Below are 60,948 nucleotides of genomic sequence, written 5' to 3'. Positions count from 1 at the left end.
GCCAAACGTATTGTTTTATATTTTATGCAAGACCAGAAACATCTTACACCTTGTTTTTCCAGATCATTGAATTGAAACTACAATTTTTACTGTTAAAATTTCAACTCAGTCAGTGATATTATTATTTAAAAAATCACCAAGGTACAGTCCCCTTAAAGTTAATTAATATAATTATATTATATTATAACTATTGATTTTATATTTTCGCAATTTTCGTGAATTCGCTACGTACATAAAACTTTTTTCTTTAGTTTAAGCCAATTAAATTAAGCCTGCAGCTGTTTGAAAGAAGGAAATAGACTCATTATCCTTTAAAGTCACTTACGTATATGTTTTAAATTAGTTATAATTTGTGAGAATTAGTAGATGTGTTAACACTTGTTAAACGGGACTTCTGCGGAGGTATGTTCTCTTTTCAATTTTATAAGCATTATGTAAAACCTCAATGGAATTCCTGACAGTTGAATGATAACACTTGTTACTCATCTTTTAACAAAAACACGCGGTTCGCTTTTGTTATTAGTTTAACCTTTATTTTATTTTACAACGATTGTAAAACTAGCTTTTAATCACTCTCGATGTGTGCTCTTGTGTTGTGTTGTGTGTGTGTGTGGGAGGGGGGGGGTGCGTAGTACCCGGAGGAAACCCACTTGTTCGTCTTGGTGATCACAAACCAAATTCACATGCGCCAAAACCGGTAAATCGAACCCTAAAGTGTACTCATGAATACTTATCTGGTAGTTAGATCACATGATTTTAATGAAAATTAAATATCTTATAATGTTTTCCAAGATAAGACCGACAATCTAAAGTTTTATTCTTTAGCGTATTAACAGGCTTAAGTTTAGACGAAAAAAAACTACTTAAAATATATTTTACAAAATCAAAAACTATTTACTAGCGTGATTATCATTACTTAATTTTCTTTAAAAGTCTTAAAAACCTTTTAAAAATAAGAGTATTACACTATTTATACCAAATCATAAATAGTTGTTCGAGAAATTGTGCCTACTAATGCATGTTAAATATTGTTGACCGAATATTGAAGCTTTTATCTCTCGTATATCAAGATAAATCTTCAATACTATGTAACTCTTGTTTATAGACTTGATATCTGTTGAAACATTTTTTGCACTAAAATCATATCTATCAGGTACGGGAGTCCTTACCCGTATCCTTTAATCCATTAATGATACGTCTATATAGGTTACATTCAGAAATATTTAGAGGGAATGGTCAAAAGTTACTTCAATATCGTTTCAACGATACCTTTCACATATTACTTGTATTGTCTCATTGGTATGATTTGTTGAACAGACTATAATTGGTATAACTGACACCCAAAGTCCAGGACCCCCCCCCCACCATCTCGACAGGCAATGTTGCGGGCCGCGGTTACCCTGTGCCTGCTGTGTCTGGCCTGCGGACCCATACTTGGACAAGGTCAGTAACAATAAATAAAGGATGAACTTTTTATTTAAATTTAATAGTAAAGTTATTTTTGTAAATCAGAAATGTCTATAAGAATCGTTATCTGCATCTGCATGGTTTGATTGTTACTACCCCTACATTTGTTTCTTTGGAAAATGTTTGTGGGAATAAGCGCCAGTGTCCTGCATACAGCAAGATAAGATAGGATTATAAGTATATATCATGTGTTTCCAATACGGATAGAAAAATGCGACCCGAGGGCACGCGCGTTAGCCGGTAACGAGGCTTGCCGAGTTACCGGTCACGCAGCGTGCCCGAGGGCCGGATTTTTCGATCCGGACCGGAAAAACATGATTGATATTTTTTCTTGCATACCTAAAATTATGAATTTATGGAAAAAATGACGTATAAAGTGAACTTTCGTCATTTACACCAAAAAGCGCGTGCGACGTTGTTTACTGACGTCATAGAGCGCAGTAATTTTAAATAACTAAAAATAGCGTTTTTTTACGATGAATTATTTTCAATTTTAATTAAAAGTCTTGCAAACATATATATTTGATTGCGCTTTATTGAAATGGCATTCTATATCTTTCATAAACCATACAATAAATGAAATAAGAAGTGGCGCGTTGTTGCGCGTGACTCATCTTACATGGGGTATGTAAGATGGGTTTTTCCAGCACGGGTCACATGACCGGAAACACACGTCCGGTATGCAAGAAACATCTTTCCAATTACGGGTCATGTAATATATGACATGTAAATGCCACTATATAAGTAGTGAAGAAATATAAGAGTAGCCATTAAAATACAAAAGCTGCTTATGATCGGATCAAAATTATTTTACTTTCAAAGAGTCCGCGCGTTCTTTTCTTGCATACCTTATATCATTAATTCGTGGAAAAAAATCATGAAGAAGACGCATTTTTGTACGTTTCACCAAAAAACGCATGCGACGTTGTTAAGTGACGTCATAACACGTAGTTAATTTAGATCAAGGATGCCGTCAAATAGTCCCTCTAAAAAACGTGTATTTGACGATCATTATTTTTATTTTGCGATTAAATCTCAATTTTCAATATATAATTGATTGTGCTCAATTGAAATGTCAAACTTTACTTTTTCATAAACTGCACAGTAAAGAAATTAGAAGTGGCGCGTTGTTGCGCGTGATCAATTGGCATGAGGGTTCTACATCAAAATTTCCAGTGGGCCCGATTTCAGCAAAAATGCCTATTAGGTGTGGAAGAAAAATCGACATCCCAACCCTATGATAGTTGAGTAACGCGCAACAACCCGTAACATCATTTAAAATGTGTTAATGTATTATCATATGCAATTAATTATAACATTTCATAAGAGCAAGATGCAATAAATAATCATGTGAGAAAATATAGATTAGTATTAAAATATTCAAACTCTGAAAAACAAACAAAATGGCGTTGTTCTTAGTAACACCTTGACGTCAGTTACGATTATAAAATTGTTACGTATTATGAAGTCAGAAATCACGACGCACACGCGTTTTGGTGAAATGTATAAAAAAACGTGTGTTTTAACGCTACATTTGAAAACGTTTGAAAGTTAAAGATATAAAGGAAAAATGTCAAACATATATTTTCGATACGTATTTATCCGACCCACAAGCACGCAGTGTTCTGGGCAAGACTCCTGACCGGCCTTCACATGTGGCCTAGAGATGGATTTTTTTCATCCGCAAACGGACACATGCAAAATTATTATAACAGCCATGCAAACTATATGAAACTATATATTAAACTAACAGTTATGTTAAAAAAAGTTTGGAAAATTGTAGTTAATATTTCAGCTGTAAAGACACGATTTCCCTTTGGTTTCGGACGGCTATCGGGTCCTTTATCGAAGAACGAAAGGTTTAGAAATATGGTGCATAAGTTCACGTCTGACTCAAAATTCCTTAGAGGGCAGCTATGGAAAACGACCAATGTCTTAACGCAGGGATCGACTATGTCTGATACTGGTAATGATAAAGAAGAGAATAAAATTGAAACAGAAATTAAAACAAAGGTAAATGACGCGTTTCAACGTTTAATGAAACATAATCCTGATCACTCTTCCATGCTGGACACAAGTCAGATGAATGCAGCCATGGACAAAATAATGGCAAAATCCAAACAGAGGCTCCAATCTGGAAATGGCCAACTCAAGAAAAATGAAGTCGACGGTGACCAGCCATTTACGTCTGTCGAAGGTTAGTAAAGTCACTGGATAAATGATTTAATATTCACCAGGAAAATCTAAATCAAATTATGTATTTCTGTCTCAACATGCATTAGACCATATCAATAAAAATACTCTTTTTCTCCAGAATGTGTTTATCAGTCGAAGAATGATGTTGCATGTGATCCGAAAACCTCAGAGAGAAAGCTGTTGCTTTTGAAGGGAAATCCTGGGTACTGTAGACCTTACCACATAATGCGATGTATTCCAAAAGATTATACAAATGATGAAACGAAAGAGGAAAAGGTTGAGTCCAACATCGACGTAACTATAACACCCATTAAAAGCGTTGCGACGACAGATACAGAGACGACTATAGATAATGCAATACCAGAGGAAACGACGACGGAATTTGCCAGTGGAACTGTTACGCATTCCTCAAATATCGAAGGTAAATGCAACTAAATCGCAACTTATATTAATAACAACAGAAAACAAAAACACAAAACCCCACATTAGTTGCCTTATATAGATATGAACAGTTCAGGATAGATATACAAGAAGCTGGGCATGGACTACAACAACTCGTTTTTTTTGGTTTAAGCTTACTAAACTAATACTTTGTCTGAGAATTTACTGAAAAAAACTGCTATTTTTTTAGATAGTACGAATGGAAGCGACGCAGTGGTGCACCTACAACTAGACGAAGAGGTCGATGTTGCTCCTTCAAACACTGACCAGCCCGGTATGGACCATATGGGTTTACTTATCTTAAATGAAAGTTGCTTTAAATACGATATATTTTGATTAAGGGTACTAAGAAATTTTTCATATCGGATAGTTTTGTCAAGATATAATAAAACAGCTTTTCTTAATTATTGTTTCAATGCCATCCAATGTCATAATAATGAGCTCTTGTCAACCGGAATTCACAATCTTATATTTACATACAATATAATAAATCGGATTAAAACGAATGCGTAGGTTATAAAGTTTCTTTCTATAAGAATTAAATTACAGGTTGTGTAGGTTAATATGAATATAAGACGAGTTCATATACATGAGAATATGTTGTTTATAAAAACTTTTTTTAAACATATTGTATTAAGAGAACTAAATTTATAATGTATATATGTATGAATATGGTGATTTAAGCAAATAGTGCTTCTTGAATATATTTACAAATTTTCGTTATTGTGTTTTCGTCCATGAAGTCAGTAGTTCTTGAAACTTAAATACAGATGGATTAACATAGGCGTAACGTTTGGTATACTCTTTTGTAGTTGAACATAACATCAACACATACAAGCGATATTTAACCTCTATGTTCCTGTTATTGCAACATGAACAGTAACGTCCATTACGAGTTATTTTATTACCAGGGTAATGTTATGTGTGTTTTCCCAAAGCTCTCACTCTCTGTTTAACAAAGTACAATCGTTCACTCTTAATATCGTTTTATATCATAAGTGTTTTTTCAAACTCGATCCATATCCAAAACAGAGACATTACTTATGTTCCCAAACCCTTCTTGTTGAAATGTATGTATACTTATTAACTTTAATTCACTTATAAGTGGAATGTCATTTATAGTATTGGAATTATAAAATGCAATCGCAAAATAATAAGACTTTACTGCTTTTTAATATTAGAAACACAGTTTCTAAAACATTCAGTCACTACAGTCATCAATAGCCTGTTTACGTATCCTTTTCATTATTATGTTATTACTGGTGTGATTTTTAAACAAGTATATTGCAGTTCTTAGATATCCATAGATAAACGAAACTTCCTAGTTTTCCATAAGCTGCAGTTTTACATTTGTTTATGTTCGCTCGTTTCCATCTTTTCATTTTTTTTAATGTATACGTTCTACTTCTTTGGATTTCGCGAAACCCCATATTTCAAATGCTTGATCCATATGCATAAGCCATATATATATTGAACAGCAAGAGCTTCAAACAATTGGCATATAAAATGAATAACAAAATTTACATTGGTGAAAATCGCTGTTGACCGATTGTTAATAAGGTAATATTTAGGAATATCAATGATGCAAATCTGGGTTTGAGAGACCAAAAAACAAACTCTTTAAAAGTCTTTTGTCGTTTACACGTTCAGTATTAAGCAACCACAGAAGATGTGTCCAATCATTCATGTGTAGGTAGTTTGAGAGCTAAGGGAAATTTATCAAGAATTTATTAAAAAAGCATTTGCACTTTTTCGCAACAGTGTTACAAAATAAGGAATGATTTTAGATGCCAAAATGTTTTATATACCCAGTAGACAATGTATTGTCCAGGTATGCACGGGTGTCCTAACTGTTCATGGTAAATGCAGATTATTCACAAAATGCCTTGTCATATGAACTATACTTGTATAGTAAAATGAAGATATAATAACTAGTATTATTTGTAAGTGACCTTTTTGCTAAGTCGCGTACACAATTTTTGAATCCTAATTTCGACATCCTTATTCCTTTTTACATGATTTGCCTTCTCTAAAAAGTAATGTATGAACTATAACAATTCGTATACATAATTTCTATAGATACAACCAATGGAAACGACGCAGTGGTGAACCTACAACTACAGGAAGAAGTCGATGTTACTCCTTTAAACACTGACCAGCCCGGTATGACACGTACGCGTTAATTCTTCTTAAATGAATGTTGCTGAGGATACTAAGAAAATAGTTCTGTCAAAGATAGAATAAAACAGCTTTCTTGATCATTGTTTCAATGCTACCTGGTGTTATAATTAAGAAAACTTGTCAATTGGAATTCACAATCTTATAACTTAAATGTTTTGTATTGTTTAGGCTGTACCATCCGCTTGGTTTAATACGTATAACATTATTTGTTAAAGACGAAATTGAAGGCCACAGCGAAGATGACGACGATAATGGGAACGGTGGCAGTGCTGATGAAGATAATGGCAACGGTGGCAATGATGATGAAGATAATGGCAACGGTGGCAATGATGATGAAGATAATGGCAACGGTGGCAATGATGATAAAGATAATGTGAACGGTGGCAATGATGATGATGATAATGTGAACGGTGGCAATGATGATGAAGATAATGGAAACGGTGGCAATCACAATGAAGATAATGGGAGCGGTGGCAATGATGATGAAGATAAGAATGACCGTGGATTAGGTATGATGACTAAACATTTTTACATAAGGTTACTACACGTCATTTTCATGCATGCATTCAGTTTTTCATCAGAAATGCCCTACGATAGATTTAATTATTGAAAATACTAGAAGTAACTAGCGGCCAGGAAAGGCGGTGTCTATAACTCTTCCGTGTAACACGCGTGCATGATAAGTCGGATGATGTGAATGAAGTCATACAAAGAGGTTGATAAATAGGAAGGTGAGGATATAGCAGTTGACATTGTTTATTATCTAACCTTGTGTCCCACATGTCGTGTTATATGTATTCATTCCGTATTTATTAAGAAATGAGATCGACGATACAGTTCATGAAACAATGAGAAAAGAAAACTATTGAAACAAACTCAAAGCGTATACAATCAAGCCTATATTTATAAAGGACAAAAACCTAGGTCAAGCATATTATGTATATATAAAAATAAGACTCTTATGCATTATAAAACCAAAACGTCTACTCAACCTATTAGTCATCAAAGTTCACTTTAAATATATCACCATCAATTGCATATAACATATTTAATCGAAATAAAAGCATAGATTATAAGGTTTCTCTCCCTGGGAATTGAATTATATGTTTTTGAAGAATAATAAGAAAGTTAGACGAATTCCTATACATGAACACATGTTGTTCACGAAAACTTGTTTAAACATGCAGACGATTGTATTAAGAGATTTTAAGAATGCGTTTGGATATATGTATAAATATGATAATTAGCAACAATTATAGAGAAAGAATGAACAAAGAAAACACAGATGAAAACAAAGATGGAGAGAGTGAGAATACATGTAAGATTGATTACAGTAAGTTAGATAATAGTTGGGTACATACACAATTTGGTGGAAAAAGTCAAGTCAGGGAAAATAGCATGATCAGAAGCGTTTTTAGTCTTTTAAGAAGTTGTATTTCAGATACTTAGGATTCAGGAGTTGCTCTCGTTGTTAAGGGGGTGGGGGCATTACCATTGATAACTAAACCAATGTTGATTTATCTGTGATGCCAGACATACCAAGAATAAGTGTTTGTCGAATAAAGGTGTACAAAGGACAATTCAGGAAATAGTTAGTGCTGCTTTCAGCTTTACTACATTTGCATCGAGCAGAATTTGTAATGTTTTTGCAAAACAGGTGATAGTTAAGGACACTACAAACTATCTGCACACGACGGCTGCCATTGTGATAATATGGAGGGCAGAGTGAAGATTGACTAGAAATATATCGCTTGAAAGAAGCAACAGAATGGTTATCCTGCACATTCTAAGGAAGATCATTCCATGTACGTATAGAAATTAGGTTAGAACTAGTACGTAACATAGCCGTTCTTGTATATGATAAATTGCGTAGTGGGTAATTCCTAGAACCAACAGTTAAAAAGTGCAAGGCATGATAGAGACTCAGGTACAAGGCCGTTTTTCATTTAATAGAGGATGCATAATTCTTGATTGAGTCGTCTTTCAGAAAGAGTAGGCCAGCACAGGTCCTTATGAAGAACATAAATTGGTATAAACATTTGAGCCACACAGTCTATTCTACCGGCCTCATTTTGGATCTTTTCCAGTTTATATTTTTCGTAGGCTGTACAATTATACTAGACAATATCAGCATAATCAAGAATTGGGCGAATGTACGAAAAGGATAAAATATCTATCTTCTGTCCAGACGGAATTTGAGCTTTCGTATGATGTATACTCGTTTGTGGGCTTTACTTCTATTTCACCCAACGTGCGCGATGCGATGTGCAGTCACCAGGAAGGACCATACAAAGATGTTAGTCCAAATAAGTTTCTGAAAATTGTTGACCATACATAGAGAACTTTGAATAGAAACGAGATTGACGTTCTCGGGAGAACAACATTGACACAGTTTTTGCTGGGTTCCAGTTATCCAGGACCAGCCGCTTATGGTATCAATGCCCCTCTGAAGTATTTTAATGGCCCGTTAAGGCTCGTCAACGTAAAAACTTGTATCGTCTGCAAATAACCTGACGTCACTAAAATATTTGACAACAATGTTATTTCTGAATATCAAAAATAAAAGGGAACCTACAATTTACCCTTGCGGTACACGGGCCTCAAGTAGGACCCAACTAGACATGGGGCCAGATAGAACTGCACGTTGCTTTCGATTACTGAGATGATCACGGAACCACGAGAGTAAAAGGCAATGGGCACCTGTTTCTTGATGCTTCACAAGCAAACACTTGTGCCAAACTTTATCAAACGCTGATATAATAAAATACTGATCGAACTTCAAGGCCATCGTCTAACGCCTTACATAAAGAGTTGTAAAGGAAATTGATTAACATTGGACCCAAGGCCGAAAGCCTGACTGAAAACGGGTAAAATATCTAAAAGCTGGTTAAACTTTTCCAATGTATTTAAAAGGGAAATAGGACGATAGTTTAAAGGAAAAGTCGTATCTCTATTTTTGAAAACTGCAAATGCATAAGCATTTTCCCACTATTTTGGGAACTCACCGATTGAAAGAGATGTATTAAATAGGGAACATAGAAGAGGAGCCAAAAATGTGCGACCATTTTTTTAGGATACGGTTACTTATGCTATCAGGACTTGAAGCGTTTTTAATGGGTAGTGAAGCTAGAATGTCTTCATTTGGAAGCAATGTATTAATGTTAAGATGTTGTGATTACTGTAAAAGTTTTTGTTTGCCGACGGAACGACATGACCACTTTCGTCTAATCAAGATTGATTTATAAAATGGGCAGTGAGAATTTTTTTTTTATTATGAGATGTGTTTAAGAGTAACCTTTACGCTTGCGAAGAAGATGATTTAATGCAAGGTCAACCAGGGAACGACTTTATCTGGTCGAATAACGACTGTTTTAGTAGGGATAAATCTTTTTTGATTAATTCAAAAAATACTTTAGTAACATCGTCAGTGTATATATTAATATTTACATCAGAAAGCGAGTCCCAGTCAGTTCTGTCAATGAAACGTCGAGAAGTGGAGTTTGTTGCTGTTGATCCCTTTTCCATCCTTGGTAAGAAAATTAAGGACGCCCGGACAGCTTCTCGAGAGTCGTCCAGAATTGACCAGGACAAGCAAGAGGCTGTACTTGTGAACACAGAAGGAGACGATGAGAAGGAAAAAGAGAAGGAGTTGGAAAAGGATGGAGTTCCGTTCAAGTCCGCACTACCAAAGAGTAAGATATAATTACCTGTGTCGATTCCGTTCTCTTGAGCAGCGTTGATAAAATGTTCACTCGTACATATTGTTTTATTCCTATCATATTGCTGTTTTACCAACACAAATCAAATATAATTTTGAACTTGTGTACAGTACTAAAAATTGCATCATGCGCGTCAATAACTTTAAGTTATAATTATATAGCTTGTACGCACGTAACAGGTAATATGGCTTAATAGTATAAGACAATTATTACCTGTTTTATTTGCAGAGTGTCGATATGAAAAGGTTAAAGAGTGTGACGCAGACGAGACGATCCTTCTCCAGCTTAGTCTGAGGACGTTCTTCAACCGGTGGAGATGTGATAGGCGCATTCGGGTCCCGTGCTCTGTTTATGAGTCTTCAGGTTCTGTTGGAGACGTAGAGAAGGGTGGGTATTAGGGTAATGTATATGTCGATCATTACAGTATACAGCAGTCAGCTTAATTAAAAACTACACCGACACGCAAAATTGCAAAATAACACAAAATATACAAACTTTAACAGCAAAAAAACACTTATTAGGGAAGCCCAAAACCATTATTTCATTAAGGCTTTAATCTAAGATAACAACTGTTTACATAAGAATTGTATAAATAACAGAACCAAAACGCCAAGTGAACACCGCACGAACATTAACTGCATTTGAACGCCTTATCGCCCTTGGTAAGAACACTATGGACGACCGGACAGCTTCTCGAGAGTCTCCCAGAAGGGAACTTGTGAACACGGGTGGAAATGACGAGGAGAAAGAAGAAAAAGATGAAGTTCCGCTTTTCGACGCGATCCCAAAAGGTTAGTTATATCGGCAGGTGTCGATATCTATGTCATAATTGCATAAAATGTTCACACTTATGTATTTTATTTCTTCGTCTCTTTATGCTCTGCAATCTACAAAGAAAAATATACTTGTTAATACTACGAAAGATTGCCGGATGTATGTCAACAATTTTCGAATACTTCAAAGTAGCACAATGTAAGCAATGCGGCATATTAGTACACACTCATCATGTTTTACTTGTAGGTTGTCGATACAAGAAGGATGGAGAATGTGAGGGTAACGAGATCCTTCTCAAGCTTAGTCTAAGGACGTTCTTCAACCTGAGGAGATGTGAGAGGCGCATTCGGGTCCCGTGCTCTGTTTTTGAGGACGTAGAGAAAGGTGGGCATTTGACTTGGGTCATTTACTTGTCGATCATATCAGTAAACATTGCCAACATCGGTTGATATCACAACGACATTACTTAGGTGAAAAACTGCAGACACAAGCTCAGTAGCAAACAGTTTAAACATTAACCCGGTTTAATGGTACTGGGTAGCCACCTCGTTTATAGAAACGTTGTAGAACATTGCCAAAAAGCTATAATAGGGACCACCTAAAATCAACGTAACAAACTTGAGAGTAGGATCCTGGCATATTAAATGCGGTCTAAAAACTCATAAGTGATTAATAATTCATGTATATAAATTGTGTGAATGAAATCAACACTGAGTGACTAGAAAGATGTACTACAACCTTTGTATAAAAAAGGTCTTCAACATGGCTAAGATTATGTAAACTAAAGACTACCGTTCTCAGTCTCTGTAAAACTGGAAATTATGACAACATTAAATGTAAGTGTGGGCGACTTTTTTCACATTGCAAACACCAACCAAATAATGCAAATATCCGCAACCAAAATCATATTGATTTGTTGTGTTGGAAATACACATCCATGACATTGTCTTATAATGCCTAATGGTATTATAACAACTTTAACAATATATACATAAACATTCTAGAGCCACAACGACTAGTGAAGAACGCAGGAGCCTTTACTAATCTTGGTCCATTTTCCGCCTTTGGTACGAAAATTAAGAACGCCCGGATTGCTTCACAGGAGTCCAACAGAAAGGAACAGCAAGAAAACGGAAGTGCCGATGGTGTGGTAGACCAGGAGGATGGAGTCCCGTCGTATTCTGAAATCCCGAGAGGTAGGTTAATGCGTAGTAAATGTTATTGTCGTATAAAGAATTTTTTTCTAAAAAATGGACATTATGCGCATTACCACCCAGCAGGCACGGGGCGACAGGTGGACGTTAGACATCCAAAGAACGTCGGGATACAGTCGGCTCTGACAGTTCTTTAGACATATAATTGCAAGTTCGATCCGTGTATGCGTTAATTCCAACAAAATTCGACGTTATTATACGACTATTCAAAATAAATCTGGCTCCATTTTTTAAATAAATCCGACCGATTTGCATCCCAGTCTGATCCAAATTTGCTAATATCCGACCATCATTGTAACCAAAATTAAATATTTATCTAGTGAATGTCAAATTTTGTTCCTACGCCATTACACTAAAATAAAAGTTATTACTTCAAATGGAGGACTTAATTATGTTTCAGTTATTGCGTGTTAATTTGTATTTAAATTGAACTTAACAACGTAATCATATCAAATATGTTGCATTCATAACATTTTCCTTAAAATAGCTATTTAAATGCATTAATTAGCCTATTAAGAACGACCGATATTTTAATATGAATACAGAACTAAATAGCAAATACATCATCCCAAAATACATGTCTAGACAGAGCAAGATGCGTATATATTTCTTATTAATATTACATCATAAAATGAATTTGAAAACAGTTTATCATTTCGTAGTATGACGCAGTCAGGTCACTTCCTAATCATGTCACATATTTATGGCATCAAGTACACTTCGTATTATGATGGCACACGGCATGGTCAAGCTATAATACATCCAAATGACGCCATTTAAAATGGTGAATAAACTTTCTTCTTTAAAGTCTTCAATCGAAGCAAAATATTGCCTTCCGACGGGGCATTTATGACGCAATTTATCGCGTGGTATACATACACTGGTGTAGTAGGATCATGGCCAAAAAGTGTATTAATATTTGACAACCTACATCGGGAGTCGGTACTGGAAGGCTGGAGACGCAGAACACTATGATGACATTTAATTCACGTGGTATGTATACCGTGGTACGAGTTACTATTAAATTAACCAGATATTGCAGTACAGTTTTTTACCTATTCCTCTTTTGAAGGATGCCGCTACCGGGAGGACGGCGAATGCGACCCACTTAGTGGTACTATGCTCATGAGGCGGGTGAGAACCTGGGGTTGGCGGTGCCCGAGACGCATTCGTGTCAACTGTACGCTAGATAAGTCGGAAGTTAAGGACCAAGACACGGAGGTAGAGGTTGATAAAGGAGATGGCGAGGACATTACAGGTACCATTGTATATTTCCCAGTTCGCCATTCTCCAAGTAATTTATATTAATTTCGAAATTATTATAAAGAAATAAGATTGCCCATTCAATTTATAAAATATTTAAAATTTATTCGGTTGCCCGGTTAGCGCAGTGGTAAACTCGGTTTTGTTAGTGGTCACCAATGCGGACAAGTGGGTTTCCTCCGGGTAGTCCGGCTTCACCAACAACACAAGACCACACTCTCGCGTAACATCTTGCCAATGAGAGCGGTTAATATAATGTCGTAATAACTTGTTTCACGAACGTTGTAAAAGTTTAAATTAAATTAATTTATAAGATAAGAGTTTCGTTGATGTCTGAAATGCCTAGACGTATGTAAATGCATACTTATAAATTGGAATGTCTTAAAAGGAAAAGTGGGTAAAATAGGCCATGAGTCAATTTGCTTCATTTATTCAGGTCGTATCTTCTACATGTGATCTAAATCTTCTTTAATGAGTGTATTTTATCTAAACTGTTTTAATGAATAATATTGATCTTATCTGTTGACTGTATTTTCCTTTGGGCTAGGATAATTAGTTTCTAGTTTTCCGCGTTATATGAATATGATTTAAACATTGAATATACGCCTATAGGCAATAAAATGATTAATTGCACAATACCATTTGATTTCCATTGCTTTCACCGATACCAAACTCACGTTACATTTTAGGAAATAATTTGAGTAGAAACATATTGACCCATTACTAATTAATTATTGCTCATTTAATGTCTTTGATACCAAGTGTTTAATTCCATATTGAAAAACCAACTCACTCTTTTTTAAAGAGAAGTAATCACTGCCACAACAAATATACGGTTACGGTTATTGTACATGTTATAGAATTTCATACTGCCATGCTATTTTTGTTTATTGTTTTATTTAAGTATATGCGACTAGACCAAAAAAAAGAAGAAAGTAATGAAGAACATAAATTATCTCTTACATTTCAGCTCTCGGCAAAGCATTGAACAATGACCCTGCCGTGGAACTTGACCATGATGATGGTGAAACGATGAGCGCTGACGATGAAACTGCAGGAACGTCCGAAGAAAGACAGCTTCTTGTCCAGCCTCAAGGTTTCTTGCAATAAAAAAAACCAGCAACCCTTTTTTGGACGAATATGTTTTATTTAAGACAAAGCACTGCATTAGTATTTTTATCATTGGTTGCTTGAAGTTTTTGATATCTCTGTTGTAAAGTCACACATATCTGTGTTACTGTACACCTTACATATCAGATTGTTTGCTTTACAGACATATCGTAAGTTTAATTATATCATATTGAACGCAATATATTCCATGTCCAATATAAAGAACGTTGGTACATTTCTTTAACTGAACATTACTAAACATTAAGTTAAAGTATTTTAATATTTTGCAAATTTATTAACGCACGACATGAATTATGTCTAGAAATTGAACCTACGGCTGAGGAGCTGAAGAAGATCGGTGAGCGCCTAATGAACGGCTTACCAAAACTACTTTCGTTGCTGGAGGAGCAGGGTGTTACAGGCCAGGACATGACGACCATGATGGGCGGGCGTACCCCGGGCTCCGGCATCGGCTTCCGAGAAATGGTGGAGCAGCTGCTGACCACGGAACAGTTTGTAGATGCGGTCACAAGGATCCTAGGTGCAACGTCAGCTGAGATCCTCGCCATGCAGCCTACACATTTACTGGAGGCGCTCTTTGAAGTCATTGAAGTGTAACTGAAGTCTTAATGTGCACAGAATGCCGGAAATACTGTTTTGCATATCTTAAAAAGAGTATTTTATGATGAAAAATAAAGCAATCTACTCGTTCGTTGTTATTTGACATGCGTGCCTCTTTTTCTTCAGAAACACAACTATAAACTGAATTTCTTTTGTTTTGTTCCTCTATTCCGCTGAACATTGTCAGCTTGTTACAATGTCTACTCATTATTACATGTAATTGTCAGTTTGCTTCGATAAAACCTAACATTTCAACTGTTTTCCTAGTAGATCATGTGTCATATGGTGTGTCATTGCAAACCCGTTTTCGCTGACATCTTGGGATTAGGGGCGATTTTAAAATTAAAGATGTTACACAGTGTCATTAATAAAACACATTTTGACGATACAGTGTTATTTTTTATAAAATATGTTATTTTGAACACATGCATCATTTGTTACTATATTTGCCTTCAAATAACATTGTAACAAAGAAATTAAGATTTGCAGTCCTTACTCAACACGAAAGTGAATACAAACAGACCCTCAAACTAACAGGCCATTTATAATTATCAACACAAACCTTTTATTTTAATAAACTGAGTGTGCTTTAGTTTCCAAATAATCGGTAAAGTATTCGTATAATTTTAAGCGTCAGGATTCTAAGGATAAAACTCCCAATAGTTTAAGAAGTATTGTTTCAAGTTCTATCGACCGGGGAAGCAAACATCTTGGCTTGGATTCCTCGTTGGCTCGAACTGCATGTAAAGGACCGATTTCTATGTACTGAAACATTCCCGCTTGGCTCGAAACTTCCAAAGCTCGAGGTTATTTCGCCTATCCCTAGGACGTTGAGCCAACGGGGGTTCGATTGTATAAATAGTCATCGTTACATATTCTTTTTTTGGTAATATCCTTATCTCACGTGGTCATAATTGTTAAGGTCAAGGATTCTTCTGTCAAAACCAATAAGCTTTTTCATTTTTTAAGGCAATAGCGTGATTGCTTTCGTGATTGCAAATCGGTTGGAAATTCGATCAAATCACAACCATTTTATATGATTCGTGTGTAAGATATCGAAAAATAAAAAGCATCCCCACTGAAAAAAAACACACAAAAAACTAAACAACAAATTAAACTGACATATTGAGAAATCAATGTGCTCTTAGTAAGATTAATTATCAGCATATAATTACGTACTTGGTAATGTATTGAAAAAAGAAAACACAACCGATATATTTCAAACCTTGCATGCATTGAAAGTGTGAACCAAATACAACAGAAATGTACAATATTATTCAAACAAAGATGTTTTGATAAACTGGACAAAACAACACACGATTTATATATTAGAAGTATTTTTAATCAAATAAATTAAATCTTATTGTACCCTTTATACACTTCTTCGATAAATATTTGTAGGTTTTAATTTGATTCGAGGTAGCTTTAAAATATGTATTGACTTGATACAAAACCAAAATTGTATCCAGTTAGGAAGACTATAAAATTTTATCTTCCATGGCCGCTCGTGTAAGATACAGTCATCTCAACCCGAGCTTAGGGTGTTTTGCGTGGTTTACCGAGCGAGGGTTGGGATGAACTTATATTACACAAGCGGCCATGGTAGATGCCCTTTCTACCATCTCAGTTAAACAAAATAAAGTTAAAATGTATTTTTTTCGCTGGATTTTTTTAGAGCGAAGTGAAAATAACTCGCGTACAGACATGGAGTAATTTGTGGTTGTCATATATATGCGCGCAGTGATGCACAATATGGAAATAGTCAAATCGTTCTTCAAATAGTTCTGAGGACAATGCAGCAAAATTTCTTGAATGCAGCGTGAAATTTGTTTTGTACCATTTGGAGCGAGAAATGATATATTTGGATTTTAAATATTGCCACAAGATAAGTTTTCAATGGTGCTACAGACGACGGACTTCAACAAGAGAGATAATTGCGTGATGAGTGATGACAATAGAAGAAATTCCATACGGGGTTCCATACGCGTACTTTTTATCCTTGCCCGTGGGAGAAAATGGAATCGCAACATTACTTATTATGAAAGATTAGAAATAGTGGTCTCGACTTCAATGAGACTATTGACAGTACAGGTAAGCACACCATCACGAACGCTCATATTAACGGGTAAGGCACTTCTCCTAAATCGGGCCCTGACCATAGTATCGCATTACGATTTTTTAGAATATATTGCCTACGACATTATACGTGACGGATCTCCGAATCTGAAAAAAAAAGGTTTTGAGATTGAGAGGCTCGTCATTTGTTAGCGTGTTGGAAACTTATGCTTTGCAGTCAATAGTTTTTAAAAAATAGTGCCAGCATCTGGTCATATAACCCATGTTTGGAAGATATTTTTGCAATATTCCGACGAATGATGAGACGCTACTGCGACATTAGTGGTGGTGTTAATAGTTTATTACTCCGGGTTCCGGCGTCAGCACATTGAAGGGTCCCAGAGTGACAGTTCAACCAACGCACACCTATCCTGGGCAGACTATCAGGCGGTTAACCAGTACTAGGTGCCTTGACCTCTGCAAGGAACTGACAACTTCTGTACATGCCAGGGGCAGTGGTACAGTGCGAAAGGTCGTAAAAAGGATTTCATAACCAATCACAATAGAAGTGACCCAGTCCGCCCGGGATCGAACCCGGGATGTCCGATTCACAGTCCAACGCTCTTCCGATTGAGCTAACCGGGTGGATAAAACATTAGTACACTTTCAAGGCGGTATATGCATCGCGGTTGCTTAAGGATGTGCTTATTTAATCTAACTTGTACGAACAAGTACGTTACTAATTCATTCGTCCTGATTATTCCACGGAGATAAACGATTCCTTGGGTCGGTAGCAAGATTCATAAACGGCTTGTTACGTTTAGACATATTCAAGTAGTTGTCACTAATCGTTAGAGTTGTTGCAATAAATCACAACTTTGTACATGTAAAATGTCAATCATCATTTTTAATATTGTAGAGATATAACATGATAATATTACAATGGAAATGACAAGGTCAAGCCCAGAAAGCCTAACATTTAAATCAAATACTCTCTTTAGAGGCACAAAAAGACACTGGCCGAGACACACAATGTATAGACATTACAGACTGACGCCAAATGCATCTTAATATGCTATCATAATGCCCCTGGGAAAACGAAGAATTGAACTGGCTGACTGTATGGACATCAAAAGCCTAAGATTGATTTACGGTGTGAAATGATCGTGACTGTTTCTCGATAGTTTTGAACATTATCAAAATTGTAGCCCTTCCCTATATATCATGCTTCATACAGAATCGCGCAGTTGCCACCACGTACGCGTGCACGTTTTGCCAAGATTCCAAAGAAAGTTACAGTTGTTACTATGTTGCATTTGAATTAAAGTAGTACCTTAAGAATAGTCGTAGAATAATCTTGTAAAGGTGGCATTGGAAAATGATATCCCGATGCGTCACAAGTAAACGTTGAAGAACATTAGGATCTATCGGAGCTATTATCGTTACAGCGAGAGCTCAAAGAAAGTTATTGTCGATTGTATTAGGATTCTTGTAACTCACTCTAATTTAATGTTCAAATGATCATGCATGACAACCTTACAAATAAACAACGAATCATCAAGTTTTCGCTTCCTGGCTGATATGATATCGTTATGATTGCAGCATAATCTGAGCAGTACTCATGCCCTGGTCACACCCAATACTGCAATCGCAACTACTCCTGTCCTTATTAAGAATGCGGGTTTTATCGCTTATTCTTTAGCTATAGGTTTTTCAACTTGTCAGTGATGGCGATAAGATTGAATGTGGTTGAAACAGATCGGTGACAAGTCTGCGAATCGTGTGCAACTGAACAGGTACTGGTCGATGACACGTTGTCAATTGATCACCGATCAAATCATAATGCAAAAAAAATTATTCAGAATCAAAATTTTCCTTAGGTATCATGTTATAAACTGAATAGTTGCACTTGCTGCGCATGCAACGACTTAATGAAAATGCTGCAGTTTTGTGCCAGGATGGTGTACAAACTTTGTTTGTTATCTATCCTTTACGCATCAAAATGATGAGTGGAAATAATTAAGGTAATAAAAAGTGAACACTGTGAATACTGTCGACAAAATGATGTTGTTAATCTTAGACGGGTCTCTTTATATATAGACGGTGAAATATTGCAAACTCAATGTTTAGCGTATGATTGGTGCAAGCTTAAAAAATACTTTAAACTAATCAGTATACTTCGATTCGTCGGTCGCCCCTTTTTCGCCGATCAATGACAGATAATTTAGTTCAAAATTATTTGTTTTACAACGATTGCAAAACAAGTTATAACACTATCATATCAATCACTCTCGTTAGCGCGATGTTACGCGAAAATGTGGTCTTGTGTTGTGGGGGAAAACCGGAGTACCAGGACGAAACCCACTTGTCCGGCTTGTTGACCACAAAGCCGCTAGGGTGCAAAAGAGTCAACACTCTTGTCTTGATGAAACTGAGTGCCGCATCGTGTTAGCCAATTTGCGATTAAACAAAACCGATCGGAGACGAGACCTATAGGAGATCAATAAAACCCCTGAGCGACCAGATCGGTCTCATCTAGTCTTTTGAACATTCCGATTTTGTTTTACTACTGCTCTGAAACGTTGCAGCTCCCTTGGTGAAAACTTTCGGAGACGATGCGATTCGCAGTTTAGAGTATGTAATCATAAACAAAAACAATTATAATTATTCAAATCTTAACACAAATAATGCCACAATTGAATGCTGTTAATATGGTACATACAACCCTTTTATCGTGTTTATTTACAATGGTGTAATGGATATGGTCCCCGAGTGATTTTTCTTGTATATCTTTTAATCGTTATATCTATCAAATTAATTTCATGCCTGAACTGATCACCGCGATTATCATAATTTCAGCTTTGCAGCGTTCAACAAAATTCAGACAAGTTGAAATTTCGACCAAGTATTGCATCATAAAAATACAAGCAAATCTAAAATAGTTCACACTTGTAGAAGCAGAAAATAGCATAGTCTTTTAAAGGATAAGAAATAATTTCATATCTTTTCTGTCAAAAATTTATTTAGAAAGTAACGTCGCTTAAATGTTTGTTTATATCGGTTGTGACCCCATGGTGACCCATGTGAGATCCCCTTTCAGCTACGTGATTCCTCACCCTGGTATTGATCTGTATGTCTAAAAAATTGCTCTTCAAGTACACGTGAACCTTCTTGTTCTTGTACGTATCCGTACTTTTATTGTACGTTTTGTTCCCCAACAACAAATCTGTTTTCTCTAAATTGTAGATTGCTACTTCGACCGCTGACTCAGTGTGTTGCGCGGAAACGTTGAACAAGATAAACGCAGAGAACATTCGTTCTCCTTTGCAATTGTTTCAGCTGATAGCACGTTTGCATGACCTATTCTTTTTTTCAGCACGCGCAAAGTTGTTGGCAGGTTGAACACAAAGATAAGAAGGCTAAAAAGCAATATATTTCGTCCATCAGCGAGTATAAGTGTTGGCCGGCTTGTTTCGGTATGAATGACTTGGTGATTTTTAAAATTTAAATAAATTTCAACATATCTTTATAAAAGCGAAAGTAAAAATTATATTCTCAATGTATACGTCGAAAACGCCTGTATACGTCGAAGACGACTTAAATGATGAGATAACGCCGTTGCAAATTAGATACTGAGAAAATTTATTTAACATTATACCTGTTTTTCGTCTTAAGAATGTCTTAATTTATCATGATTCGGTTTCAGTCCATTTAAAACTGTTATCGTTTTTATCTCTCAGAAAACAGTCGCAACATTGCTTTTTGTGGTACCTCTCACGATAATTGGTATACCATATCGAAGAACACTTGCAAATCTGTTAAAATTCAAACTTAAGTAAAGCTAGGAATGGTTTCCTAATAAAGATTTATGTGTCTTACTGTATCAGCCTCACATGTCATTGGAGCCTAAGCAATGGCCTCGTGTTGTCTTTGATGAGTCTCAACGACTTTAATATTGTTTTTATATTCTTGCTGATATTACCATTACGAGTCTTTTGTAAATACACAACCCTTACGTTAAAAGGTAAAATAATCAATTTTTACACTAAAACCAACCGATAATACATCTGCGTGGAATGTTGATTACCAGTGGAAAGAAAGTTGGTGATCTTGTGGCATCTTTTAAAAAAAGAAACAGCCTCGCATTTAGAGTTTGCTAGAGAACAACTTTTTCAACAATGAATGATAATAAACAAGTGTGTATACATAGTTGGTTGTACACTGTATGACATTAAAACAAAGCTTAAAGATACACTCTTACTCCCAGATAAAATTTACCCAAATTAATAATATTGTTTTAAAATTCCAAAAAGTATGAACAAATGTCGAAAACAATGGTTCTTATGAAGGATACCGAGTTTAAATTGAAAGAAATGCGCACAAAACACCGTATTTCTACCTTATAAGACTATAGTAGACCACAGTAAATCTTTTAGCATTCACCAATCATTTAATATTTTTGCGCTTTCTGCTATTAAATACACGGTTACCATCTTGTTATCAGTTATTAATATTTTCCATAAATGCATTATTTAGTAAGTAGTTAAAGGTTTATCAGTCAAAAATAATGATTGTTATACATGTGTATGTATTGATTTTGAATAAGAGATTCACTTTAAATAACAAACACGATTTTTATTCATGCCTTACCATCTTCAAAAACAGATTGACATACTTATTCTAAATCTAAATCGAACTTTACTATGACACCTTATGTTAAAATGAAAAACAAAACGATGTGGCATATTTGGACTTTAGTATACAATATTGCAGATAATTATTAGAATCGGCAACGTATGTAGACAGTTATACTAATTATATCTATCAAATGTTTCCGGTCCGGATAGAAACATCCGACCCGAGTACTCGGTCGTAAGCCGGTTGTAGGCTTGCCGAGTTACCAGCCACACAGCGTGGCTAAAGGTCGGAATTTGAGATCCATCCCGGAAACATTAAAGTAGAAAACACATTTTCTTTAGCAAAAAGCGCTTACGACCTTGAATGACGTCATGATGAATAGTAATTTTAGATCACTGTTCACTTCTAAAATGTTTTCTAAAAATCGCGTTTTGAAATTATTAATTTTTATTTTTAATTGAAAGTCTTGCTTACTTATTTATTTCATTGCGTTTTATTGAAATGACATTATTCACTTTTCATAAACCATACATTCATTTTTTTAGATGTGGCGCGTTGTTTCGCGTGACTCAACTTGCACGGGGTAAGTCAGATGGAATTTTCCAGCATGGCTAAATTAACCGGAAATGTGCAAGAATGAGCAGTAACAAGCATTATCAGGAACCTCAATGTCAAACACAGTTTACATCTTGCATGAAGTCTCAGCGTAGAATTAAGTTTTAATAACCATTCACATCACTCATAGCAAAAAATGTGTAGGCCTATACACACACACTTATGTACTAATTGTGCTTGACTGTAATTATATTGTAAAGGCATTTAGTTTCTTGCGTAGCTCAATACGATCCGTAGTTTAGGATGGCAGTTATATCAATTCATTTAAACGCTGGTCATGAACATCGAAGAATTCAGCGGGATAAAAAATGATTGATAAGTTTAATATGTTACCCTACGACTGTCTATAAATGATATAAAATGAAACTAAAGGTATTGTCTGCGTTGCAAATCCATTGAAATTAAAGACGCATTTCACGTTAGTTGTGTTTGTCCTTATTTTAACGATATTATAAAAAACTTTCATAGATAAGTTGTATTTCTTAAGACCATCTGCGTTCAGTATTTACAATTATTAGAATCCAAAATTAGAATGAAACTGATATAACTATGCTTATTTGTAATGAAGTCCCTTAAAGACAGATATAATATTATTTATATCGGGACATAATTTAACAAATTTATTTCACCTCATTGGTATAGTTTGTTACACACATGACAAACCGTTTTAAACTGTAATGTTTGTATTGCTATTGTTTTTTATTATTTGTTTTGTGTTTTGCTTTTAATATAATGCATAAACACGTTGATATAATTCATATTAAAAAATGTATTTATTGATGAACAATAAACAAACCGGAAATAAACTGTCTGTCCGTCCGTCTGTCTGTCTGTCTGTCTGTAAAGACAATTATTTTACCCAAAGTCCAACAAATTACCTTCATTTAGTATTCCATTAGTTTGACGTAACTCATGCACCTAAAGATTATGAGTGGAATTTAAGCGAAGTACTTACAGGTGGGCAAACCAATCATCCTATTTTTTCAAATTGGACGAAAAAATAGACCATAATGAATTGAAGTTTCCACGTTAAATTAAGTATTTGCCTACGAGGCCTTATCTTCTGTATTGCTTACGTTATCAAAACAGTCCTAAGTGTGTCTGTTATCTTTGACTGTAACACTGATCTATTTCCCAGTCACAATAGTCTGAGATAATGTTACGAGATAAGGAAACCGCAGCACTTGGTTCGTTCAGTTCACTTCGTGTATTACGTCATTGCTGATTACATAAGCTTTTAGATTTCCGTCACGATTGAAAACCGCTATAAGCATAAAACAGCCAAACAAAATGCAAATACATTTTCTAATCTGGTCGAACTTTATATAATAGTATTTTAATAGGGCTTAAACATTTTCCGTTGTGATACATTGATACGTGTGTAGATTATTAAAAAAATAAATAACATATCTAAAAGACGCTGTTATCGGAATAGCTAAAACATTTGTTCCAACGTAGCTTCACAATAATATAAAATTATAGAAATTTGCAGTGGTTTGTTAAATTATTTGCACTTTTGCTTTAAAATTACGTACGGTTCCTGGGGTTTCCATCGGAATATAACATTCTCAGCATCTCCATTAAAATCACGCATACGGTGAAAGAGAAAAGTGTGTGCATTTGTAAAGTAAGGAATATGAAGTTAAATACATTAAGATTACCAGTTGCATCGAGAAATGTTAATGTGACGAAAATTATCGATGCACATATAAATTAAATTTCAATTTACCATGTTCATAATAGTTTGAAGTCAATTTGTTTTATACTTCCCACATTAGAATGAAATGTATTACCAACATGTATTCCTGATATGAATACGAATCGCAAGTTGCATCAAACAATATCAAATCAGTCCGATTTGCAGTCTAACATTAAATAGTTTGACTATCATTTTAACAATACATCATCTTATATTACACGATCAATTATCAACTTATTCAGGCCAAGACCGTTTGGTTTACGTAGTAGCGAAAAAAATGTGTCCGTCCGCACACAATTTTAACTCGTACGAGTCCCTAAAATTAATAACCAGTCGCACCGCACACCTATATACACACGAGAGGGGAGCTTTTGTTCAATTTTTGTAAGATGCTTTTGAAATTGTTAACGTTCGAAACCCCCTACATAAATGTTCTGCTATGTAATTCATCAGACTGAACAATATGGAAACAAACTGCGTGCAAATAGAATCAGAATCGCGATTAGTTACCAAGAAATTCTATAGACAAAAGGCATGCAGTCCAGCGGTTATTGAAGCGTGTAAACGACGATTACGATTATATTTGTCTGTCTGACAATGACAGGAATATATAGGCGAATTTTGCACCCTGCTGGGAAACGTATGATCGAAATTCCATGAAAGCAAAGTACGACAGAGAATTAAATTCAACTATCCACGTGAACATATTTTTAGCAGGATTCACATAATGAACATAATTTGCTCCTGTTATACCCACTATAGACTCTCCATGGTACAATATGAAACAGGAATGCAAAATTGCTACCATCATTTGTGAATGACATATTCCTTAGAGAGTGATTATTGAACAATAGTTAACAAGAACACTTCTAATAAAGTGCTAAATTAATAAAACCATTAACTCTAACACCTTGTCAATGAGGACAAAGTAACACAGTATTGGCAGCTGGAAGATAGGTATTGGAAGTTTTAAAGAGTGACGCTGTAACGCGTTTTTACGGTGGCGATATCAGTCTCTATACGATAACGGGAGCCCGTTCCTTCCGACCACCTAGTCATTTCATCTATTGTTTTTATTTGCGTCACGAATGAAAGACTCGCTTGACGGGAAACGGGGAGTGTTCGGGGCCGCTCGGTGTAAACAAATAACGGCGATAAAGAAACATTTCGTCATTTCTGAGACTAAATTTAACTCGCTTAACTCCAATATAAAGGAAACATTTATGTTATTGCAACACAAATTGTAGGAAGCTAGGCGGTATGACGATAGTTGGTTTGTCGGTAATGTGTTTCTCTTAAAAGTAGATCGGGCTATTGCAGTTCAATATTCAGGGTGTGCGGACCAATAACATACTACAGACCAGAACACTGTTTTTGTATTAAATGGTTCTTAAACTGAAACCATTGTGACACAGGATTGTTTGAAACATACAGCGTCACGTTTATTGAAGACATTATTGAATAACCATCTGGTACTTCCGATAAAGTTCGTCTTTTTGTTTGCATTGAACTGTGAGACTGAAATAGCGTAAAGCATGGACCCGTTTGCTGTGACTACTTGTGTATACTTTTGCTTATATCTGTCTTCTAATATCATAATAGCCCACGGAATACCTGTGCCAGAAATTGAAGGTTGGTATTTAATAGTATAATAATTATTTATAATTATCAATGCAAAAAAGATAGACATATTAATATAATTTATAAATAAATGAGTAAGTACATCGATAAAATCTGTTTAAAAAAACACTGATCATTATTATTTTCATTAATTAAAATGCATTACTGTTATTTGTTGTATGGTAAGTATAGATAAAACACTTTACTATGATTATTATTATTATTATTATTATTATTATTATTATTATTATTGAGTTAGTGAGTTTATTTTTGTAGATCGATATTGTATGGTGTAAAAAGATGCCTTAAAATATTTATATTTTAACCATGAGAGAAAAACGTTTAAAAACATGAAAAAGCGCGCTTAAGGGTAACGTAAAAACAAAGAAGATGAAATCATATCTTATGCATTGATTCATGATCGCGCTCAACTTATTCTCGTCTTTAAAGCTGCACTCTCACAGATTGAACGTTTTGACAACTTTTTTTATTTTTTTGTCTCGGAACGAGGAAATTTATGCGAAAATGCATGGAAACTAGTGGTATGAGACTGCTGACAAAAAATCAGATCGAAGGTTTCATATTTAAGTTAAAAAATTGATGTTTTATGCATTTTTCTTAAACCGTTAGTAACGCTTTTAGCCATAAAACATTAATTTTCGAATGGAAACATGAAACTCTGCGATCTGATCTTTTGTCAGCAGTCTTATATCACTTGTTTGCAGATATTTACGCAAAAGTTGGCTCATTCCAAGACAAAAAATTTAAAAGTTGTCAAAACGGTAAATCTGTTAGAGTGCAGCTCTAAGTTATTAGTTAATAAGTCCATATGACTATGTTTAAATCCTTTAATACCTTTCTGTTTACGTAATTTGAATATGTTTATTCTTTAAGTCGAAACACAAATGTTTGTATTTTAACTCTATTTTTTTTTAAAGAACCTTTTGAAAGAAACGAATGACTACAAAAGAGTCATTTGATACTCCATCAACCATGAACAACAACGAAAACATCAACATCAGCATTAGTTGAACAAGAAGAAAAAAAATGTACCAAAGTTAAACATAGCAACTGTGTCCCAGATGTTTTGAACACCATAGTTATCTTAATGACCATCAATGTCGGTATGGACACCTTTACTAAATATTGCCATTGAAACACAAGCCGACAAGTGAATAAAACTGTTTGACTATATCAATACTAAAAAGATTATATCGACTTCGATCGCAACCACGTTAATGATCCTTTGTCTTTTAAACTATTTTAGATTTTTTAAATAAATTTTCCATTTCCAATTTCTATATAAATGGACTTTTTTTGAAAACCCCGATTTCATACCAGACGGACCTATATCAGGTATATCACTATTGTAGTTTTTAAAAAAAAATGGTCAAATTTTAACACTTTCACATAAAACTAAACACTTTTAAAGAAATTCCGAAATAAAAACCCACACTACGGAAAAGTGTGGGGTCGGATGGAAAGAAAATAGGGTCGGTTGGGTTAGTGGATATTTTTACACCTCAATAGTCACGGTACAAATACGTAATACAAAACTAAAAACAATTTCAAAGTTGCACCATCGAAGATTTGTCTTGTGTCATATGCAATTTCACTAAGGGCTCCGCGCTCAGCGACCTTAACAAACGTGGTTTGCGAGGTTTTGCTCCAATATAAGAAATCAAATGGACGGTAGTATTCATTGGGTTACTATTATTTTAAAAGCTTCATTATGAAAGTTTATATATTTAAAAGAAAATGATTTTTTTTCTTTCAAAAATTAAAAATAAATCATTTTTCCGTATAAATTTATAACATACATCATTTTAAAAAATGCAAATACTATTTACATTTTACATTAAAGCGTATGGAAATGTTTGTAATCTGAAACTATGGAATGAGTAATGTTAGCTTATAGAATATTTTAAATCTAATCGCCAAAAAACCCACATATTGCTAACAGGACAATGTAAATTCTCTGGTTATTTTACATTGGAGTATCCTTTTGTCATTTGCGTGCCTGTACTATAAGCAAGCCCCTACATATATTTTTAATCTCAATTACTATATTTGAGTTATTTGTCTCTAGAGAGCTAACATTTCATCACAGCGAATACATCCTTCGATTGAATATTTAAGTGTTAATATGAATGCGAAGGTTAAAACTTGACTGACTTTATTAAATATTCTTATTTTTTAAAAAGGATCAAACACAAAATCATGTTATTTAACTAATGTGTTTTATTTGCGACATCCGCTTCCTTTTGATTCATAAGAACAGTTAAAAATATAAATCAATGATACACGACATGTTTCATTTATACAAGAAAGTCGATAAGGATGTGAAATTATAGACACATCAGATTCCTTGTACTTATAGAGGTTAAATTATTTAAGTATTTTAGAAAAGGCTGATTTACCTTACACATATATAGACACGAACGAATCTACTAGTATATTGGATCTAACATTAGCAATCTAATACAAAACAATATGAATCAAGCGAGGAAAACATTATTATGCGAGCATATGTCAAGCTTTATACTGTTTTAGTAAGGAGTTTCATTATTTTTGTATTCAATGGCAACGAATCTAACATTCCTTTTAGCATACGACGCATTCGAATGTAAACGAAGAATGAAATTTGCGGTATTTTTTTGGTAAAAGCATTGAGGCTATATAAGTTGAAAGAAATGACGTCAATTTAATATACATGTATAACACTAGTGTAAATAACGTAATCGCAGTATTTACAATATTATTCAACTCGTTCATGAAATAAGTAAGCGAGCGTTTGGTGAGCTTACTAACATATTTCCTGGACGAGTTGATTAGTTAACATTGTGTATTATATGATGACGAGTGTCAGATTCTTTATATTACATGTTTTTACAGTATAACAATAGCAAAAACGACTTACGTGGTTCAACAGCTCTAGTGATGAGCAGATTACCACAAAGCAATGCCATTTCTTGCGCTACATGCATTGCAGACATGTTGTACCCGGCATAATATAAACATACTATAAAACCACAGAAACATTTGATCCATTTAATTCTGTTTATAAGAAGATAGCATACCTAAATGATATCCAATACGAACAATAACAACAACACTTTACTTTTTACGAAATTTATGTTTTGTTTTAAATTCTGACGTCATTTCCGGAAATATGACGTCATAATTTGTGATACGTTTATGACATAATTTCAAGTTTCAATACATAAAATATTGACCGCCTTTGAAATGTTGTCATGAAATCAAGACGAAATACCACGCTTTTCTCTTAAAGGGACTGTCTCACAGATTTGCACCAAAAAAAGTTTTTTTCTGTAACGAATCTTAGGACATTTATCTAATATAATGTGTTACGCTTTGATGTCATTATTGTAAAAAAAGTACCAAAATTAAAAAAAAAGATTGGGTCGGAGATCGGGTTCGAACCCGCGTCGCCAAAATATGTGGACCAGCGTGTTCCTTACTGAGCTATCAAGGCTTTTACTAACTAAATGACATAATTAATCTATAAACCTACCTCGGTAATATCACGTGATAACACCGACTAGCCAATCACGTATAAGGAATGAATTCTATCTGGTAGACTAACCCCGTAATCTTCTTTAATGGAAAAATACGAAATAACTGCTAAACTTAAATAAATTGTAAACTATGTGTTACTTCCATTAGTAAGTTTCAATGCATTGTACACATCGATGCCAAGTTTATGTCATATATTCGACAATTTTATTTTTTTCCGCTATTTTATCATCTGTGAGACAGTCCCTTTAAGAATTCGATGGAAAACGTACTACTGTATTCAAATATATTTTCTTTTCAACATAAGTACAAAATAAGGAATAAACGTATTATTGCTAGAATATTGCCATTTGAGCAATTATTTTTGCCAATTAATTTGTTTACAGATATGCGGATTGATATATTTTCTGACCAATAGAAACTGAGCAAAGTTAAATTACACATGTATACTACAGAAAAAGACGAGATGGCTATATTCAACCGGACACAAGGTTTAGCATGATATAAAACTGAATATGACACGGAATTTAAATGCTTCAAATTACTATCGAAGAGCTTACTTCTTTTTAAAACAATACGAAAAGTGAAACCAGTTAAAAAGATGTTGAATCTACCTGCACCATTCCTTAAAAATATGTTGCAAAGTTATGTATGGTTATTTTAAACGAGCAATGTTTTGCTTAAAAAGACAACGGTAACTTGAAATGTTCATGCTATTTTTTAATTTGTGGAACACGATACATGTATAAGGAATACACGTTTAAATTCTTTATTAAATATTTAACAGAATATCGGACGAGCCAAAAAGAAGACTAGTTAATTCATTTTGACGATTTCAAGCTATATTGTGATAGTTTAGGTCGTGTGCCTGGTGCCGCTAAACAGGGCTTATTTTTGAATTTTCGACTACTGGGCTTTTTTCGTTGTATATTTGAAACAAAGCACTGTCTTTGGTGGAAATGAAAATATGTTTAGTTGAGTTGCGTGGTATTTCTTGAATAACAACAATTAACAGATAATGAGGGCTTTTGACATGTCGGTGTTCTTTTCTTAAAGCGTTACAGCGAATATGAATAATTGATACATATTTCTATCAAAGCCAGGCAATGTATGCAATAAACCAGCTGCAAGCGGAGAAAGACTTGTATCTGATGGGGGACGTTAAACACAGACTCGACATAGACCACAAAAATGCGATTTACAATAGATATAGATATCTCTTCAGACGATTTTAAACCGCAGCTTAAATAGCATTAAGGAATTTCGATTGAAGTGGAAGATGATAACAACACCTTGAATTGGCGATTTCAATAAATTTTAACCATCCGTTTTAAAACACAAATATGTTTGCGAGGTCTGTTAGACATGTGTCCTTTTTCTTTATGCCATACACAATTGGTTTATGCTAAGCGTCAACCATTAGTGAGAAAACCTAATCAGCTATCCTGGAAAAGAAACGAACCCCCGAATGTTGAAGAAATTAGTGATATCTTATGAATATAGACACCAGAGGCTCCTTAGTCCATTCTGGTTCATTCTCAATTGTAAGACAGATTTCAACTGCAAATTGAGTTCAAATAAAACCTTATTTAAGTGTGTTAGTCATGGGAACACACAGAATGCATTCTTTTCTGATATCAAATGCCCAAAACCTATCAGACCACGGATGCTAAACATAAAAACGATTTGGTATGGTCTTAGTAACAAATCAACACATGTTTCATTAAGACTGTTAAAATTAAATATGATCTAGAGCAGCCATTGTATACAGTATTCGTATAATTCATTTTTTATTATTCATTCATTTCATAAATTATACTAGTAAAATGATGTTACTTTGCCTGTAAAACATACATACTGGTCCTTAAATTGCCATAGAAATGGAATCTTCTAAAGATGTCTCTGATAAAGGTAACATCCTTTCATACTATGAGGGGGACACTTCCGTGTCAGATGGCATTACAGCGGTTAGTAACATTTAATCACGGAGAGTCAGACGATACTTTCTTATTATGCACAGTTACCTTTGACTGCCAGTATAGATTCCAGTCTACTCACGAATGACTCGAGTGAAAAAACGTTGATTCTACCAAATAACCTACCTAGTGACTTAGATAATTCCATTCTGGGACAATTTGAAGACTGTTCACTGTTTCTGTTCATAGGTTTCGTGAGTAATAAAAACCCTCTTCTTTCAGACTTCAGACTTAAAAAGGTCACGATATTAACGTCCACAAATTGTTAATACCCAAACTGTACCACTGTTACGAAAATAGAAGAAATACTTCATTCTAACTGTTTGTGGTCTTCCGAAGTTTCCGATAAAAAAATAATAAGTAAACCGATATACAGTAATAAAGACATATATACGCTTAATATAACTCATTCTTTGTGATAAATAATTAAATCTTGTATTGTTTTTATACCGAAATGCGATATTTCTTTTCATTATCAGAACATATATTAATATGTTATAGAATACATGTACCAATATATTTCAAGATCTAGATTTCCAAACGTTTACTTACATTGGTGAGAGCATTCGAGGAAAACCCATGATTCTGTTCTACTTTTATCGTAAAGAATATTTATATTTTCGACCAGAAAATGTCATTCGTATCACTGCCGCGTCCGTCGATATTGTCCCCGCCGGGACAATGTTGTTCACTTGTTCATTTACCGTTTTGTGCATGAATTCGCAATACACATGTACTGTTGTGGTCTTTATACTCGTATTTTAATGTTCGCACTGTCTTTTTGATGTTCTATAAAAAATAAGTTAATATTTTTTTTTAAATCGTTTGAAGAAAACAAACGGCTGTCTCATAAAAGGCGGAACGTGTTTTTTTTTTAAATTTTCGACCAATCGATGTAAACTCTTACATTTTAGAATGCCGGTTACATAGAACTCTTATATCTAATCTAATCTGATTACAAATGAAAAACTGTTAGGTTTAATAGAAATTTGTTTTGACGTTCTGTCTTGCATCTCTATGCGCCCCAATATTAACGCAAAGACGAACGATCCATCCCAATCGGGCTCACATCGTCTCGTTATCGCACGCAAGAGTATAATCTTCGCTCAAATTGCGAATAATAAATTAGCACCGAAGAAAGAGACTAGTGTTTTGGTCTTTAAGCTTGCAATAACAGATTCATGGATATCGCAGGAAATCCAACTACATCTATGTCTGCGATATTCTACAATATTGTTCCCCTTAATATAAGACGTCTTATAAAATATTCATTTTAATAGGGAAACACAATAACCATGGAATAAGGGTATTGTTTAGCTATGTACTGCTCGTTGATACCCTTGCCACACAATCAGGACATTTCTTGAGACATGATTCCGATGTTTCAAAACGATCTGTCTTAGTCAAGTGTCAATAAAATGTATCTTCTTCAAAAAGGGTGTTCTTTAACAACTTCACCGTAATTTAAGGCACTGATATGAGAATTTTGCATAAGTTGGCGCTACGTATATGTTTTAGTTGATTTTGGCGATCGAGCGCAGGGATGCCACAGGCCGAGAAAGCTCGCACCATTTTCTGTAGATCGCCAAAATGAACCCTAACTTTTTTGGTGTTCGCTAAGTTGACCCAATAGCTCCGCTCTTTGTGTAGTCACGTGCATAGTACAGAACTTAACTGGGATGACCTTGTTAAGTCTGTTATACGTAAAGAACAATAATTGTTTAATGTGGATTTAATAGATGTTCATACCATTAGATAGCTGGATACACATTTATTTTCGAATTCGGATACATGACGTATGCTTCAACTGCCTCCAAAAAACGACACCCTTAACTTTCAATCATAGTTTCTTCGCTCATGTGCAGAAGGTAGAGCGATCTATGAAAAATTGACGACTTGACCAAATCATGTAGATCGATAAAATTTCCTCTACGAAAAAAGTGTTTATATTCATCGCCAAACCTCTTCTACGTGATATGGAGTTGCAGTGATTAAGGTAAATCCTCGATTGTCATTGATCCACAAATGTGTGCGAACACCAAATAAGAATAAAACTCCCTCCATCTTTCCGGCTGGCCTTTGCACCGTGTGTTTAATTCACTACGCGTGTGTTCGAGTTAATTTAGCGGAACTCGTAGCAAGAATTCGTGACACTATAGACATGACTTATGTATTAGAGGCTCGTGTTTGCTAAGGCACGATGTTTATGGCGTGAGCACGGTTATAGTACGAAACAGTGCAACACAATGCGAGTATTGTAAGACTTTATTAAAAGGTTTGCATAAATGTAGTATTAAAAACCATCTTCAAAAAACTATTTAAGCTGCGGGGAACAATTTGGGAGTAAAATAGCGGATATTGAGATGCATTTAAAGGATCACAATTTTATCAGCTTTAGGTGTTTCGGAGGAACGTGTTGATGCGTAATAAAATGAGCTCGTTGGGTTAAACGTGTAAAGTAAATCCCTAACGAGGAATAATCATACCCCTGTGACACTCACTATCAATCACGAATCATTGTTATATGCAACTGATCGTTCGGATCAGCCATTCAATTCTTTCATAAACAGGGATTTCCGAAATTCCCAATGACAAAGTAATTTGAATCGGACACAAGCTTTTATCCTGTCAATTAAGTTTCGTTGTCCTATGGGAATTCACGCTGTCGTTAAGAATATTGGATGCAACGGGACCATAGGGTGCGACTTAAATTTCAATTAGTTTTCTCAGCAATGTTTCAGGAGATTCCGTATCTGTGAATTAACATAAACAATGGTTTTCAAGAGATGAAAAAGTACGGATATTAATATTTCCTGGCGCGATATTAACAATATTCTTGTCACAAATTCTGCTACCATGTTATTCGCCAAAAAATAAAGAGATTAAATCAGAGCAAATTGTTCTATCCGATTATTGTTGATATTCACAACTGTTATATGGAAAACAAGAACATAATAACAATACAATTACTTAAGTCTATAGGTTCAATCATTATGAAAAGTGAGGCAATATGACCAGTTTTGGAACTGGGTGTAAACATGTGATAGTTGGTAAACGTATTTAACAAAGAGAAACGCCGGACGATGGCATGGGCTTGTCTTAGTTATTTAAGTAATATTTCGTATGTTTTGCTTGGAAGGTACATAATGTAAATTTTCGGACATAGTTTTTCTTGACACTATGAAATAAAAATATGACCACGGTAGACAACGTTAATTGAAAAAAAAACATAGACAAACGCAATGTTGAGAAATTCATTGATTAACTATTGCCTTGACCACGGCTTTGTTCCATATGCAATAGTGTTTATTGTAGAGTATATTATTAACTTTAAGAGTATTGAGCGGAAGTTGATATGACCGTGTTGACAACGTCATTGACCTAGCCCATTAAACGGTTAAGAGGTTACATTTAGTTGACAAGGGAAGAGTGCATTTTCCGGATTATTGTCAATGAATGATTGCCAACTGATACCTAGACCTATATTCGTACATTTGAGAAGAATCAAGTGCATTTATGAAACAGTATGAAACGTGTCTTTTAACATACGATTGTTGTGATTTATAGGGTAATACATTTAAGTGACACATGGACGACTCCAGAGATTACTCTGGCTGATACCAAAATTACATCAAACTAAATCCAAGATTCACGTAGAAAACGCTAAAACATATGTCTTGCTTAAGCGTTAAAAGCTAGACGGATATATCTCGTAGCATTAATCAGTGCAATTATATACACCATACATTCTCCATTAAAAGTGTTTACTTAATAAGTTGGAACATGGCAATGAAAATGAAAATAACGAAATAATCTGAGTAAAGTGTTTCTTGTTTTGCAGTCTCATTTATCTGCATGAAGAAAAATCGTCAAAATATAATTTTTGTAAATAGGGCGGTTTGAAATAACCGACTCGAGAGCTCATACGGAAGCCGGTAAACGAGAAATGATAAGGAAACGATATCTTTGTGTTAAATTTGACTCTGAAGTTTTACACACTTCATCAAAAAGAGCGTTCGTCGGACGGCAGGACGAAAATGTTCTCGAGCATCGTCGCTGTTTTTAATGGTTTTTAAATCTTTATAGTACTTGTTTTATTTAAACTTATCTGTTTGATTTAACCTTCTAAAAATTGCGTGTAATAATGTATCAAAATTTTATTCTGCAATTGCGCCTTGTGGCACGTAAGTTATCTTACACAGTGTGGTGAAGACAGAGATTTCCAGTTAATAAACTTATAATTTCGAAAAAATGCTCAAGAAAATATCCAATAATTTGATTGTTTTTTATAATAAACAAAGTTATTGTTGCAAACCCATGAACTGTGCAGAACAAAGTTTGTTTCATTTCAAACATTTCACACAACATTAACAATGAAATAGGTATAAAATGTACCCTTGATCATTGGTGAATTGTATTTTATACATATCATATTAGGCTAATAGATAGAAAGATAACTGTTCAATGCGTGATATAAAATAAAAAGGATATTTGAGGAGTTTATTGCAAATTTCTGCAAACAAATAAATCTTAACTTCAATCTTAAGTGTTCAATTCGTGATATAAAATAAAAAGGATATTTCAGCAGTTTATTGCCAATTTCTGCAAACAAATAAATCTAAACTTTATTCTTATAAAATATCCTAGGTACTCTACCAACCACGTTTTTTTGCACATTTCGAACATCGCCGCGATTTTTCCTTACCGCGTACGTTATCTTTTTTATCTAATTTTCACTATACGCGGCGATTGAAGCATAATGTCCACCGCGTTCCACCGAGTCGAGCCACCGCGATATGCGGCGATGCGAAGTGTTAATTAACGGCAATTATGGTAGCTGTCGATTTTCTGAAGGCGCATTCTTTGTTCCCGTCCTATACATATAATTCTAGTAAGTTTTATTAAAATAATACAATCTTGATACGTAATATAAAAATCTTGGTTTGTACTCAAAACGTAGTTTTATCGCTGAACATTATGCTTTGCAACTGCGAAAGTATTAAGAGGCTACTGTCACCTTGTTCGAAAAAATCTGATTTTCAAATGACTTCGTTATACTTGTGTGATTGTGAATAAGTACTATATTTGAATAAAACTGCACACGTTTTTCAATCGTTTGACTATTTCACTCAATATTTAAACGACACTATTATCAAGTTTGGGGGATGAGATTGTTTATCCTCGCAATGGAGTGGAATCTATTCTGCGAGCACGGTTAAATTTACATGTACAATCATCTATCTGTACCACCTTTACCTGTTGAAATACCTGCATATCGCGGTAAGTCGCATCGCGGCGAAACGCCGCGTGCATATTTTCGAAAGTCGAACGCGGTAGCAGAGATGAACGCGGCGATGAAACGCACCGCCGCTTTGGCTACGGAAATATATCGCCGCGATTTCCCGCGGTGGCAACTCGTTTTTATTGCAAAAAACGCGTGGTTGGTAGTGTATATGTAAGTGAATACTGTGAAAATTAAAACAAAAATGTTACTAATAAACATAAAATGGCATATAATTTCTGCATTTGTTCCATGCTAATACAATCGATAAAAGGTGGATATGCATTTTTATAAACCAAACATACCACAAAACACATAACGAACAATGTACAAATACGCGCACACATGCACGCCACAATTAATTATATTTTCTTCAAGACTTATGAGCCTGGACGTTTAATGTTTAAATAATTACACTAACAGAAAAGAAATGAATTTATATATCAGCCTAATACTTCAGTAGAGAACCTATGATATGTTATATCATACCGGAGTCATTTTACATATATTACCATAGTCCTTTTATACATATGCCAAAACAATGAACATAACCTCGTTCACTTTTGTACAAGCACAATATAATAAAATGAGCACCAGTATAGCTTATTATAATTATATATGCAAATTATTGAAAATAGTTCGTCAGCCGTTTTGTTTTTTTCCTATTCACGGATGAGTGGTAAAGAGCTATATATATATAATAAGAATTAGCAAAAGAAAAAAATGTATTTTTTTCCATTTTCAGATGAATTACAAAAGATCCGTATAGTGCGAAGTATCCATGCAATCAACGACCGCCTTTGTCCGCTCGGCACTAGTTCGGATCTGTGCTTTCAAAAGCATCTACAGTTGTATTTTAAGATGCAGGGAGGCGTTATGGACCCCGTCTCACAACGCAATATCGGTAAGCGAAGCTTCCCAGAGCCGGGGTCCAGAGATTTTGGGGAGGATGTTGGATGGAGTCGTGTTCCATCAAATGGAAGAAATTCCGCGGATGATATAGATCTGCAAGAAAGTCTTGACCAAATGCAAAGCTATCTTAATGAAGTCGCTTATGACAACAGGGGTAGTTATGTATTATCAAACGAGAAGGAGTTCGATACCATAAACAATGATATTTTAGATCAGTTACGTAGGAACGATAAAAACACAATACCAGAAGAATGGTTTGACCTTGAAGAAGATAATACGAATGAACCAGTGATAGACTTTATTTTAAAATCCATAGACAGAAAACAAGCTGTGAATTCTGAACATGTGTCTAGAAATTCAAAAACCAAACGCGATATAGAACGTTTACAGAAGCGTCAACTAGTGTGCCCGGACCACATGCCTTCTTCCACGTGCTTTAACAAGGCGTTAAGTTACTATGTTACACTTTTCAATACTGTACATAGACGGAACGCTTCGGGTTGATAACAAACAAGTAGAAACTTGTTTGTCTTTTTATTCAATGTTTTGATCAGGAAATTTAATGCATTCCTTCTGTTAAAAAGCCTCGAATTACCAGCAGAGATGATATAATCAGATTCCAAAAATTTAAAAGCCATTTATGAGTAATAAATTTAAAAGGTTAAAGATACATTTCTTTCTTATCATATGCAGACATGACAATTGATGTTATATCATTATTTTGATGTATACTATTGCATCAATATGTTATGTTGGTAAACAGTCTCGAGCTGTTTGTGTTTGGTTGTGTAGCCTTTGTATTTCGGTTGTAATTTATACATTAATGCCATATAACTAAGCCGTAGACGTACAACGGCGTCTGTTGTTGCATTGAATCTAAATCAGAGGTGTGCTGTTTGTCTGTTTTTAGAAAAAAGGTCGAACAGATGTATGACCGTACTCCAAAAATATTACGGTATTACAAATTGAGATTTAAAGGTACCTAAGTGAAAAGTATTTCATCAAGAGTAAGCTTACTTGCAAATCACCACATGCTTACATGCAGATCTCTAAAATGCTCACATGCTGACTTGCAAATTTCTCTATGCTTATTTCCGCATGCTTGTAAACCTTCTTTTAAAAATTACTTTTTTGTTGAATTTAAAGAGATGTAATTGCTATGAAATATACTGCCGAATAATGGTGCTAAAATGAATAATTCAAAATGGGATAATGCTTGGTACAGCTAACATTATATGCTGGGAAAAGTTTTAAATCTTAAGTCTGTACACAATACTCTGATTGCAATAAGCTCGCAAACGATCATGTTTTCTTTTTAATGCAGCTTCCCATATGGCGCTGGAACAGGGGTGGTGTGCTAAATGTAAAATTGGACTGTATAGTCCGGATGCCAAATAGGCTACTTAAACCCAGACCCTCTCAGCTTCCGATTCGATTCCAATTTACTTTAAAGTGTGTGTTTATGCTTTGATTCTTCTACCAAACTATACTGTTTAGACCTCAACATATAAACTGAGAAATTCCAATGAACATATAATAAAATTCTCCCCATTCTTCCGTCATTATGGCATCAAAAATGGCCGCGATATACATAAAATACGAAAAAGTTATGCTTTGCTGCATTTATTTTAATTTCTATTCAATATTAAAGGATACTGTTATAAATATGAATTGTATTGAGATATTTAGTGCATAGTTCAGACATGTAAGCGTGATAATATCTATGTGTCTGTATCGTTAATGTCATTAATACAAAAATGTTAACTTTCTTATGAACGTCTCCCTTTGCGTTGATGGTTTGTCAAAACTAAGCTAAATGATATTGTTTTGAACAGAGCCAGTAATTAATAAATGCTTGGTAGATTAGCTATGGTTGAATAACCCCTAGGTTGGCATTTGAAAAACCTTTCTGGTTCTTTTGATTGGACTTGACCGCAACCACAATGCTTGAATAGAGAGTATTGAGTTTTTGGAAACCCCCTTTTATTAAGTAAGGCATGAAAAGGGCTTTAATATTGAAATCATGGATTGTTGGGGGAAATGTTGTGTTTAAAAGAAACAATATGGAATTGGCTCTTCACTTGAAAGGCACTCTTGGTAGATACACTTTATGGCTTGCTAAACTCTACTACATTAAACCCGAAATGCATTGGTGTTGTTTGGTTCTAAAAATACTCACTAGATTGGTAAAGCACTGGAAGGACTTGAACAATTGAAGTTAACTTGATTTTTATTATTTTTTAATATGGTAAAAGAAATGATGTAAAATTAAACTGTTCTGTGATTTTGATTTTGTTATGATTCCTTTCCATATGAAATTCCAGTCAACATACTGAAATATAAATAGCAAAGTCGATATTGGATAAATTTGCATTTTGAAATTTAAATGATTACTTTGACCTTAATTTTGAATTGCTTACTTTTGTATATCATTATGAAGTACATAATAAAACATTTAAGTTTAGGCATATTCATTTAAATTCAAATTTTAAAGTTAAACAGTTAAAATGTGACATGCTAGCCTTTTGGGAACATCTTGTTTTGGCGACCGCCTTTAGCAACATGTTTTCGGATCATACCTAGTTGTTTTCTTGAAAACTAAGAATAAAATATAGAAGAATAAACCCATTTGTTTCTACGATATCTTTTTTAAATAAAAGAAAAATTCATTTTTTTGTACCTTCAAATGGCCTTGGCATTGTTGAAGTCAGTTATGTATACTAACATGAAGGACTTTGTGAAATAGAAACATACCATGCTGTTGTACTTTCGAGTGTCACACTAAGTCTAGCACTATTTTCAATACGACTCTAATAACAACCTTTTGTTGACCTTAACCTTCTGCGAGTTGCAATGGTATGAAACCTTTGCGTTTTAAAAAGTCAATCTGAAAGTTGTACCGTAAATTTTTTTTTGTAAATGAAGAAACATTCAATTTACAATTCTGCCAGAAATATTTGACGCAATTGATGGTGGCCATCTAATATTTCTCGGTCCTCACCAATTTATGACACCAGTTTCATATACTACAGGCTTTGCCAAACATTTAGGTATATAACGTTGCTTGTACTATTTTTATTACTACTCTTACCCAAATTCTACTGATTGTCACTCAACAAATAAATAATGCCTACTAGGGGTTTAACATTTAGGTGGTATATAACCTTTAAATGACCTAAAATTAATTACATCATACATGATACATGACCACAGGTCATTCATTTTTAAGAATTTGAAGCGCAATGGATACTAATAAAAAGGTTTAAATGCTTAATAATATTTATAGATTGTTGCTTGTTTAAGGTGGTGGTTCGTTATTGGCTGGTGTATCTTACCAGTACATCATATGAGGTCCTCTTTCGGACTATTTCGATGGGAAATGAGTATTTATTAAAGAACTATACTCTTTTAATGCAGTGTGTATACGTTTGTAAATGATTAACAACAATTAGAGGTAAATAAATTATTCTTAGCAATTTTCACTTGACATAACTTTGAAGACCTTAATGAGCAGTATGTTAGAAAGCTTGACATCATTGTTTAGCTTTCTACAAATATTAAAGGCAATACATGGTTGTGCTAAAAAGCTCTACTACATTTAGTAGCACTATTCATAGGCCCATAAAACGGCGGACATTTTGGCTGTGACTTTGGTTACCATTATAAACTTCATTTTGACAACTTTCCACCCTCACATAAAACTAACCTGTTTCACTTGCTCTAGTGATGAGCCGATTACCACAAAGCAATGCCATCTGCCGCGCTACATGCATTGAATACATGTTGTATCAGGAATAATATAAACATAATATAAAACACAGAAACATCTAGTCATATTAATTGTGTGTTTTTTTAAAATTCTGACGTCATTTCCGATAATATGACGACATATTTTTTGTGATATGTTTATGACGCCATTTCAAGTTTCAATACTTAAATATTGACCGCCTTTGAAATGTTGTCATGAAACCAAGACGAAATACCACGCTTTACTCTTAAAAATTCGATGGAAAGTGTACTTCTGTATTCAAATATATTTTCAACATTAGCATAAGATAATAAAATAAACGTATTATTTGCTAGCTTATTGCCATATAAGCAATTATTTTCCCCAATTATTTTTGCCAATTAATTTGTTAACAAACTTGCGGATTGATATATTTTCTGACCAATAGAAATTGAGCAGTCTTAAAATAGAAATATATAATACAAAAAAAACGTGATGGCTATATTAAACCGGACACAAGGTATAGCACGTGATTAAACTGAGGGTGTCACGGAATGTAAATGCTTCCAATCACTATGGAAGAGCTTGCATTTTTAAGAACAATTCGAAAAAGTGTTCATAAATGTTGAATATATCTACACCATTCTAAAATTATGTTGCAAGCTTATGTATGGTTATTTTAAACGAGCAATGCTTTGCTTAAAAACAACAACGGTTACTAGAAATGTTCATGCTATTTTTTAATTTGTGGAACACGATGTAAGGAATACACGTTTAAATTCTTTATCAGATATTTAATAAAACAATGACGAGCTAAGAAGAAAATTAGTTAACTCGTCTTGACGATTTCGAGCTATTTTGTGAAAGTTTGATGTCGTGTGCCTGGTGCCACTAAACAGGGAATATATGTTCGACTGTGTATTCGTTGTATTTTTGGAACAAGGCACCGTCTTTGGTGGAAATGAAGATTAGTTTAGTTGAGTTGCGCGGTATTTCTTGAATAACAACAATAAACAGATTATGAAGGCTTTAAACATGCCAGTGTTGTTTTCTGAAACGCATTATAGCGAATATGAATAATCTCCTGATTGATTCATATTTCTGTCAAAGTCAGGCAATGTACGTAATAAACAAGCTGCAAGCGCAAACTTTCCCGAGAAAGGCTTGTATCCGATGGAAGACGCTTAGCACAGACTCAGCATAGACCACAAAAATGCTATTTACAATAGATATAGATATATCTTCAGACGATTTTTAACTGCAGCTAAAATAGCATTAAGGAATTTCGATTGAAGTGGAATATGATAACAACACAGTGAATAGGCGATTTAAACAAATTTAAACACTCCCTTTAAAACACAAATTTGATGGCGAGGTCTGTTAGCCTTGTGTCCTTCTTCTCTAGGCCATACTTAATTGTTTAATGCTTAACTTCAACCCTTAGTACGAAAACCTATCTAGCTATCCTGAAAAAAACGAACCTCCGAAAAAAGTATTACCTAATGAGTGGTATCCTATGAATATAGACACCAGAGCCTCCTTAGTCCATTCTGGACCATTCTCAATTGTAAGATAGATTTCAACTGCAAAAATGAATTCAAATAAAACCTTTTTTGAGTTTGTTTATCATGAGCATCGAACAGAATGCATTATTTTCTGATATCAAATGCCCAAAACCTATCATACCGCGGATGCTAAACATAGAAACGATTTGGTATGGTCTTAGTAACAAAGCAACATATGTTTCATTATAACTGTTATAATTAAATATGATCTACAGCAGCCATTGTATTTATTATTCGTATAATTCATTTTTTTTGCATAAATTATATTAGTAAAATAATGTTACTTTGCCATTAAAACATACATTAAATTGCCACATAAATGGCAATACCTTCTTATTATACAGAGTTACCTTTTACTGCCAGTATAGATTCCAGTCTACAAACGAATGACTCAATCGTGTAGGAGTGATAAAACGTTGATTTATATACACTTCTAATCAACTTAAGTGTTTCTTGGTAAAATCATCCGAGGAAAACCCATGATTCTGTTCTACTTTTATCGTAAAGAACATTTGTGATAGAATACATGTACCAATATATTTCAAGATTTAGATTTCCAAACTTTTACTAACATTGATATGGAAACGTTAATTAACTAAAGTTTTTTTTGGTAAGATTATCCGAGGAAAACCCACCTACTTTTATCGTAAAGAACTTTTATATTTTCGACCAGAAAATATCAATCGCATCACTGCCGTGTCCGTCGATATTCACATGTTCAATTACAGTTTCGTGCATGCATTCGCTATACACGTGTACTGTTGTCGACTTGTAATCGTATTTTAATATTCGCACTGTCTTTTCAATGTTCTATAAAAATTAAGTTTTTTATAAATCGTTCGAAGAAAACAAACGGCTGTCTCATAAAAGGCGGAAGGTTTTCGTTTAATTTTCGACCAATCGATGTATTTGTATGTGTCTCCTTGGTAAACTCTAACATTTTGGAATACCGGTTATATAGAACTCTTATATCTAAACTAAATAGACAAGAACATGACTTAAATCGGAAAACAGTTCATACGACAGTAAATTAGACTACAATCTCATTACATGTGTACAACTGTTAGGTTTAATAGAAATTGTTTTGACGTTCTGTCTTGCACCTTAATGCGCCCCAATATTAACGCAAAGACAAACGATCAATCCCAGTCGGGCTCACATCGTCTCGTTATCGCACGCAAGAGTATAATCTTCGCTCAAATTGCGAATAATAAATTAGCGCCGAAGAAAGACACTATTGTTTTGGTCTTTAAGCTTGCAATAACAGGTTCATGGCTGTGGCAGGAAAATCCAACGATATCTACGTAAGCGATATTCTACAATACTGTTCGCCATAATATAAGACGTCTTATAAAATATTCATTTTAATAGGGAAACACAATAATCATGAAATAAGGGTATTGTTTAGCTATGTACTGCTCGGTGATAAAATCGATTGATGTTTAAACAAAAATGGAAAAGCACCGAAACATGAACGTATATTATACTTTTCGTTTTAAATCAACAAATTGTTGATATTTTTTTTTATCTTGGTATGTTTGCATAGTACAGAACTTCACTGGGATGACCTTGTTAAGTCTGTTATTCGTATTTATTTTCAATTTCGGGTTCATGACGTTAGCTTCAGCTTCAACTGCGTCCCAAAAACGGCACCCGTCAATCATAGTTACTTCGCTCATGTGCAGAGCGATCTATGAACAATAGACGACTTTACCAAATCATGTAGATCAATAAAATTCCCTCTTTGGAAATAAGTGTTTATATTCACCGCCAAACCTGCTCCACATGACATGGAGCTGCAGTAATTAGGGTTAATCCTTGATTGCCATTGACCCACACATATGTGCGAACACCAAATAAGAACACAACTCCCCGCTCTTTCCGGCTGGTTTTGTACCGTGGGTTTAATTCACCACGCGTGTGTACGAGTTTATTTTGCGGAAATCGTAGCAATAAGTCGTGACACTATATACATGATTTATGTATTCAAACTCATGTTTGCAACGGTACGATGTTTACGGCATGAGCACGGTTATAGTACGAATCAGTGCAACACAATGCGAGTATTGCCATACTTTATCAAAAGGTTTGCACTAATGTAGTATTACAAAAACGTATTCTAATAACTATTTAAGCTGCGGGGAACAGTTTGGTAGTGAAGCGGATATTGAGATGCATTCAAAGGATCACAATTTTATAAGCTTTAGGTGTTTCGGAGGAACGTGTTGATGCGTAATAAAATGAGCTCGTTGGGTTAAACGTGTAAAGTAAATCCCTAACGAGGAATTATCATACCCCTGTGACACTCACTATCAATCACGAATCATTGTTATCTGCAATTGATCTTTCGGATCAACCATACAATTCTTTCATAAACAGGGATTTCCGAAATTCCCAATGACAAAGTAATTTGAATCGGACACAAGCTTTTATCCTGTCAATTAAGTTTCGTTGTCCTATGGGAATTCACGTTGTCGTTAAGAATATTGGATACAACGGGACCATAAGGTGTGACTTAAATTTCAATTAGTTTTTTCAGCAATGTTTCAAGAGATTCCATATCTGTGAATTAACATAAACAATGGTTTTCAAGAGTTGAAAAAGTATTGATATTCATAGCTTATGGCGCGATATTAACGATATTCTTGTCACAAATTCTGCTACCATGTTATTCTCCAAAAAATGAAGAGATTAATTAAGAGAATTTTTTTCTAGCCGATTATTGTTGATATACACATCTCGTATATGGAAAACAAGAACATAATTACAATACAATTACTTAAGTCAATAGATTCAATCATTATGAAAAGTGAGGCAATATGACCAGTTTAGCATATCCATTTGGAACTGGGTGTAAACATGTGATAGTTGGTAAACGTATTTAACAAAGAGAAACGCCGGACGATGGCATGGGCTTGTCTTAGTTATTTAAGTAATATTTCGCATGTTTTGCTTGTAAAGGAAATACTGTCAATTTTAGGACATATTTGTTCTTGATACTATGCAATACAAATATGACTACGGTAGAAAACGTTAATTTTTATATCAAAATGATTTCCGGTTTCCGGTGTAAACAAACCTCGATAAATTTCACCAGTGCAACTATGTAGATTTCTCCCTTTTCGAGTTTATCCCAATGCAGAAAATAAAGCAGACAAAAGCCAATAGGTAAGACAAGCCCTAACAAACCAGTAGAAATCCCCGGCAAAACCCAAGAAATCAAGAAAAAGCGAAGAAAATCCCAGAAATCGAGAAAACGCAAAGTTACCTCCCCTGATATTCAAACTTCTGAAAAGAAAATCAGACATTTATCTGATTTATTATCTGAAAGTAGCTGCCCTAAATGGACTGACTGGTCTGATACAACTGAAGACACCATTTCCAAAAGTGAAATCAGCATCATGGCTATGAACTCACCTAACAATGACAGTTTGAATACTACTATAGAAGCTGATATTCTCAGCCAGAGCCAAAGTTTAATTCATAAACAGACCTTTGAAAATCTTAGAAAAGCACCTGATCAAACAAGTCAGCACCATTATGTCCTGACAAATTAACATCTAGCAACATGGAGCACCCCAAATGCAAATGCCAATGTACATGTCCTCTCCAGTGCAGCAACCCCTCCTGACAAACATAGATATTAACAAAATAGTGTCAAGCTTGAAAGTCTCATTAAAAGAAGGAATATCTGCCATGGTCAAGACAGCAGTTGGTGAATATATAACACCACTTAAACAGGAGGTTAGTAGCCTAAAAACCCATATTACCACCAAAGTACATGATCTGGAAACTGAGCTTGATAAAAGCAATCAATATAGTAGAAGACTATGTGTAGTCATCAGCAATGTAAAAGAAGAAGCTGGAGAATCTACTGATAAAATAGTGCTTGATGTTGCCAATGAAGGTGGATCCAACATAACCATATCTGACAGGTCCCACAGGAATGGTAAACCCCAGACCAACAAACCTAGAAACATTGTTGTCAAGTTTCTGTCTTACCAGGCAAAGACAAGCTTCATTAAGTCAAGAAAAGAACTTAGACAAAAAAGAGCAGTATTTTCATCAATGAACAGTTGACTCCATTTAGAAGTGGCCTAGCCTACAATTGCAGGAAGCCCAAGAAGGACACTAAATCTCCCATTGTGGATACATTGACATATGATGGAAATATATTCATCAAAACTGATCCTAAAGGGCCAATCATCAGAATTGAGAGCTTCAATGACCTTCAAAAATTTGGATACAAGCCTGAATAAAATTTATTTCACACTATGTACATATAGCAATTGTATATGATGATGCCATATTATATGTATATTTAGCATATAAAAACTTATAATATTCAATATTCTATCAACTAATCTATGTCACCTTTCATTAATGATCAAAGAACAACACTACAAGGATTGCATAGTAAATAATTGTTCCACTGAACAACTTGCCCTCATAGTGTTGTTGTATTGTTTGAAATGTGTGTAAGCCAAATAAATCCATGCCTTTTTGAGGAAAGCGTGCACAATTGTAGACACATTAAATGCGCATTCTCAATCGCACATAATAAATAAGCTGTTCACTGTTAAACTATTTTAGCGAGCAGATGTTGTAGCATTTAGTCAACTACTGTTTAGTATTTAATCACTATTAACCATTTATCAAATCCCATATGACTAACCCTCCAACACTGCTCTTTTTTCTTTACTGGCACACCAATTTTCTTATCTTAGCTGAAGCTGTTCCTTTAACATTTCATTCATTTCTGGTCGGTCAGAGCCGTGGCTAGTCAAGCGATATATAAATAGGTACATTGATTGATGAATTATTCTAATCGGATATTATTATTTTATTTTACCGCATTGTTGTTTTAGTCGCAATATCACGGTATCAAATTTATCACCGATCAGATTATATTAAATGTTATAAAAGACACATTTTTGCAAACACATGTAAACGTTAAATACCCGCTTCATACATTCAGCACAACCCTTATTTTCTCCGTACGCTTAAATATGAATTTAATACTTGCCCTTACAATTCTTTTAAAAAGGGATCTCTTCACATTTTATCTTACATTATGTTATCCTACTTATTTTCACTTACTTACTTTTCAACCTATCCTTTCTTCTTTCTATATTATGGCGGTACTGGTCAGACGGTGTTTGGATACCCCTCATTCTTTGCGCCGTTTGATCCCGGAATCACTTGTATCAAATGTCTATTGAATAAGGTACATTTCGAATGAGGGTAGGTTTGTTCTGCTACTATCAATCTCGTGCTAAGGGAATCAAATGCCTCACTCACTTCGAACTAATTTGTTGGCTAGCAATGCTCCTACTCTGTTCTGGAGACGTTCATGAAAATCCTGGCCCCGCACATTCTCCATCCTCCTCTTTCTCTTCTGAAATCCAAGTTGACGTTACTGGATGCCTTAATATCGTCCACTATAATGTTCAAAGCTTCAATAGCAAAAAAGACATCTTGTTTGCTGACCTACGCAACTTTGACATATTAGCCTTTACGGAAACATGGCTCACTCCTAACTCAGCAACCCCCGATTTGATATTTCCAAATTTCCATGTCCCTTACAGAAGAGATAGACTTTCTGATGCACATGGTGGTATTATTGTATATATAAAGTCAGATTTGTTTGCATTAGAAAGACACGACCTCGAGATAAACGACATTGAATGTATTTGGCTTGAACTGCGAATTAAAAATAGACGCCTTCTACTTGGTACATTCTATAGAACTCCAATCCATATGTCCTAGAATGTATTACCAACTCAATTTCATTGGCTGTTGATACTGGTATTACAGACATTCTTATCACAGGGGCCTTTAACCTAGATATAAATAAACCCTTAACCCGTCAAAAGTTTGATTCTATCTGTCAACAGTTCAACTTGACCCAAGTAATTCGAGACCCTACCTTAACCCGTCAAAAGATTGATTCTATCTGTCAACAGTTCAACTTGACCCAAGTAATTCGAGACCCTACCCATTTTACCGAGTCCTCTGAGTCTCTCATTGACCTATTTCTCGTCTCTTCAAAAGATATTCATCGAACAGATAATCCGGTATCATTGTCCGGTTTATTGCGTCCTTCGCTTCGATAAAACTGTCGGTTCATCATTCAAACGTAAGGTTTGGAAATTCGCTCAAGGTGATTATGCAAAACTACGGAACCTTATCTCTAACTTTGACTGTGTGCACACAGATATCAACATATATACCGATAATTTCACTAATCACTTCATGGCTATGTGTGAGACCTGCATACCTACAAAGACTGTTATAATTCGCTATAGGGACCCCCTTGGTTTCACAACGAAATCCGAAAATCTCTTCGACAAAGACGGCGCGCTTATAGAAAGGCAAAACGTGTAAATTCTAAACACCAATGGTGTATTTACAATCAAATAAGAAATCGTGTTACCAACCTTGTTCGAACTGCCTAGCATTATAAAAAACTAACTTATCAACTTAAGAAAAAAAACATTCCCTCCTTCGACTTTTGGAAAACCATAAAGAACTTCGCTATACAAACAATTTCATCTAGAGAAATCCTTCAACTTAGCAATAACGGTATCATCTACGAATCAGATACAGACAAAGCGAACCTACTAAACACCTTCTTTCAATCTCAGACTCAATTAAATTTACCAGATAGGCCCCTTCCTTCCTATACTGACACTGATGATCCAAAACTACAAGACTTTGTTATTTCACTTCAAGATGTAATTGATTCAATAATGGTTCTTAAAACAGGCAAAGCAACTGGACCAGACCTTATAAATAGCTATGTGCTGAGATAAGTAGCAATTGAAATTTCATACCCACTTCGTGACCTTTTTAATACCTCACTTCGTCTTGGTAAAGTACCATGTAAGTGGAAGCTAGCTCATGTCTGTGCTTGTTATGAGAAGTCTGACCCTCAAGATGTTGGAAATTATCGTCCTATTTCCCTATTAAGTGTTGTCAGTAAGGTTCTTGAAATAATTTTGCATAAGTATATGTTCAACTTCTTTCGTCAAAACAACTATCAAACACCATTTCAATCTGGTTTTGTTCCTAACGACTCCACTGTCAACCAGCTGGTATCGATCTATCATTCTTTTCGTCTCGCTCTAGATGAAGGTAAAGAAGTAAGAGCAGTATTTTGTGATATTTTGAAAGCCTTTGATCGAGTATGGCATTACGGTCTAATCCATAAACTACGTGCAAGTGGCATTTCCGGTTCTTTATTGTTATGGCTATGTGATTATCTCAGCGAACGTAAACAACGTGTTGTTCTTTCAGGTTCTATGTCTGATACGGTTACAATATCAGCTGGAGTCCCTCAAGGCTCAATTCTTGGGCCTCTGCTCTTTCTTATTTACATTAATGACATTGTTTGCGATATACAATCACATATACGACTATTCGCAGATGATACAACCTTGTATTTAATTGTCGAAGACCCCGTGTTTGCCGCGCAGCAACTAACTGATGATCTAGAGAAAATTCATATGTGGGCTGAGAGATGGCTTGTTACATTTAATCCTGCGAAAACCAAATCGCTACTTATCACTAGAAAGTCTTATAGGCAAGTGCACCCATCAATATTGATGAATAATACCAAACTACCCGAAGTTACAACTCATAAACACTTGGGCGTCACTCTTTCTAGCACCTGCTCCTGGCACGATCATATTCAATCCGTCAAACAGAAGGCTTGGCAGCGAATTCACTTCATGCGATCATTCAAATACGTTCTTGATCGTAAATCGCTTGAGGTTCTGTATTTCACATTTATTAGGCCTTTGTTGGAATATGCCGATGTTGTCTGGAATAATTTGACGCAAGCTGATGAGGATGACTAAGAAAAAATACAACATGAGGCGGCCAGAATTATATCGGGTGCATCTCGACTAGTATCTTTAACCAATCTTTATGTTGAAAATGGAATCGAACCACTCAAAGAAAGGCGACGTAAACATAAACTTATCCTATTTTACAAGTTGTTTCACTCTCTAGCACCAGCATATCTAACTTCACTGATTCCAACAAGAGTTGGCGATACTACTTCGTATAACATTCGAAATGCAGATAACCTGCGGAACATTTCATGCAAATCACAGTTGTTGACGAGTTCATTTCTGCCATCAACTATATCCGCATGGAACGCACTCCCGGAAGAAAGTTGGTCATCACCATCTGTTCCTTCTTTGAAATACAAACTTAATAAGAACATCAAATAACCGCAAATCCTGTGTCAATCACGCGAGGTTACGTATGCACTGTAGCAATCTTAATGAACATCTATTCTCAAAAAATATTGTCAACAATCCTAATTGTCAATGCGGAGAAATTGAGGACACCTTTCACTTTTTCTTCACCTGTCCATTATATAGCGTCCAGAGAAATCATCTGACTGGTCAGTTATCCACCGTTGGGCAATTGTCTCTCCAACTGTTACTCTTTGGATCGAAGGAAGCCTCATATCAAACGAACAATCTTATCTTTGACAGCCTCCAGAACTATATACGTCAATCTAAGCGTTTTTGAGTATACATTCTAACCCGATCCCGATCTGACCAGTGCCTGTACCACCCCTCTCATTTCACCTTCCTTTTATTCTATCGTTTTTTTTCATTCTAACTAACTGATTGTTTTTACATACCATAGTTTACACAATACGACTATAAGATTATATTTATTCGAGTCACCGCAACTTGCGCACCAGCCTAAGCAGCGTGAATGACCTACATAAGCGAGACATAGTATAAGCCTTAAGTATTTCTTCTCAATTCTGTTTACACTATTTTTTGTGCATAATTAACATGTTCATTGTAAAACTGCATTACACATTTGGTCTTTGTTAACGTTGATTATGCTCAAATTTGTTAAACTAATTGTAAATTTTATATCGAAATAAATACTGTTTAAACCAAAACGTTAATTGAAAAAATATAGACAAACGCAATGTTGAGCAATTCATTGATTAACTATTGCCTTGACCATGGCTTTCTTCCATATATAATAGTGTTGATTGTAGAGTAAATTATTCACTTTAAGAGTATTGAGCGGAAGTTGATATGACCGTGTTGACAACGTCATTGACCTAGCCCATTTAAAGGTTAAGTAGGTTTCCATCATAACATTTAGTTGACAAGGGAAGAGTGCATTTTCCGGAATATTGCCAATGAATGATTGCCAACTGATACCTCGACCTATATTCGTACATTTGAGAAGAATCAAGAGCATAAATGAAACAGTATGAAACGTGTCTTTTAACATACGATTGTTGTGGTTTATAGAGAAATACATTTAAGTGACACATGAACGACTCCAGAGATTACTCTGGCTGATATCAAAATTACATCAAACTAAATCCAAAATTCACGTAGAAAACGGTAAAACAAATGTCAAACTTAAGCGTTTAAAGCTAGACGAATAGATTCCGGAGCATTAATCGGTGCAAGTATATACACCATTCCTTCTCCATTAAAAGTTATTACTTAATACGGTGGAACATGGCAATGAAAATGAAAATAACGAAATAATCTGAGTAACGTGTTTCTTGTTTTGCAGTCTCATTTATTTGCATGAAGAAAACTCGTCAAAATATAATTTTTGTAAACAGGGCGGTTTGAAATAACCGACCCAAGAGCTCATACGGAAGCCGGTAAACGAGAAATGACAATGAAACGATATCTTTGTGTTAAATTTGACGCTGAAGAAGTGTATGAAGAAGTGTAGTGTTTTATATCAATCATCAAAAAGAGCGTTCGTCGGACGGCAGGACGCGCAGTTATTTGAAGTTAATACCAAAAGTTCTCGAACATCGTCTCTGTTTTTAATGGTTTTAAAATCTTTATAGTACTTGTTTATTTTATACTTATCTATTTGATTTAACCTTCTAAAACACCCAAATTTCAATCGCGTTTAACTATGTATCAAAATTTTATTCTGCAATTGCGCATAAGTTATGTTACAAAGTGTGGTGAAGACAGAGATTTCCAGTTAATATGCGAAAACGCATTTGTGATATGCATGTTTCAACGGGTATTGTCAAATCGGCATAATAGTCAGAAGATTAACATTAAAAACATTTTAACCTTATAGCCTTGACATGCAACGATAAAGTCGTCTTTAAAATACAAAAATATCAGACCTATAAATTCATAAGTCTCAGAGAACACAAAATAAACTGACAAATTGGAATAAAATAAATAAACTTATAATTTCGAAAAAAAGCTCAAGAAAATGTCCAATAATTTGATTGTTTTTTTTATAATAAAGAAAGTTATTGTTGCAAACCCATGTACTGTGCAGAACAAAGTTGATTTCGATTTAAACATTTCACACAACATTAACAATGAAATAGGTAAAAAAGTACCCTTGATCATTTGTTAATTGTATTTACCACATATTATTATATAGATGACGATCGGTCATACAGTAAGGCTAATAGATAGAGAGATAACTGTTCAATGCGTGATATAAAATAAAAAGGATATTTGAGTAGTTTATGGCAAATTTCTGCAAACAAATAAATCTTAACTTTATTCTTATTAAAGATCCTAGGTACTCTACCAACCACATTTTGGTGCACATTTCAAACATCGCCGCGATTTTTCCTTACCGCGTACGTTATCTTTTTGATCTAATTTTCACTATACGCGGCGATTAAATTATAATGTCCACCGCGTTCCACCGCGTCGAGCCACCGCGATACGCGGCGATGCGAAGTGTTAATTAACGGCAATTATGGTAGCTGTCGATTTTCTGAAGGCGCTTTCTTTGTTCCCGTCCTATACATAGTCAGTTTCATTAAAATAATACAATCTCGATACGTAATATAAAAATCTTGGTTCGTACTCAAAACGTAGTTTTATCGCTGAACATTATGCTTTGCAACTGTGAAAGTATTAAGAGGCTACTGTCACCTTGTTCGAAACAATCTGATTCTCGAATGACCTCGTTATACTATATTTGAATAAAACTGTATACGTTTTTCAATCGTTTGACTATTTCACTCAATATTCAAAAGACACTATTATCAAGTTTGGGGGGTGAGATTGTTTATCCTCGCATGGAAGTGGAATCTATTCTGCGAGCACGGTTCAGTTTACATGTACAATCATCTATCTGTACCACCTTTACCTGTTGAAATACCTGCATATCGCGGTAAGTCGCATCGCGGCGACACGCCGCGTGCATATTTTCGGAAGTCGAACGCGGAACAGAGATAAACGCGGCGATGAAGCACTCCGCCGCGTTGGCTACGGAAATATATCGCGGCGATTTCCCGCGGTGGCAACTCGTTTTTATTTTGTGTGGTTGGTAGTGTACATGTAAGTGAATACTGTAAAAATTAAAAACAAAAATGTTATTAATAGACATAAAATGGCATATAATTTCAAATTTTCTGCATTTGTTCCTTACGAATTAAATCGATGTAAGGTGGATATGCATTTTTATAAACCAAACATACCACTTAACACTTAACACTTAACGAACAATGTACAAATACGCGCACACATGCACGCCACAATTAATTATATTTTCTTCAAAACTTACTAGCCTGTACGTTTAATGTTTAAATAATTACACTAACAGAACAAAATAAAGTTATATATAAGCCTATTACTTCACTAGAGAACCTATGATATGTTATATCATACCGGAGTCATTTTTACATATATTACCATAGTCCTTTTATACATATGCCAAAACAATGTACATAACCTCGATCACTTTTGAAGAAGCACAATATAATAAAATGACCACCAATATAGCTTATTATATATATGTAAACTATTGAAAATAGTTCGTCAGCTGTTTTGTTTTTTCCTACTCGCGAATGAGTGGTTAAGAGCTATATATATATATATAATAGTAATTAGCATTAAAAATGTATTTGATTCCATTTTCAGATGAATTACAAAATATACGTATAGTGCGAAATATCCATGCAATCAACAACCGCCTTTGTCCGCTCGGCACTAGTTCGGATCTGTGCTTCCAAAAGCATCTACAGTTGTATTTTAAGATGCAGGGAGGCGTTATGGACCCCGTCTCACGACGCAATATCGGTAAGCGAAGCTTCCCAGAGCCGGGGTCCAGAGATTTTGGGGAGGATGTTGGATGGAGTCGTGTTCCATCAGATGGAAGAAATGCCGCGGATGATATAGATCTGCAAGAAATTCTTGATCAAATGCAAAGCTATCTTAATGAAGACGCTTATGACGACAGGGGTAGTTATGGATTATCAAATGAAAAGGAGTTCGATACCATAAACAATGATATTTGAGATCAGTTACGTAGGAACGATAAAAACACCATACCAGAAGAATGGTTTAACCTTGAAGAAGATAATACAAATGAACCAGTGATAGACTTTATTTTAAAGTCCTTAGACAGAAAACAAGCTGTGAATTCTAAACATGTGTCTAGAAATTCAAAAACCAAATACGATATAGAACGTTTACAGAAGCGTCAACTGGTGTGCCCGGATCACATGCCTTCTTACACGTGCTTTAACAAGGCGTTAAGTTACTATGTAACACCTTTCAACACTGTACATAGACGAAACGCCTCGGGTTGATGACAAAATAGTAGATACCTGTTTGTCCTTTTTTCAATGAAATGTTTTGATCAGGAAATATAATGCATTCCTTCTCCGATATAAAGCCTCGAATTTTACCAGCAGAGATGAAATAATCAGATTCCAGATATTTAAACGCCATTCAAGAGTAATAAATTAAAAAGGTTAAAGATACATTTCTTTCTTATCATATGCAGCCATGACAATTGATGTTATATCATTATTTTGTTGTATACTATTGCATCAATATGTTATGTTGGTAAACAGTCTCGAGCTGTTTGTGTTTCGTTGTGTAGCCTTTGTTTTTCGGTTGTAATTTATACATTAATGCCATATAACTAAGCCTTAGACATACAGCGGCCTCTCTTGTTGTATTAAATCTAAATCAGTGTTGTGCTGTTTGCCTGGTTTTTAGAAAAAAAGGTCGAACAGATGTATGACCGTACTCTAAAATATTTATGGTATTACATATTGAGATATAAAGGACAGTATCTAAGAGAAAAGTAATTCGTCAAGAGCATGCTTCCATGCAGATCCCCACATGCTCACATGCTGACTTGAAAATTTCTCTATGCTTATTTCCACATAGAAGTATATTGTTGAATTTAAAGAGCTTTAATTGCTGAGAAATGTACTGCAGAATAGTGGTGCTGAAATAAATAATGCAAAATGGAATAATGCTTGGAACAGCTAACATTATATGCTGGAAAAACTTGCGCTTGAACAGGGATGGTGTGCTAAATGTAAACTTTGGCTGTATAGTCCGGAAGCCAAATAAGCAACTTTAACCCAGACCCTCTCAGCTTCCGATCCGATTCTAATTTACTTTAAAGTGTGTGTTTATGCTTTGATGCTTATGCCAAACAGTACTGTTCAGACCTTAACATATAAACTGAGAAATTCCAATGAATATTTAATGACATTCTTCTCATTCTTCAGTCGTTATCAAAGCTATATTATTGCAGATATATGTATGCTTTGCTGCATTTATTTTAATTTCTATTAAATATTAAAGGACACTGTAATAAATATGAATTGTATTGAGATTTAGCGCATCCTTCCGATATGTAAGCGTGATAATATCTATGTGTCTGTATCGTTAATGTCCTTAATACAAAAATGTTAACTTTTTAATGAGCGTCTCTCTTTGCGTTGATGGTTTGTCAAAACTAAGCTAAATGATATTGTTTTGAAGAGAGCCAGTATTTAATAAATGCTTGGCAGATTAGCTATGGTTGAATAACCCTTAGGTTGGCATTTGAGTGGGCTTGGCCGCAGCCACAATACCTAAATAGGGAGTATTTAGTTTTTGGAAACCCCCTTTTTATTAAGTAAAGCATGAAAAGGGCTTTATTGAAATCATGTACATGATTGGTGGGGAAATGTTGTGTCTAAAAGAAACAATATAGAAATGACTCTGCACTTGGAAGTCACTCGGTAGGCTTTGATAGAAACACTTCAACAATCACTTCCGGCTGAATGGGCATACATGGATTCACACAAATAGCAAACATGTAACTTGTTATGCACAGGATGAGCTAAATTAAGAACAATTGAAGTTAACTTGATTGTTATTAATTTTTCATATGGTAAAAGAAATGATGTAGAATTAAACTGTTCTGTGATTTTGATTTTGTTATGATTCCTTTCCATATGAAATTCCAGTCAACATACTGAAATAATACATAGCAAAGGCGATATTGGATATATTTGCATTTTGAAATTTAAATGATTACTTCGACCTTAATTTTGAATTGCTTACTTTTATATATCATTATGAAGTACATAATAAAATATTTAAGTTTACATATATTCATTTAAATACCAATTTTAAAGTTAAACAGTTAAGGATTACGGACCCTAATGGGCACTTTCAACAATTTAATGGAAACTTATCTTATTCAAATACATATTATTAAAGCAACTTATTTCCAGATTTGAAACACTTTTTACCATGTTTAACTGAGATATTCATATTTGAATATGGTACCCCCAACCTCGGAAAATGCAGAAAATAAAGAGGATACCTATGTTACAAAACCATGTGTTTTTTTTATAATTATTACTGAAGAATATCCAAATACATGTTTTATAGTGTACTTTTGTCACTCTAACGAAAATAAAAATCTAAAAGCTAAAATATGTTCATCTTGGTTATTTTTTTGTATCAGAAGTGCTTCAAAAAGAGCTCTGACAATGCCTATTTTGTCCGAAAACTAAAATCATGTGCTATTGTTTTCTACTTTTTAAAAGAAATCAGTTTCAGTTCAATGAAAATAGAATTGATATTAATTATCTACAACATTCAAGAAAGCTAATGACCAAATTACAGGAGGTTTTACCACGGCTAACTCATTTTATAGCTTGCTCAACAAAATAGGAGTCAGTTTTCAAATTGTCCGAAATTAGTTGGAAATACGTTGAATTTGAATTATAATCAACATCTAGAATTTTAAATGTCTGTTAGAGTAAGGAGAACATTATAAGTCATCTAAGAGATGTCCAAAACTTTATTGAAATATTAAAAACACCTTTGAAATGGATTTAATTGGGAAATTATTAAATAAATTAATTTTTACAAGTGTTGTGCAAATGCGAAATAACAATAGAACATTTGACATCAGAAATACTGTCACACACATTTGACAGTTGCATAGAACACTGCAAATATAATATGATATAGAGAAATGGATAGAACATTGAACAAAGACTAAATCACTATTATAGAGATGGTTGAAAGGTTATATGGCCTAGTATAAATGACCCAAGCCATAGAAGAGGGTTATATAGCAAACAAGCATTTCTACAAGGCAATACTACCTTTCAAAAATTCTTATAACAAATCTATAATTCTGATAAATGTTTACTTGAATTAAATGTTGTATTAATTAAAATGTTTGTAGCAGCTTTTTGCATGTAGTTAAGAATCATAAACTTCACAAACAAAAATTGACGTTAGGATCAAACAGTATCATAGTTAAAAAAAACTGTAATCACATGATTACCACATTATTTTTTTGAAATATTCAACAAGTATTGGTATCACACTTTCTAGCACTCTTTTTGTATTAGTAACACGCGGCTGTCCCTCAGAGTTCTTCCAAGTAAATGTGTTAGGTAAACCATCTTCCCCCTGTCGGAGAAATATTTTCTTGAGACTATTCAAGTTCAGGCCAGAACAAGCAATGTTCTCAGCCGTGGCCAATGTGCACACACCACAGGCAATAAGAGCTTGTAATGTACCCAGTTTTAGCATTATGATTTGATGGTTTCTTCTGTTGACTTGATGGCTCATGTAGACTTGATGGCTCATGTTGACTTGATGACTTTTCTCAACATCTGACCAGTCGTTGTCTTGGATGTCAGTTTTGAGTAGCATCCTAAAATATAAAACAACAATTTCTGAAAAATCATTAAATATTATGCCTTTTCAACTCTTACCACAGAACAATTAAAGGTAGTGTAATATATATATATATAAACAAGTTTACAAGATTAACAAAATAATACATACTTCACAGACGGGGATGCACCAGGAAGTACTGCAAGTCCAAGGTCTTTCAACACAAAATCTATTGACTCTGTAGCTTTCTTTGTCTCTTCTTCAGCAATGTCACTGAACAAAAAGATAACTTCAGTTATTGAATTATAACAAGGTTGGTTGGTTGATACATATATTAAAAAGTATTATATGGACTGGTTGCGTTACCAATTAACATGCATCTTCAATTCACAGTACAGTATTTTGCAAATCCCTAAGGCATTGTCTTCTATCATTCACAAATTTGACTAATTATAATCCGTACATATCAACTGTTTACCGCTTACAGCTAGGTGTCGTAAAATTACACGCTGTAATCATTCCAGTGCATTATTTTGCTACAGACCGCTATATTTTCAGACCATACTGGCTGCTGACCTCATTTAACAAGGTCATTCATGTCAGACTAACAATTGACAGAAATATAAATATATTATAGGTGACAGCTTATACAGTTTAAAATGTATATATATTGTTGAACATAATTATGATTATTAATAACCAGATTATCTGTAAAACATATTGTGAGATCATGCAGAATCATTTGTCTACATGTCATCCATTTCATACTTACTGTATTTCCATATGGAAAGCATCTTGAGCAGCTTGTTTTGTTGATTTTGACGCCACTGACTCAACAGCTTCTCCCGCCCTACGTTCCATTTTTTCAGCTTATTATTATCCAATGCCGGTATAATGAGGGTTGAAAGTATGTTGTTGACCTTTGTTGGTCCACCAACACTGTCAATCATAGCTGGAAATAATAATAATTAATTATCTATTGTAATGAATTTTATGCAAAAGGCCATAAATATTGATAAGATATGTAACCAAGGACTTGAGCCCGGGGACCCTCGAAATACAGTTCCACAGCTCTAGACTAACGACTAAGTTAAGGCCCCTTCACATTTGCTATCAAATTTGTGAAAATTTCTATACTTTGACATACAGATTTTGCATGGACAAAGATAATAGCAGTAGGTTATTCAGAAATTATTCATGTCTGCCAATTTTTACTTGATATTTTTCTCATGTACATAATAAAGTTTGAGTAGATGATAAAACAATTTTGGTGCTCAGAGCAATACATTTATGTAAACATCAAACAAACCACTCAGTTTTATATTAACCTGTTTACAGCAAAGCAAGGCATTCCCGATTTCCTTGATTTTATCCTATGGGTTTTTCCATACGGCACACAGTTCACAAATGCACAGTCTACAATTTGACATTGGACATTCAAATATCCTCCAAGGCCTTTTCTAATAGAACGCCTAGTTCCACAATTCGCCGCCCAATTTTTCACGGTTTATTGTGATTTTGGCTGGTAATCCGTCGAGTAGAATCACCACTTCGAAGAAAGCTGTCCGTTGCATAATTATGTTCTACAATAATTCTCTCAGGTTTTGCGTAATTTATTGTATTTGCTTTTTTAGTCCAACGACCACGACCGTCGCGTATGGGAACCGCCATATTGGATTATCCGAAGTAATGACGTCACATTGGAAAATACCCTTTCAAGTGACAAAAATATACTAAAAATAGGTATTACGGCGAAAGTCAAAAGAAGGCGAAAGTGCCTTCGTGTGTACTACGATATTTACCGACATTACCCGATATTTACCGGTTCATTAGGGTCCGTAATCCTTAAAATGTGATATGATAGCCTTTTGGGAACATCTTGTTTTGGCGACCGCCTTTAGCAACGTGTTTTCGGATCATACCTAGTTGTTTTCTTAAAAACTAAAAAGAGAAATACAGAATAATAAACCCATTTTTTTCTACAAAAACTATTTTAAGAAAACGATTTTTTGTTTTTTGTTACCTTCAAATAACCTTGTCATTTATGAAGTCAGTTATGTATACTAACGTGAAGGACTTTGTGAAATATAAACATACCATGCTGTTGTACTTTCGAGTGTTACACTGAGTCTAGCACTATTTGCATTACGCTCTAATAACAACCTTTTGTTACCCTTAACCTTCTGCGAGTTGCAGTGGTATGAAACCTTTGCGTTTTAAAAAGTCAATCTGAAAGTTGTACCGTAAAATATATATTTTAAATGAAGAAACATTCAATTTACAATTCTGCCACAAATATTTGACGCAAACGATGGTGACCATCTTATATTTCTCGGTCCTCACCGATTTATGACACAAGTTAAATATACTACAGGCTTTGCCAAACATTTAGGTATATAACG

The 60,948-nt window shown here is 34.6% G+C and overlaps 2 protein-coding genes across 2 annotated transcripts; both read left to right on the top strand.

The window, feature by feature from the left end:
• Positions 1-1,315: 1,315 nt before the first annotated feature.
• LOC128232806 (uncharacterized) lies at positions 1,316-15,266 on the top strand. The gene is made up of 14 exons (XM_052946545.1): positions 1,316-1,443; positions 3,263-3,664; positions 3,782-4,084; positions 4,295-4,378; positions 6,184-6,267; positions 6,501-6,794; positions 9,738-9,977; positions 10,233-10,391; positions 10,604-10,795; positions 11,025-11,162; positions 11,783-11,974; positions 13,065-13,250; positions 14,226-14,351; positions 14,688-15,266. The coding sequence occupies exons 1-14, from the start codon at positions 1,380-1,382 to the stop codon at positions 14,981-14,983; spliced, it is 2,760 nt and encodes a 919-aa protein (XP_052802505.1). The 5' UTR covers positions 1,316-1,379; the 3' UTR covers positions 14,984-15,266.
• A 9,770-nt stretch (positions 15,267-25,036) lies between these two features.
• On the top strand, positions 25,037-37,950 carry LOC128233043 (uncharacterized). The gene is made up of 2 exons (XM_052946909.1): positions 25,037-25,625; positions 37,153-37,950. The coding sequence occupies exons 1-2, from the start codon at positions 25,529-25,531 to the stop codon at positions 37,821-37,823; spliced, it is 768 nt and encodes a 255-aa protein (XP_052802869.1). The 5' UTR covers positions 25,037-25,528; the 3' UTR covers positions 37,824-37,950.
• The last annotated feature ends 22,998 nt before the right edge of the window (positions 37,951-60,948 follow it).

Source organism: Mya arenaria, chromosome 4, assembly GCF_026914265.1.
Source record: "Mya arenaria isolate MELC-2E11 chromosome 4, ASM2691426v1".
Classification (NCBI taxonomy): domain Eukaryota; kingdom Metazoa; phylum Mollusca; class Bivalvia; order Myida; family Myidae; genus Mya; species Mya arenaria.
Note: the sequence above shows the minus strand (reverse complement) of the source record. Positions and strands in the feature narration are given on the sequence as shown.

Bases quoted from the DNA above. Each gene is read 5' to 3' on its own strand.
- LOC128232806 (XM_052946545.1), top strand. From the start codon at position 1,380: ATGTTGCGGGCCGCGGTTACCCTGTGCCTGCTGTGTCTGGCCTGCGGA. The intron at 11,163-11,782 runs GTGGGCATTTGA...TAAACATTCTAG, and splicing joins TTTTGAGGACGTAGAGAAAG to AGCCACAACGACTAGTGAAG. The intron at 13,251-14,225 runs GTACCATTGTAT...CTTACATTTCAG, and splicing joins AGATGGCGAGGACATTACAG to CTCTCGGCAAAGCATTGAAC.
- LOC128233043 (XM_052946909.1), top strand. From the start codon at position 25,529: ATGGACCCGTTTGCTGTGACTACTTGTGTATACTTTTGCTTATATCTG. The intron at 25,626-37,152 runs GTTGGTATTTAA...TTCCATTTTCAG, and splicing joins ACCTGTGCCAGAAATTGAAG to ATGAATTACAAAAGATCCGT.